This window comes from Coturnix japonica, chromosome 2 (genome assembly GCF_001577835.2).
Source record: "Coturnix japonica isolate 7356 chromosome 2, Coturnix japonica 2.1, whole genome shotgun sequence".
Lineage (NCBI taxonomy): Eukaryota > Metazoa > Chordata > Aves > Galliformes > Phasianidae > Coturnix > Coturnix japonica.
The window spans coordinates 125739439-125811527 of NC_029517.1; the positions used below are offsets into that span (position 1 = coordinate 125739439).

At 39.9% G+C, this 72089-nt stretch overlaps 1 long non-coding RNA gene across 1 annotated transcript; it reads right to left on the reverse strand.

Annotated features, from left to right (window-relative positions):
• Positions 1-32405: 32405 nt before the first annotated feature.
• Positions 32406-39869, reverse strand: LOC107310520. The gene is made up of 3 exons (XR_001553617.2): positions 39666-39869; positions 34111-34240; positions 32406-32815 (listed from the first exon to the last, which is right to left on the reverse strand). It is a non-coding gene; the product is annotated as an uncharacterized LOC107310520 (long non-coding RNA).
• Positions 39870-72089: the final 32220 nt, after the last annotated feature.

The window sequence follows — 72089 nt, forward strand, 5'->3', positions numbered from 1 at the left end:
AATGATGTATAGAATAGAAGAAGCCCAAGCAATAGATGTTCCTTCAGAGAGCATTAAATTGGAAACCTGGGTTGAAAGCCCAAATTTACATCTGCTTAAATAACAGCAGTAGAAATCTGTCCTCTCTCTTCATCTAACCCCTTCTTGAAACTTCATGTTGAACATCAAAACTCTTCTCGATGACATTTACGCCAAGTATTTTTTCCCTTGTAAATCATTACACCACTTACAAATCAATGATTTTCAATTTAAAATGTCTCTTTAGCAAAACAAATGGGGAGGTAAGGGCTATCTAGCATTCTTTGCCCAGGCCTTTGCAGGATTCCTCAAGATGAACTGGATGTCTCCTCTGATCTCATAAAATATGTGGTGAAAACAAAATGCTCCTCAAGTTACTCAACTGAATAGGGAATGCCTAGAGGCATGAACTGGGAGTTAGGCCCTACACTTCTGCCTCGGGAATAAATTGTGACTGGGAATTCCACAGCTGGAATCAACTTTCCAACTTTCCCACCTCATGCATGCTGTGAGACTCCATTCAATAGCATTTGCCATGTGGGCTCTTTTGCACTGCAGAGAATCAAAATGTTATGTATTGTGACTGTTTTTCAGTAGAAATAGTTTGGCAGACATCTCCTCAAGGACAGCAACGATGTCTGTGTTAAGTTATCATTCTTTATCTTTAACTTGTCCTGTCAGATTTTTGGCACAGCACTGTAAATCTAACACACTTGGAGTTACACAAAGTATTTTCCAGACTGTCCTGTCTCAGTTCAGGGCTGGAGCACAGTAAGTAAACAGATGTGATTTGGAACTGGAGTCGTACTGTCAGAACAGCAACCTGAGCTTTCACATTCAGAAATGTTATAAGCACTTGTTTTGTGATTTTGTCCTTAAGCTGTGTAAGAGCCAAAACGACAGCGTACAGGTCTGTGAAGATGCTGCTCAACTGAACTTCATTTGCATCATCTGACAAGTGTGCCTGAGAATTAGGTTATTAGGTAGTAGGAAATAATCCCTAGTGAATACAGAATGGCATGGTAGTGAAGGCTGGTAATCTTTTTATGGCCATTCTTGGGCACTCTTCTGGTATCATGGAGTCTATGTCCAAACTGTTTTATTATCTTCTTATAGTGTCTACATACAAGCAATCTGTTAGGACTGGTGCCCTTGGGGTCTGAATTTGAGGATAGGGTATAACACAGGCTTGTGTTAACATCCAAGTTTTAGGTAGGACTTATTTGGGAACTGGCAGGTTTGGGTCAAATCATGCCAGAAGCCATTCTAACAATTTAACAGTAACAACAATAAAGTTTCAATGGCCAGAAAACACCCTTGGGTTCTGATTTTAAAGGATGGGTTATGCACCATGAAAACCAAATTATTCTGTGCTTTTTCAAAGCCATAAATCTACACTGAAGTCCTCACCCTTCCAAACCCATGATTTCTGTGGGAGATTTTTCTGCACCCACTCACCTTTGAAATATGCTCTGAGAATGAACTGGTCAGTAGCTGCAAAAGATAAGAAGCAAAAACACTGGGAGGAAAATAGAACAGAGGGCACGATGCCAGTAAGTAAAGCACACAAAGAATTATGGTGTGGGTTTTTTTTCATTAAGGCTTCGGTGTTTGTTCCACAAGACAAAAGCAGAGGACAGCTAGTGACTTACCCTCATGAAGACTCTGGGGAATAGGATTCTCAAGCTTGTGCAGAATCAGCCTTGCTGTCTGACATAATTTTGTATGCTGCAAGTGGCTATGAGCCAGAATGCTGTACTTGGATTCAATCTAATGCTACCACTCCAGTCCACTTCCACTGCAATCTACAGTAAGAGCCCACATTATACACCAGACTTCATAGCAGAGGTATCTATCAAAATGACAAAGCACACTGAAGGCAACAAATACTTTTCGTGTCTTCCTACCATTATTCAAAATCAGTTGGAGCACTTCATGCATTTAAATAAAGCTATGAAAGTCTTGCTCAGTGTCCTTTATGTTTTAGTAACCTTATTTTTTTTTTCCTTAGCTAATGGAGTACGTTTATGTTTTTGCAAACTCAGTGCTGCCTTAGGAAAGAGGTTTCACATACTTTGTAACTTAGTAATGAGGTTTATGCAAAAGCCTGAAGCTTCCTGTGTACAAAGAAAAAAAATAATTGTAACTCGTGGAGACAGAAAATGGAATATAGAAATATACTCACTCTAGGAACAAGAATTTCTAGGATAAGTTCTTTTCCTACCATCTTGAAGAAAAGGTAGAAATACAGATACACTCCTAAAAGCCAAATATTTAGCTGAAACACACTGGCACAACTCCACCGATGTTGGCAGAGCTATGCCAGAGTTCACAGAATCACAGAATCGTAGGGGTTGGAAGGGACCTCTAGAGATCATCAAGTCCAAACCCCCTGCCAAAGCAGGCTCCCTACACCAGGTCACACAGTAGGTGTCCAAGCAGAACTTGAATATCTCCAGAGAAGGAGACTCCACACGTCCCCCCCGGGCGGCCTGAGCAGCCAGTTCCAGAGCTGTCAGAACAACCCAACCCAAACCATTCTATAATTCTATTACTTATGTTTATATACTGGAGTTTGCTTCTCTTGCTTTCTGAAGTCATGCAAGAACTGTGTCCTTCTTTGCATATTAACACTACTAATGTAGATGGAACAGAAATCTCTTCATGTGAATATGTATATTGTGTAAATAATATGAAAAACTGTGGCTAAAGGTCGGGATTTAACAATTTGATCCTTACCTGTAGGATGAAGAAAGGTCTAGACTAGACCCTGAGGGACAACTGTGTAAATTTTGTGTTATTTATAACATTAAAAGTGCATTCTCCTTCAGGCCGTTGCTATTTGGGAATTTTCCTTCTCTGCAAATCCCTAACAGCAAAGGAAGGCTGAAATATACCAGTTTCTTCACCTTCTCTGCTGATGCTCTATGGAGGCATTTCAGCAGAGGAAGCTTGTTTTCAGGTCTGTGTTGACCAGAGAGTTTACTGTGAGAGGGGGGCAGCCATTGCAGAAATGAGGATCAGTTATGTCACATTTTCAGCAGGTTGGGATACTCTCTGGTTACTTTTCCTGGAAAAAGTAGATCTCCTGGAGAAATTTCCCATGTATGTGAGCTACAAGGGCTGACTGAAACAATGCATTAGTGTGTTAGGCTAGGTTCCTGTGCGTCTTTCCATGTAAATGTATAAATATGCATATGTATATTTAAATATAAATAAATCTTTAATATACTGAATTGCTCTTCTGAATGATGTTATTTATACAGCAAATATTTACATTGAACTGCATACATATTTTAGTAGGAAGGGACCTAGGCAGATCACTTAGTCCCTCCCAAAGCTTTGAATTAGAATCAAGTGATGTTAAGGAAATGTTTTTCATATATGATCTTAAATACCTTAGAACTAAAAGATTCAGCATTCATTTTGACAATCATTTCCAGAGCCTAAGGTCATAAAAATCTGAACATGTAAGAACCTAAGAGAATACAGCTGAAAATATTCCTTCCACAGTATATTAACTTTGCATTTGCAAGAGCACAGAAACACTTCAGCCATCATGATGACCATTCACTTTGTTTTGTTACATCCCTACACAGAAGTTTGGTGTCAACAAATAGCAAAACTTATGTAAATACTTGCATAATCTTCTAGATTTGCTACTTCACTTACTGCTACCAAGTTCTTCCAAGTTTCCAATACACTTAAAAAATATTTTGAGTGTAGTGCAGAGCTTTAGGCTACCTTGTGCTTAACTTAATGCCATATTGGAAAAATAGTAGTCTTTATTCTGTTTCCCACTTCTTGACAGTTCCAAATTCATGAAAATTCCAAATCAATCTAGTGCAAGACTACTTTGATTCTTTGTAACATCTTCTGCAAAGATTCCTCTATGAGACCTTTATAAAGTTTAATGGATTGTAGCTACTACTGTTCTTTTATCCACCCTTTAGCTGATATGTTCAAAAGATGTATCTGTCATTTTTTCCTTTTGCAGAAACCAGTTGTACTAACCCAGATCATATGAAGTTCATGTAGTTGCTTGAAGTCCAGCATTTCATTTTTATTGCAGCCAGTTCTTTTTCACTCATTTTCCATCAACTTCTAAAAACAGTGACCTTTGAAGGTGCAAAAATATTTTCCACTTGTATTCTGCTTCCTTACAAAAATCTATATATGAAAATGCGTGAATATGTTCTTCTCTTAAAATGTATCTGCTTTGTTTTATTTTACATATCTTGTCTGGCTAACAAAGATTATGAACTTGTCTACATAGTGGTTCATAAAAGATTCAGGAACAAAAGAGCAATAATGAAGACCCATCCCAGGGTTTATTAATGCACATAAAGGGATATTTAATTCAGATACCTAAGGACTGGGAAAAGAGAATTCGTGAAATAGTCAACTAACAGCTCAGAACTAACCATCCATTGTAAAAATAAGGCCTCATACCGTAGATAAAGGAAAACAAATAAACACAACACAAAGCTTTTTACAATGGAATGAGGTGACTTTCATGTCTCCTTGTAATGAAGCGAAACAGAGCAAACCATCTAGATTTGCCTCTTTCCAGATTACTTCATAATTCTTCTTGTGTGGGCAGGGTACAGATGTTTCACCCAGAGTTTGGAGCAGCAGTTCAGCAGTAACAGATATGCAAAACATCACAGGAGCTGCAGGCCTTTGGGAGTTCACAGTGCTGCTCACGTGGGAGAGCACTGGCTTCTGCATGTCAGAGGAACTGCCTGACAGCCGGCGTTTCTCCCCTCCAGGCTGCTGCCGGAATTCTTCTGCTTGCTTACGAGAACATATGCTTGGAAAAGAAAAAAGTACCCTTCTCTGCTATTTGGCACCTACAACCTGATTTTAATTTCTGGGTGCAGCTTTTTCTCTGAACATATTGCTAAATACCAGCACACTGCCCATCTGTTCCAACTTGGTGTCTTCAGGGCTCAGTGCTGTAGAGGAAAGGTTATCATTAACTTGCCTTTAAAAACTTGATTCGTTTACATAAACAGTGACTGGGGAAACTTATTGTATTCTCCTCACACTCCAGGTTATTCCTCCTTGTTTTCACCAAATGGACTCAGGAACAAAATCCCGCAGCCTGGTATGTTTGAGCAATCTTTCCTTCCATTCTTTCCTTCCAAATCTTTCTTTCCATTTTGATTCTGGACTATCTTTAGGGCAGTCTCCAAGGAAATCCTATAAGCCACAGACAGGCGTGGGTTTTGTAGAGTGACTGGAAGGTCACAAGTTGACTAAGGAGTCTGACAGGTTTGTGGGCATCAGTGAGCCTGAATAACCAAGTGTGAAATTATAAAAGTGTTAACCTTTATGGAATCAGTACGATATAGTGCTCTCTGAATGATTCCTGATACAGTGTACAGAGAGAAAGGTCTTGTCACAGCAAATAGATCAACAGACTTCCAACTGTTTTATCTCATGCATCTCATGGAAAGCTCTCATGGAAATTAAGTTTCTGCTTTTTATATAGGCATGTCTTCCATATATGATTTGGGGTCTGCAAATCTTTACCTGTTAATTTTGCATCCCTGTATAAACTTGCACAGGCTAAATGAGGCACGTAACATCTCCAGGGCTCCTCCTGGCTGCTGGTGAGTCACTTGACAGGTAACTCAGATCCACTGGGGTCTGACATAGACGGTCAGTCCAGAAGGTCTCATGGCAATAGGCCCTCCAGCTCCAAGCTGGACAAGAATCCAGCATCCTACCAACAGTCAAGAGACCATGAGTTTCAGTGTGTATTCCAACAATGTCTAACATTATTTAAAATTTGTTAAATAGAAATGTCCAACCAATCGTAGGAAATAAACCTCATCTACTTTAAGAAATGGCCAGAACTTCCTGAAGTGCTATCAGTGTCATTATTATGATGAGAAATTCTTCTCAGACATATATCTCAAGGGAGCTGTGGCAAGATTTTGTACATTTTTACAAGACATTATACTAAAGAGATGACATTTACGTGCTCCAATTCTTTAGTTGCATATACGTATTTAAGTATGTGTATGTACACGTGTATGTGCATGGTCATGTTCAGTATGTGTGTATGGGTGTGTACATATGCTGGTAGGTAGATAGTTACGGATGTGGGTGTGCGTCATTCTGTCAGTCACAATCCAACATTTAAAAAAAAACAAAACAAAACAAAAAAAAAAAAACTAGGGTCATTTTAAAGACATTTTATTCCCACAACTGTTATGAAAATCAGAAACTGGGTGGAGCAAAAATAGGCTATGGCTACATCTATAGTAGCGAGCTAAACATGCCTAGTACTGTTCTGTGCTCCTGAAGCCAATTGGCACCAAACGAAGTTTCCATACTATTAAACTCTCTTACCCTTCCAAGAAGGGTGGCCATATCCAAGTGCCTATTTTGATGGGCCTTGGCCTTTTCTAACTTCTAAGTAAATCCTGGGAACTGTTTAAGAAAGTGCTAGTTTTCTCTGGTCAGAACCATGCCAGCTAGTATTCTCACAATTTAACAGAATACTTGATCAAGTTCCAGTGCTTGGAAATGTTCCCTAGTATTGTTTAATTTAGTAGAGTAGATGCAGCTTACGTGTGCACCCAACTGAGAAGCAAGCTGTTCTGTGAATTCTTTATTAGACACCATATTAAGCCCAGTGAAGCAACTCTGTTAGTATCCCAGCAGTGGCAAAAGATTTGGTCCCCCTCTCACACTGTTAGATGTTAAAGGAGACTACTAGATGGCACAAATCTGTTGGAAAAAGTTATTTCCACTGTCCATAGACATGCTTGCTCCTTCATGTCACCAGCACTTCATCTGCTGTGGGGAAGGCATGTATTCAAGGCTGAGAGAGATTGTAAGAAGGGTTCTGAGGGTCACTCACACTAAAATGGCTTGTGATTTCCTAGAGGTAACATAGTCACTCCCTTTGGACTGAGGCCTCCTGGAAGTCAGCAGTGCTGACCTCTGGCTTGCTTAGTTTCCATGCTTTTTTTTTCCCATTGATGTATAGACAGGGCTATAGTGCACCTGCAAGGACATATTCCTGGAGCACTATGCACAGAATGGAAGCAAGTGGTCAGATTTATAGCTACAGAAGAGGTTGGCAAACCGGCCTATGGAGGTTGGAAATAGATGGTCTTTAAAGTCACTTTCAAACTCAACCATTCTATGATCCTATGATTCTGTGATTCTATGGTTTGAGCTGAGAAAATTGAGATTTGGCAGCAACGTCACAGGACGGACAAAAACGTATGACTTCTTTGTGAACATCGATGTTCCCCTTGTCCTTCTGGTCTCTGGAGCACTCCCTCTTCTTACCTGTAGTTCTCTAGTGCTTGCTGCATGAGACAACTGTGGTGTAATGCAGCGGGAATACCTGAATCAGAAGATGGTACACCAAAAACACCAACACAAACTCTTCAACCTGATGTACTCACAGTCCAAAACTGGAAAGAAAAAAAAAAAAAAAAAGTTTAAATTGTCTTTTAAATAATACCATGTTCTCTTGAAATGGAAGAAGTCTAAAGTCGCCTTCAGGAGCAAAACAGTGTGAAGAACTTGGTCACAATGCACATAATCACGTGTAGAACAACAATAGTGAGACACCGAAACAAGATGGTGTTCCCAATCTATAGTCCAAGAACCTATCAGGCAGAAAAAGTAAGGTTTTGTGTCGAACAGCTTGAAGTCCAATTAAACAGCTCTTGCAGTGGTTTAAAGGAAAATGTGTAATCTAGACAAAATTATATGTCAAGTCAGTCACAAAAACAACTTTGTTTTCCTGACTGCTTGGCCTGTGACTTACCCAGTTGTTTCCTATCATATGGACAGAGGTAGATGTAGAGGCAGAAAGACAGGGTTACATATAAAGGAGGTACTGCTGTCTGTGAGCTGAACGCTGAGCTTACTACTATTGGGACTCATGAAAAGCTTTTCAAAAGAACAGATTTCCATGGGAAAAGTGATCTGCAAGATCAGAAGGTTTCTGGAAAATATCAACATACATCAAATTTGAGAGGAAATCGTAACAAATGGTTTCAAATTTTCAACATGTTTTTCTGTCACGGGTTTTTGCTTTTAAGGCATTAAAGATAAATCTAAGCAGTCAAAATATAGGACCAAAAAAGTTTCTGAACACTTCACTTCATGGGGAGTTCTTGAAACACTGCTTCTCCAGGATAATGGTGAACTCAGGCTGGAACATCAGGAGATGACTTGGGATTTTTTTCATCAGTCATCTCTAGTACAACAAGGGGAAATGTCCAGGGTGTGCCAATATACCAACTGATCAAACGGGCTGCATAGGGATATGTGGCCATGCCCTTTGCAAACAAGGCCATGCATGTACATGCCAACACAATTACTTTGCTTGGATGTGCCAGGAGAAAATGGAATGTAAAGTAGTCTGTAAATAGCTAATAAATCTTGCTCCCAGTGTTTTATGTGTTTCTACCTAAGTCAGGAAGGAACTTGATTTTTTTTTATTTTTTTTTTTTTTAAGTTAATGCAACTAGCTTAAATGTGGTGTTTAGTGGAAGAGAGAATGGAAAAGGTTTTGATTGTTCTGCTGTTCCCTAGAGGGGGGTATTATTTCCAAATAAATATTTTTAAGAGCTTTAACCTTATTTTTAAAGGAAAACAAATCATCCACAAACTTACGTAGACTCTTTCCTGTTTAGCACAGCAATGCTCCCAAAAAATAATATCAACAGAAAAAAAGTTTGTGGAAGATGATTGAAACAACCAGTCCTACAGATCCTTCATCCAACTCCATACACTGAGCAAGCTAGAGGTAAACAATCTGTGTACCTAAAATGAATCACTTTATGTAAAAAGTAATTCTTTTTATCAGAAATTAAAGGTTGAAAATAGACTTTTCATTATTCAAAGTTTGGCACAAATCTGGGGATAAAACTCCCTGATCCACCATCACCCTCGTCTGTTGCAGAGCAGCTCCTGAGTTTTCACTGAGACTTGTAGCACTGAGTCCCAATAAGTCATAAATAAAGCAAATATGATGTCTGCTCAGAACAGTTTGTTCTGAGGTCTAATTCTGTGTTGCAGTGAGCAGCACAGTCAAAAATTGTCACAGTGGTTTATTGGGAAGCTCTGCTGATACTGAAAGGCTGTTCTTTAACTTTTCCTGTGAGGAAAAAATATGACTCTGATAAAAGAATGATTCCACAATGTAGCCCTAAAGGCTGAATTGACTGTAATGTATAGTTGACTTCAGAAGCATAAACAGTTGGTGCTCTGTCTTTCTGCCAGGACATTCATCTTCTCCAAAAACATTATCAGTCTCTGCTTGAATGTGTGCACAGCTGTAGTGTTTGAAGACACTGAGTAAATTATCTTGTATTAAACGTTTGTAATTGTTTTTCACTGGACTGTGACCTGACTTTAGTAACATTTGAATGATGGCAACTACCAACAGGATATCCCAACAAGTGAGAAGATCCTGTGTCAGTGCATTTGCTGGAGTTAGTACAGCAGAGTTTCTTTTTTCTTTAATATGTCCGCAAGGAAATCATCTGCATCAGGGAGAATGCCAGAGCTTATCAGAGAGATAAAAAAACCTGCCTGTATTTCCTGGATCTTTCTAAGCTTGGGAATATTCATTGCATGATTATGGACTACACTGACAAGGTTGTGCCAGTGAAAGCAACTAAGACTTTGAAACCGTCTTGTTAGATTCTGTGCAGTCTACATGTTCTCTGTTTCTTTGGTACAGATGACCCTTCAGTCAGGCTCAAGGCAAAACGTGAAGTGAAATCCCTGGGTTATTTTTATCTCTTCTCCTTTTCTTCAAAGTGGTGTGTCTGTAGGGAATTCTGGTACAGTCACCCACCTCCAAGACTCATTATCATTATCTGACGAGAAGAACTAGAATGCAAGAGTCATTAATTAGACTTCTTAAATGTGATAATAATGATCTCTTATTAGTCATTTCTCCACCAAAACAAACTCAGAGAAACATTATATCACAGAGAGTACAAGGAACCTATGTTTGATCAAAGTCCTGTGGACTGTGGAGAAGACTTCAGGAGAGACGCAAGATGTGGCTCTTTACAAGAGCAAAGACTGGACTCACAAACCAAAGGGCACTTCCTTGTTTCATATTCCTAAAAAAGCAAGAGCAGATTTGCCCCAGTTGGAAACCTTCAGTAGCAACACTGACGTCTTCCTACAAGGCCTCCAGCCATGTGAGGGCAAAACAATTGCAAAAGGACTGTGTGAAAGTGAAGGACCTTTTACTGAACTCATTTTTGGACTGTGCACAGGGCTTGATACACATCCATGTATTTAAAAAGGTCACCACATTTGTTAGGAAAGAAATGAAATGTACATCTGTGCGATATTTAATTGCAAAGCCAAGAGCTGTTGAGAGGAACAAAGTTGCAGGAATTTACTGTTTTCTCAGACTGGTGAATTAGTGGTATAGACTAAAAAAGACTGTTAGAAAAATAAATGGATTATCCAAACTAGATATATTCTGTTGGCATGATTACTTCTTTAACAGGTTAAAGAAGCTCCCAAAATAAAAACGTGATCAGTCAGATGGCAGATCCAGAAATAAGAGTTAACCACAGCACAGGGTGATATGGTATTGGTAGCACAACACAGATTTTGTGCTTAGAGTACTCAGATTCTTAGGTAACAGCAGCAAAATGAACTTCCCAAATGTTTCCAGTTACTGAACTTTTATTTGTGTTGCAAAGTGTACTCAGAAAACAAGATCTGCATTTCTTTTGTACAAAACAAAGCCAGAAGTTTTACTCCATAATTGCGCCTCATGTTCCCCAATTGCAAATGGCCACTGAGTCATACCTGTGAAGTATACGTGAATGTGAGTGTTGGGAACTCAGAGCGCAGTGTTTCACACTACCCATATGAATCTTGCCTGACTAGGCAGTGGTTCAAATAAACTTTTAGTAGGCAAAAGAAAGAAGAAGGAGCTTCTCTGGCAGTGTTCAAGAGCCATCTGGATGAGAAGCTATGAGATAAGGTTTAATGGCTTGTGGTGGCAATGGTAATGGGAGGACAGTTGAACTAGATGACCTTGTAGGTCCTTTCTGATCTTATGATTTTATGATTGTATGATTCTGTGATATTAGGATATGAGTCATCTGACCCAATTTTGTTATCTCACTGATAAATATTGACTTCTGCTATAGGATCACTAATTATACCTGTTTAAGTTCATTTGACACATCCTGCATGTGGCCGATTTTATTTATGTATAGCATTTTCTGATCTTTTGGATGAGTTCTGAACTCCTATGACCCCCAGTTTGCTATTCAACCAACAGAAACATTTGCAGATCTAACTCATTTTTCCACTGTCTTTTTTTTTTTTTTTTGATGTTCACCTCTCCTAGAGGAACCTGTATTCCTTTTCACTGAAGTCTGTTCCATCTCACATTCTCAACATCCATTTATTCTATTACTAATGCCCTTCATCATTCAGATGGTGTCACTGTTGAGCAATGCAAAGCTTCTCTACTTTTCTGAGAGAAGAGCACACTGATAACCAAAGTGATTTTCTCCTAGCATGGGACATAAAAGACTGAAACCTGTACTATCACCCCACTGTTGGCAGCATACAAGCAGTTTACCCACTGATACACCGTGCTTCTTTTTCAGTTGTGAATGATACTAGGAAATTAGACATTCCTCAAATGAGAGCATCAGTACACCTGTAAATAACTCAGAAACTGAACGAACTGTGGGCCAAGGCTACAGGAGAGCACTTGTCTGGTTGAGGTTCAATGGGTTCTGTTGTGCACAGAGGTAAATGACACAACACTATAGCTACCACAAAGAAAGAAACAAATAAAAACATGTTGAAAAACATGCTTGGAAAATGCCATGAGATTAACTGATAAAGTTTGGAGTCAGGGGTACGGTTTTCTACACATCCATATGAACAGAAAGGACTGCAGGTTGACCACACCAAATCTGTAGCAGGGTTCCGCCTTCAACAGACATACCAGAGTGTTGGCTCTTAACCACAGGTAATAGTGACCAATAACAGGCTATTATGAGTAGATGCTCCCATCTACTCTTGCCACTGTTGAAAATCCTACTACCTAGCAACATAGACTTTCACCTTCCTGGCTATAGACAGATTTCATCTAAGCCACATCTTCCCACAGTCACTGTCTTGCTCCACAGCACTGAACATCAAATGCTGCAATGGACTCCATTCACCTCCTGCATGATGCTAACTTTCACCTCTCTCTGCTGGTTCTCTGGTTTCCCAATTACATTTCTTCCTCATTGATTTCTATCATGTGTCAACTAGTCTTGTTACAACTCTGTGCTCCTGCGCTTCTTTGATGTCTCTATCAGTGACCGAAACATACCTGTTTCTTTCTTTCCTTTTTCAGACTTTCTCTTTTGCTGACATTATTTATTTATTTATTTATTTATTTATTTATTTTGTCTCTCAAAACTATTTTTCCAATTATTTCCTTATCCTCATATTTCTGATTTGGATGGGTTTTTCTACATAAGGACCATTCAATTCATGTTTATACTCAAGAAAACATACATCTAGATTCAGAGAGATGAAGTGCAACAGATCTGATAAAAAGGTACATGAACTTTACCATGGTAGCTCCTAGTTAAAACTGAAATGTTTCATTTTTTTAATCAGCCTAAGAGTTTGTTGCATTCCAGTGCAGTCTATACTGGCCCTCTGCATTGACAGTGCAGTTACTGCAAGGGGAATTCACAGCTGTTACCATGTCACCATTTGACACAGCAGCTGGCTGGGATTCGAAGAAGAGTGATTCAAGGCATGGACATCCCAATGACAAGAACATAAAGCTTTTTTGCCTTGAACCAGGTATACTTGATTTCAACAGTTTCTGGGGTTAAATCTAATTTCTTCAACAGCCTAAGTTCCAGGGGAGGAGGAAAATGAAGAAAGAAAAATACTGCTGTTAAGTGACAGTCCAGTGTTCATCTCAGTTGGAGAAGCCTACATTCACATCCTTTCTCCAAATCAAGCTAAGGTGGCAGCTGTATCTATAACTGCTGTCAAAACTGAATGCCTTAATGTATGTTTATGCCTAATCTTGGTTCAAACCCTCATGTCCCTTTAGTATTTTTATTTATTTATTTATTTATTTATTTATTTTGTTTATTTGTTTTACCTTCAGTTCAAAATGAAAACTGCTGTGGAAGCCTTGTTCCTCTTTTCTTTTCCATTTCATTTTGTGAAAGAGAGTTTTTGTTTTCTGGCCAACATCACCTCCAGCTTCAGTTAGTACCATAGGCCATTTGACTTGCGATGGAGTGGAACTGATTACACTCCATAGAAAGCAGTACTAGACTGACACACTAGTTTGTTCCTTACAGGGTCCAAGGAGCTAATTGTCTGTGTGACAAAGGACATTTCTTTCTCAAACTTCTCTTTCCTCTCTGAGGAGTGAAATAGTGCTGTCCATTTAGGAAGTGAAGCCTCAGATTACAACTTATTAGCATCTGATCCCTGCCTAAAAAAGCACCATTATACATTTTATTCTGCCATTACTACTGCCTAGGCCTCTAATTAGCTGAACTCCTGGTCTGTTTTGTTAGTTATTCTGAGTTGAGGCCACAGGTCTACTGAAACAGGCACCATGCAAACCAATTGCAAATTATATGTTCTCTGTCCCACACAGTGATTTGCCAAAGGTCACAAAAGAAATTACAGGCAAAAGACAGAACCCAAATCTCCTGTATCCTCAGTCCAGTTAATTAACCAAAAGACTTCCTCCTTTTCACAGTAATTCCTATGACTCAACAATAGTTTTCTTTTTCCAAAATGCTAGATACAATAAATTACATCAGATGGAAAATGTGTGTTAGTGAGGAACAGAGCTGGGAGTGCAAGCATGTATGTTAGTAGGAGGGCTGCTTTTGTATTTTGCTGACATAGATGAAATGCAAAGTAGGTGAAATCTGGTTAGCCTAAGATGTCATCTGATACACTGAGAGAAGCAGATCAATAAGAAGCTTTATGTTAGACCTCACATGCCAAGACAGTAGCTATGAAAAGACAATGGGGTGTCACGAAAAAAATAAACACATGGTTACATGGTTGACTGCTAAAAAATAACTTCATGAAGGTTACTGGAAAACTGAAGGGGATTTTACTGAGGGATGGAAAAGAAATATCCACATTGCAAAGGGAAAAAAAAAAAAAAGACAATTTTTACAGACCAAAGAAGAAAGCCTTCAAATAAAAACATTCATTTATGCCCAGAAAAAGAATTGGCTTCGTGTTCTCAGGCACAAGCACACAAGTGTAAAGTATATTGATGAAATCTTCATCAGCCAAAAGATTAATAAAATGTTGCTTTAAATTCAGCTCTGAGCCTTGTGCAGGTGGAAGACAGTAAATACTAGAGCATCTCAATGGAGTTTGCATACACGCTTCTTCAGGCTCAGTGGGACTTCCCCCTCTTCCAGGAAAAGTAATTGTGACTTGCACACATGAGGTTCTGAAACATCAGCTTCATGAACAGGCAAGGGGGAGATTAACAGAGCAACCATAGATGGGGTACCTGTTGATACAGATGGCTTGAAAACCATCAAGGACATTAAAAAAGTGGCACCTTTCATGCAGCTGTCTCAATTAGAGGAGAGTACAAACCAACATTTTCTAAGATAAAATTACCCAGTGCAAGCTTCCTTTCAATGATAATTGCAGTGTTTCATTCTAGAATCCAGTAAAAATACGTCTCAGTGCTGCAGAGAGATGGAAAAGTGATAGTGTTCCTGTTAAGTAGATGAAGAAACAGAGACAGAGATTACATGAATTATACAAAGTCACACTGAAAGTTTAGTTCAGTGCCGGGAACAGAAGTCAGACCATGGGACTCCTGAGCCTCTGTCCAGACAATAAAATTATTTAACCAAAGACAACATTTGGTATCCCAGAGCAGATCACTCAATCAGCCTCAGAGTACAAGGCTTCTAGTACTGACTTGCATAGTGAGGCATGCACTGCAGGATGTGTGTACTCGTGGTACATGAGGTTATGTGCTGTGGAGAAGCAGCAGTGAAAAGCTGCTGTCCCAGAATCTGCTCTCCAATGTTACAGTGCTCAAGCTGGTGCAGAGAACGCCACTGCAAACTTTAAGATGGAGCTGAAGGGCTGTGTCTTCAGCCATGGATGTCAGATGGGTCTTGCACAGAAGTGCCCCTGTATCCTGCTGCTGACTGCATAACTACTGCAGCCATGGTGTTAGGGAGAACCTCTTAATATAATGTGCGAGACAGAACTGTAAGCCAAAAAATGCTTACAAATATGGCTCTAGCTAGAAAGAATAAAGGAACCTGTCACAATTTCCCATAATATCTTTATTTCTGAAAGCAACAAGCAAAGCATCCTTTGGATTCTTATACATAATTCCTCTAGAAATAAAGTGTCTTTTTGTTAAAGAAATAGCAAATTCCCAGATGAGATTTGCATCTTACGTGAGGCCTACTAGAAAGATGCACAAAATTTCTCTGGAAACCTTTATTATCCTCTGTTGATAACAGTAATAGAAAGGCAGAAACTCATCCAGAAACACAAGCTGAACAGCAGGGGAGTAGTGCACGCTACTGGAATACTGGCACTACAGAAGGTGCATTTACAGCTGTAGAAACAGGGCTGTTTCCACCCCAACTTGCCATGGTGTGTGACAACAAATACCATTCCTCCCTCATTGGGAGGAGCACACAGAACATTTGCACTGACATGGATACACTTACTTCTGGACTGGGGCTGAGTTGGTGACAGTAAGCTCCAAGTGCAGACCAGCCAGTCTCTTTTTATTCATTATCTGCCATTCCAAGGATATCAGGAAAAGGTTCTTTACTGTAAGGCTGGTCAGGCACTGGAGCAGAGTCCCCTAAAGTGGTCTTGGTATCAAGCCTGCTAGAGTTCCAGATGCCTTTGGGAAATGCTCTTAGACATGTGGTTTAACATTTAGGTAGTCCCATGCGGAGCTGGGAGTTGAACTCAATGATCCCTGTGGGTCCCTGGATATCTGCCAAATCTACCTTAATACTGATTCCTAACACCAAAGGCAGTAACTCAGTGGGTGCTTTACAGTCTTTTGCCATTTGTCTGGGCGCCAGAACAACAACAACAAAAACCAAAAAAACAGGAGGAGAGGAAGATGTGATAGTCAGACCCTTGGCCCCAGTGCCTTCCTGTGCCTTGTCAAGGTCAGAAGGGCAACAGTCCCTCCCCTGTGGAAGGGAAAAAATACAGAGCTTCACAGAGCTGCACGTGAAATGGCATTTCGTGCTCAAGGGCATGGATGAGCCAAGAGAACAACACCCTTTCCCTCTGCAGTGTGCCCACAGGCTTCTGTCAGTTCTCACCAGAAGTTCCTTTATCTTTCTTCCCTTTCCTTGTGCATAAGCAACAGAACACGGTGTTGTCTCCCCAACAACAAGGCTGTCACTGGTGATGCTCAGAGCTATTGATTTCAACAACTCTCCAGAGCTCTTCAAGCCAAGAGGGAATTGTAATCACTTCACAGGGTGGCAGGACCACAAAGAAACAGAGAGGAAAATAGGTTTCCATGTAATTGTGGAAGGAATGGGGAACGCAGAGTTTGAAAAGCAAAATTACAGCCCAAGGCTCTTGTAAGCATTGTTATGCAAATCGACACAAACGCAGCTAGGATTTGTCCTCCAAATTCCTAGTGATACCCACAGGCACCAATTTTTAATTAGAAATTATCTGAAATACTCAACATGCTCATACATGTGCTGAAAAACCTGTGAGAGTCCCCATACCTCTGTTGGGTGTGACAATACACAGACCAGTGGCCTGGTCCAATATGGAGCCATACTGTGCTGAGTAGGAGACGGGTTCTGGGGGAGTAAAAGTCACTTGTCAACAGGGTAATGGACTGCACATGAAGATCAGAACATACTCATTCACATGCTGAGCCTCAAAGTAATTTACTGCTCAAGAAAGCTACAATGGTGTCAATAGTTTTAAAAGCTTCCGAGAAGCTTGACTAGCAAAAAAGTTAAATTAAGCTGCTCTACAGTCATTCTATGGATGTATTGGCAAGGCTAAAGACAGGGTAGTTACCTGTGGTACTGCTCCTACAGCTTCTGCTCCACTGACATTCAGCTCTTGCAGTTTCTCTCACACAAAAATTAGTCTTCCAAGATCTTATATCTAATAGCATTTTCATCCCTACCACATGCTGCATTTAAGGCATGCTGAAACCAGATGGTGTAGACAAATGTATTAAAGCTATAAGCATCTAATGCTTTCAGTGTATCTTTCAGTAAAAGAAGAATATTGCATGTAAAAACTTCAACAAGGTGAACCTAGTTTCTATCTGACATTACATTTGCTGCTTCCAACATTGTTTGCTCCTGTTCATTCTCACAGGTGAAGAAATGATGCTCCATCTCTTCAAGATATTTCCATCTAGAGTATATTTTCTGGAAATGAGCATGTATTTCAGACCTCCAGTTCACTGTAATTCTAAGTGGATTTCCCCCTTGTGTGCTTTTGTGGCAGAGGAAAAAGATGGCTGCCATGCACAAGTCCATCAGACAGCTGTGTGTGAGTAGTGCATTCTTCACCCAAGTAGTACAAGACTCAAAGTCAGCCTGTGAGTAGAGAAACATAAATCGCACAAGGCTGAAGTCATGCTTTATTCACAGTGCACTGCATCTGACTTGCACTGGAAGGAATGTGTTGAATGTGTTGTACTTGGAGTAAAACTGGTTATTAGGGAAGGTAGAAAGAGAGGAAGCTGACTGAGAATCTGGATCAAGATACAAGTTTCAGTATGACATTCCTACTTCCAAAGGTGTTTTCTAGATACTTAAGCAATTACACAGTCCTCACTGTTCTGAATCTTATCTCCATTACATCCCTCTAGGGCAAGCAGTATTCAGCTTTCTCTCTCAGATGCCAAATAACCATACTGGGTACTTAATAAGTGACCTAAGTAAAGGAACATGAAATATCTATAGGCTTAGGCTTCCTGTGGGTCTCCTTGGGTGATTGTTGCTCTCTGCTCCTTGATTTTTCCTCTAGAAGTCAGGGCTGCAGCCTGAACTATCCTTACTGAAACATCATGGATGCTTTTGCAAACTCAGCTGTGTGGTGATGCTACTAAAGAGGCAAGGCAACTTTCAGTTCAACGTCACAGTGAGAAGCAACAGCTTCTAGCGTAGCACATCAGTGCTTTGCAGCATGGGTAGAAGTGTTAGCTGAATGCAGAGAGGCAGTGCTCTCCATCAGTCTCTTTTCTGACTGCTCTTATATCTCTCAGCCAATCACACCAATGGAAAACTGCACAGAAGTTCTTCCAGTGCTATTGCTTTGCTACTCTTTGCAACCCTTTATCTGAAAGATAAACATTTCATCATGGACATCATCCTTAATTACTTAATTACTTAATTACAAGAATATATTAGTGTCTGATTTCAAAGATCTATAACTAGTAATTAATTTATGTAATCAAACAATTATTTTCTACATTATTCATCTATGAAATGTGACAATTGTGTCAGTACTTTTGCTGGCAGTCTTGTGCTCACTTGTTTGTACCTTGGCCAAAACTAAAGAGAAAGAGGTAGAGAGGTATTTGACAAGTTGCAGTGTGTGTTTGAAAGTGATATTAACTGGATATATTTTCGCATTTCCCTTGGTACTAGATGTTTGAAATACCACTACATGGAAATTTTTCTCAGTCATGATTTGATGACTAATATGTCATGAAAGGGAAGACTGAGGAAGGGAAGCAAAGAATAGTGAGTATTGTTTTAGTGCTCACATACCACAACAGAATGTCATCATATGCTCCTCTTGCCCTTATTTCTCAACGTGAACAACAGATCTCACAAAAAGTATGTGGGTCAGGTGATGGGGGTTTCACTTCTCAGATTATAAGACAAGGATCTGAAACACTTCTCATGGGAAACTGTGGGACACCACAGTCAAGGCAGCAGGTATGTGTAGAAAGGAAGGTGAACTTGTGCTATTGGGCTCAACAAGATCCTGCTTGCTTCAGAAGAGCTTTCGTCTGAGGAAGTTTCCCATCTTAACTATCTATCAGAATAGCTAACAGTTTTGGCAGTCAGATAAAAGTAGATGGATAGGAATTAGAACTTCCTTCTCCTCAACTGTTTGCTGTCTTTCAATCTGTTACTTCAACTGATTTTCCTGCATTGCTCCCACTCCCATTTGTTGTCTGCAGAATCACAGAATCATGGAATTGTAGAGGTTGGAAGGGACCTCTAGAGAGTCCAGCTCCTTGCTAAAGCAGGTTCTCTACAGCCGCTCACACAGGTGGGCATCCAGATCTTCAATATCTCCAGAGAAAGAGACTCCACAACCTCTCTGGGCAGTCTGTGCTCTGTCATTTGCACTATAAAGAAGTTATTTCTTTCATTAGTCTGGAACTTCCTATGTTCCAGTTTCTGCCCATTGTCCTTTCTTCTATTGCTTCACACCACTGAAAAGAGTCCACCTCCGTTGATTTGAATTTCATACTTTATATACTTATCAACAGTTACGAGGTCCCCCTTCCAGGCTTCTCTTCTTCAGGCTGAACAGCCCCAGGTCTCTCAGCCTTTCCTTATTCAAGAGGTGCTCCAGGCCCCTCATCCTCTTTATAACCTTCTGCTGATCTATCTCTAGAAGTTCCCTGCCTTTGTTGAGCTCAGGAGCCCAGAATGGGACACGGTACTCCAGATGCGGCCTCACCAGGGCTAGAGGAGATGGGGAGGACCACCTCCCTCAAACTGCTGGCCATGCTCTTTTTAATGCACTCCTGGATACCACTTGCCTTCTCGGCTACAAGGGCACACTGCTGGTTCACAGCCAACCTGTTGTCTAATGGAACACCCAGATCCTTCTCTGCATAGCTCCTCTTCAACAGGACAGCTCCTAAATTGTACTGATGCATGTTGTTATTTCTCCCCAGATAGAGGAACCTACACTTGTTCTTGTCATCAGCTTCCTCTCTGCCCAACTCTCCAGGCTGTCCAAGACTCACTGAATTTCAGCACAGCCTTCTGATGTGTCAGCCACTCCTCCCAGCTTTGTATCATCAGCAGACTTGCTAAGGGTGAACTTTATCCCTTCATCCAGGTCATCGATGAAGATGTTGAACAAGACCAGACCCAGCACCAACCCCTGGGAACACCACTTGTTCCTTAGGTCTTGTTTTAGGACTGGTGTTTCTAAAGATTTTAATATTGAAGAGGCACTGTCATTTAGTATTGCTGTCCTTTAAGTCTAGTCAATGTTGTATAGAATTTTGCAGAAAAAGACTATTAGGAAACAAAATAGACTATGAAGAATAAAATCTATAAGGGACAGGTTTGTTCTGCTGCATGTGGAATCAACAGTTTAAAATTCCCCACTTATAATGCTCATTCTTGCTGGGCTGAATCTTTCCATTGTTGAGAAAGTTTCAGGTAAAGGTAAAGTCTACCCAGGAAAAGAAAACTGAAGTACAACAAACTCAAACTGTATTTCTTAATCATCCCTGACCAAATGGTTCTTCTATCTGCAAAGACTCACCTGACCTGCATTGGTGCTGGTGTCAGTTCTTCAAGCAGCAAGTTGGACAGATAGTGTTCAGGGTTCCCTCCAACAAAAGTTTTAAGGGTTTATAAATGTTTCAAGTGGTACTTAAGGGACAATTTTCCTACATCTGTTGTTCTGTTTTTACCCTTATTTAGAAGAAAAATAAATACTAACACACTAGAATTCCTAGACTGCACCAGAATTTCCAAGTTTCTATCAAAACTACTCAGATGGCAAACAGAAATTTGTCTTGCCCTTAGTGACATCTTAATGGTCATGCCCAGTGGCTAAGGATTCCAGTGAAAATAGCAATTTGATGGGAAATGGGCTTGTGAGTTGTGGACAGCAGATGAGGCCCCAGGAGCCTTGCCATAATCTGGGTAATTTAAAAAGGTATACTCAAACTGTATGCATACTCTGTGCTCCTCAAAAATAACAGAATTAATATATCAAATAACATAATTAAATGCCTAAAATGACTGATGCGAACACTCCTCGGTGTGACATTAAAAGATACAGACTACAGGAAAGCTGGGAAGGGACTTTTATAAAGGCACGTAGTGACAGGACAAGGGGCAATGGATTTAAATTGTAAGAGTGTATATTTAGCCTAGATATTGGGAAGAAATTCTTTGCTGTGAGGGTGGCGAGACACTGGAACATGTTGTGTTCACAGTGAGGCTGCAGATGCCCCCTCCCTGGAAGCATTCAAGGCCAGGCTGGATGGGGCTTTGAGCAACTTGGTCTAGAGGGAGGTGTCCCTGCCTATAGCAGGGGGGTAGAACTACGTGACCTTAAAGGTCCCTTCCAACCAAAACCATTCTATGATTCTACGAGTCTCAGTCAAATGAAATGCCCACTGAAGACAAGACACTACAGAAGGGTTTCTCAAAACATTGAGGTAATGCTACACAAGTGTTTTGGGACATTTCCATTCTAAGAACCACCCCTCCCCCACTCACTTATTCTTTTTCTAAAATCAGTGTCAAATTAATCCAAGTTTGAGGGTTTGAAAACTGGTTCAGAATAGAACACATAGCAATAAAAAAATCAATTCTAAAGTTTAAAATATTGAGTTTTCTTAATTACCTGAACATGAAAATTCCCCTGGCTTAGTAGCTGAAAATCTAGAGAGATGTGAAACTCAGCAGTTTCAGTTCACAGAATGTAATGAAAACATTCTTAGATTTTGATTTGCATGGGGTCACATTTACAAAGCTTCTCTAGGGTTTCATATTCAAAGAAATTAAGCACTCAGATATCAAAACAGGGTAAACTATTGGCTGCACTTAACTCAGTGGTAGTTTTGAAACTCATAGTTTTGTTGGCTGAACTGCACTGAAACTGATCCTGTACTTCAGTGAATTTCCCTGCAAATCTTTTTATGTTAGTGCTGAAATGTCAAATAATCTGCCATATAGGGAATTTCACTAGAATTTAGCTACAGTTAAATTAATAGTTAAAACAAGAAATAAAAAAGTTGACAGTTAAAAATGACATAAATTCTAAGGGACTGTATTAGAGAACTGCAACGTCACCGCATTTTACAAGTTTGCTCATTAAGCTCCACAGCAGAGATAAACTTATCTACTAAATTCTATTGTAGGACTTTAAAGAAAATCTATATTATTTTATCACACCGATGGTTAAGTGTTCATAGCAAGATCAGAACACATTGCTGTAGGTACTGCATAAGCATTTATTATGCAGTACAATGTCTGAAAGTCAGACTTAACAGAGGAAAATCCCACCCAATTTAATCTGCTCAGACTAGAGAAGTTTTTACCCAGATATACAATGCTCATGTTTTTTTAAGCTGTTCTTTTTAAGCCTTCTTGCTGTTTCTAGACCTCTCAAGTATCTGTAAATATCCAGCAGCATGTCATGAAAATTTTTTTTGGAGTTTATAGTATTCCTAAACAACAACACTCTAAAGAACAGTTTTTAGAGTAGCATGAAGGAAACGTCTGAAAATACCGACTTAATGAATTAGTATCTATTCAACCACAGTACATTGTTTCTTCTTTTCTGTAGTGTTTTCTTCTCATGGAAAAATAGGCCATTTTCTTAATCAGTGACTAATGATTTTAAGAATCTGTAAATGCTACATAAAAAGTCCGCAGGTTGGCTTTTCTGTTTCTTGCATTAATACTTTTTTCCAGTAACGATTTTCTCCGAATCCCCAGATAGCAGGGACAAAATGATGAGTCTTGACAGAGATTGACGTCTACGGCACTGGAAAATCAGTCAGCATGACAATGAGATCCCCTTGTTTTAAATTATGAAAAACAAGAGACTTAAGGAGGATGGTGTCCCTTCCCCCACTGTGTCCCATGCTCCTCCCCCAACAACTCATTTAGTAAAAACAGTGGTAAAAAAATAAAAGAAGTTCTGTTTTCTACCAACAGACTTTGAACCCACTGCAGTCCTCCTTCCTGTGTATATTTTCTGATGCTACTTCTGAGCTTTCTACTTCCTGAACCTCAGAAGTATCTACACATTCAGTTTCCTGTCACTAAGAAGCAAATATAAACTTTTACATAATGTGAGTGATCAAGATCTAATGGCCTAATTCTCCTCCCTTTAGCACCACACCAATCCCATCGTTGTTGTTCAGATACTGTTGTGTTTTACCAATACAACTATCATGAGAATCATGTCTAAAGACCTTAGATGTACCAACCTATGTAAATGTTGCCGTTTAAAACTATTCTTACTTCCGACACACATCGAAATGCATGTGATGTGGTTTGGGGTGAGGAGATAAGTACACAGCACGACATCTCTGTTGGAGCGGTATTATTTTAAGTTGATTGCTATAATCAATTTCTCCCTATTCGCTATAAATTAACCCAGGGGTGCTCCAGCCCATGAGGATTTTATTTAAAGGCTGCTTATACGCATGCAGAAAGCTAAATTGCACAGTGTCCCAAAGGAACCAGGGTTCAAGGAGGCAAATATTCTCTCTATGCCTTCCCAGTTCACATGAAATAGGATTTATTTTCTCAGATTTGTCTGTGGGAAGCTACATGACAACAGCAGCAATCGGTGTTTGCTCCGATGCTGAGGCCACCACTCACCTGATGCATAAGATAAATAAGAGATAAACAGCCTCTCATGCTTCAGAGATTTATTCTGGAGATGTGACCTTGAGTGTAAACCAGCATAGCTCATCTGCTTCGATGATGCTAAGAACTGTGTCACTGGTAGAACTGGTATGCAGAACCAGTTTGCAACTCTGGGTGTATAGTTCAAGGCTGGGTTGCCCCAGGAAGAGCAGTAGGGCAGACTTCATCCTCTTCTTCCTACTTTCCTCTCTCCATCAATTGCTGGTGGGACAGGTTTGTTCAGGTCCTCCTTGGACAGTGCTGCTATGGATCATGACCCACAAGTCTCCCTCCCCCCTGTGACCCAGTTACACCCTGGGCTGTGCACACTGCTGAGAAATAATATTTTCACCCAAATTTCAGCAAATCTGCAGGTGTACAGTAGGTGTCATCACTGAGACATATCCCTTTTGGAGGGAGAAACAACTCTTGTCCTAAGCCTTAATTCTTACAAGACTTAGTTGGAAGACATGGGAATTGTGGTGGACTTCTCCCCACCTTTAATTCTGGCTTTGATGAGTATGAATAGATACCTATCCCCTCCCCCCTCCTTGGTAACCCTTGTCTACCTGCAGAAAGCAATTTGTATTGAACATAGCATGTGCCTGGGGGGGGGGGGGGGGGGGGGGGGAGGTGGGGTGGTTCTTAGTAAGGTAAAATGCCAATGCCCCTCCTTTGTAGTACTCTACAATATCCAAAGAACAAGAACGAAAGAAGCCAAAAGTTCAGTAAGGCTGAAACTAAACCAATATCAAGTATCAACTGAGACAGAGAAGGCAACATCCAATTCATGTATGTTACTGTGGAAAAAGAAGGTATATACTGGAGAATCAGATGGAAATTCCTAGCTAATATTCTAGCATATGTGTATCTATCACAGTTCTTTCAAATGAATTATAAGCTCAAGAAAGTATGAAATGCTAAAATTAAATCTCCTGGCACGGTTTCCTCAGCAAAAGGAAAAATCAAACATGATTACCACCTACAATACATTTTATCTGCCCACTCACCTGCAGTAAGTGATCTTTGTAAAAGAGCAGATGGAATATCATTTGGGATTTAAAACTTACTTCTTAATGTCAGATTCATTGTGTTGAAGAACGATGAGTCTGACATTGCTCAAGAAAAAAAATGTTAATGTTTGTTGTTTGTGACATTTGGAGAGGTTACATATATTTGTTCTATCATGACAGAAATTTTCCCTACTGTAATGGCAAAGAGCAGTGATGTGGTGCCAGATATGAACCATAGGAATCACGGAATCACAGAATTGAAGGGGTAGGAAGGGACTTCCAGAGATCATCAAGTACCTACTGCATAGGTAGGTGTCCAGGTGGGTCTTGAATATCTCCAGACAAGGAGAATCCACAACCTCCCTGGGCAGCCTGTTTTAGTGCTCCATCACCCTCACTGTGAAGTAGTTCTTTCACATATTGGTGCAGAACTTTCTATGCTCCAGTTTATGGCCATTTCCCCTTGTCCAGTCCCCACAGACTGCTGGGAAGAGGTTGGCCATGTCCCTTTGACTCTCACACTTAAGATATTTGTAAACATTAAAAAGATCACCTCTAAGTCATCTTTTCTCAATTTTGAACAGACCCAGGTCACCCAGCCATTCCTCACAGGGGAGATGCTCCAGGCCCTTTATCATCTTTGTAGCCCTCCACTGGGGAGTCCAGAACTGAGTACAGTATTCTCAGGAAGGCTGAGAAGGGTTGTCACTGCCTGGCATCTGCATTTCAGTGCTTGTTTGAATGCTTGGATACAGGGTGTTATTGAAACTGCTAAGTTGATTATATTGCAGAGATGCACCTGCACATGTAGTTAAAACTGGTGGAGGGCAAATGCAAATTTTCTCTTGACTCTGAAAAATCATGTCATAATTGGAAATAATTACAATTGGACTTGCAGAAGAATCTTTTGGTGTCTTTGCTCTCTGACAATGAAGAAGAAATTCATTCTTAAATAGTATCTACTGGTTTGTCACCAGTGCTGTCACTTGTGCCTTATACTACGAAACTTTGGCACCAAAGAAAGATCACAGCTATGGGCAAAAGATTTTGCTTAGGCCATGCAAATATGTATGCTTTTGTAAGTTTTTCTGCTATGTCCTGAAATGGAGGAGAAATAATTTATTTATTTATTTATTTATTTTTACACATAGGAAAACAGTAGATCACCCACAGCATTTCAGAAGTGTAAGCTACCCATTATGTGAAAAATACAGGCTCAAGGCCTTACTGACTATAGGTCAGAATAGAAATTTAAAGTTTATTCTCATCTATTACAGATGAGCATTCAAAACATCAAATGTTTATTTAAATAAAATAGGCCATTAAAGAGATGGATTGATGGATGGATGGATGGATGGATGGATGGATGGATGGATGGATGGATGGATGGATGGAAGGGAAGGGAGGGAGGGAGGGAGGGAGGGAGGAGGAAGGAAGGAATAGAGGAAAGGAAGAATGGAAAAGAAACTCCCCTTCCTTGAAAGTTTCAGTCAGTTCCAATGTGTCTGATCCACACGGTCTGCTAAATACTATAGACATATTTCCATTATCTCCAAAAGGATTTTAGTCAGGCTCAAATTCATCAAAAATGAGTTCAATTGAGGCTATTGATACCTATTAGAATTGTGGTAGGTGGGAATGTGGGAATTTAGGTGTATGTTTGGTGGCCCTGCTAGGCAGGGGGGTTGGAATTACATGATCCTTGAGGTCCCTTCCAACCTGGGTCATTCTGTGTGATTCTGTGATCCTGTGAGGGGAAAAAAAAAAAAAAAAAAAAAAAGAAAAAAAAAAGAAAAGAAAGAAAGAGGTGATCTTTAAAATTAGGAGGAGCAAGAAACGTGGACCAGATTTGAGTCAAGATGTATGTAGCCAGTGTGGAGAAATAGAGAAAACACTGGACTCTGGAGTGAAGTACTCTAAAAGTTCCATAGATATGGGAGGCAACATTCTGAAAATGGTTTAACTTTGAGTCATCATGTTCCAAATCTTGGAGAGGGATGACGAGTAGATGATGAGGAATAAAAGGAATGGTATCTTTGTATCTGGACTATCCCATCTTTCTCTCACAGTAAAGGCATGCATGAATAACAACATAAAAGAGAGGAAAGTTTAATATATAACAAAAAAGAGAGCAGGAAACTTGAAAAAGGTAACCTTTCACATCCATTGGAAACAATACTGTGTAGAAAGCTCAATGTACTTCATTCATCAAAGCTGATAGCAAGATAAATACTTGGATCTGATTCTTCTAACAAAAGTATTTCCCTTATAGTATTACACCTACTGGCTGGAATCTCTCCATCCTTAACCTTTATGTGGTCAGAACAGCTTTTGCTCTCTCTCTCAGTGGATGAAGGATGAGTCCTCAAGTTGTCTTTATAGATATCAAGTCCATGGGAGTACAGAGATCCTAGTTATTGGGGTCTCCAAATCACATGGTAAAAACTGGTTTGTTTACAGAGAAAAAACAGATAAACAACAAACAGATCAACAAGGGAAGGTCTGAGATCTTGGTCTTAAATTATGTCTGGGAATAGAGATACACAAAAGGCTTGGAAACACTTCAAATTTAGGTTGCTAGTTTCATACGTACTATTACCAATTTACAATAATTTACATTGTTTTTGTATCAGTTCATACCATTTTCATGCCATTTCTCAGGCTTGAAGTTTTCTGGCTTTGCTAAGTGTGAGATCTCTAAGATCTGCTCATTAGAAAGTATTTCTGTCTCCCAAAGAAAGTGGAAAGCGCAAAGAGTATCCAGACTTTCACAGATAACAAATGAGAGTGACATTTTCTGAAGTACTCACAAGTCAGGTTCTTCCAAGAGTTTCACAAAGACAGAAATTGAATTATTAAAAAGTGAACTGAGTGCAGCAACTGAAGAGCTGTAGTAGTGACTTTTATTTAAACCAGTACATCATAAAACAAAGTCCTATTGCTATCAGCTCTGTTTATAAACATTGATCATAAAAAGTTAAAATTATATATATTTTATTTATCATTGAGCAATATTTACAAAAAAGTCCATCAAGGATTCTAATTTCTACATGAGCCGGCTACTGCTGGCCCAGGAATGTAAAGAATTTGAAAAGCAAAGCATCAGAGAGTTTCAAGACAGCTCTATTTGGGAAACAATACTAAGAGTGCAACAATTCTGTTACCTATATAGAGAAGCAAAAATAACAGAATGTAAGACAACAGCACGTGTTCATATCAGAAGCTTATGTAAGAACAGAAAATTCAGTCTATTTCCTGAGTCAGAGACTCCTGTCTTGCTCACAAGACCAGGACTCTTCCCTATGTATACTCTTATCTCCTGAGGTTTGGATATGTCCATTGGGTAAAAATATATTTTTGCTGTTCTGCTTTTTTGGATGCTCTCTATGAAGCAAGATAACCACATGTTAGAAGAAGGACAGTACTGCTTGCTGGAGTCAGTAGCAGAGCTTCCGGTGATTTTGGTGATGCCCTGTCACATAATTGCCAGGCAAATACTTTTGTTGCACAATGTTTGGAGAAATCATTTCTCCCCTTCACCTCAATTTCCCACTCTCCACCCTGAGAGTGTTACCTTATAGACTACATGCAGATTCCAGGAGAAAAATATTAGAAATAGATCCTACATTTAAATTTGAGATTACTATTCCCATGGATTTGTTATTACTAGACCTGGGCATGGAAAGGCTTGTATGGGCTGGTTGGTATTATGTTGAAGTAGGGGAGGCAGTTCTGCCAAAAAATGGCTGAAATTGACTGCAACTTCATAAGATAACCATTTTCTGCTATGAAAGAGGCATGTCTTGGCTCCTGGTCTCTCCCAAGAAGAACAGAGGAGGTTGGAAAGGACATAGATCTCATCAAAATAAGAATGCTAAATTCATAACATCCCTGTATTCTTCTTCCCTCTTCTGCCTTTGCAGTATATATAATGAGACCATAAAAGCAATCCCAATGTAACTAAAAACAAGAACCATCTCATCACAGTGTAAGACTTTGCAAAAGAGAGAGGTAGTTCAGAAGAAAACAAGAATTTGTAGTGAAATAACAGCTACAACATTATGGCCTGTGTAAAAAATCATAATGGCTTCCATCTTAAGGGAGGTGGAAGGAGATTTTCAAGACTGAAAAATACCTGAATATAAAACTCATCATAGAGAGTTACATTTAGGCAGCCTACATGTAACAGAACTGGTTTTCTTCATATGAATTCTAGAAGGCCAGGCTAGTTTTGACTGAATTTTCTACTTCCCTGGCTGCTATCCTAAAGAATAGAAAGCCAACCAAAAACAACAATGCCTGCTTAAAAGCAAGTTGTTCAGTGGAGCTAAACATTGGATCAACAAAAGGCAGTAACTTGATGTGTGCATAACGAAATCATGCACCAGAAGTGTTGGATGTGTTCTATTAAACAAGAGTCATGTTCTTTAGTCACCCCTGCTGAGAGAGTCATTTCCCTCTGTTCCACTTGCTCACGCAAATGCACACACCTGTAAGCTGTACACTGAATGCCACAAACTTCTTTACTGGCTGTGTTCCAGCAAAAGAATTAAAACCTTGAAAAGGAAGAAGAATGGTTTTGCTCTTTCCCACACTCCACTCCTCCTTTCTGGAGAAGGTGGGAGATAGGTGACTTTGACCTACACTTGTACTTCTGCCAGTTTCTTCAACACGTTAGTCAGTTTGCTCTGTCTTTGTTTCAGTGATGTGTTGTGTAACGTGAGCAAGCAGAAAGCCAAGTATGCATCAGCAGGAAGGCTTGGAGTACTCTGATTTTTTGGCACAGTGTGATGTATTGTGAGCTGGGTATGAATTATCTGACAGTGAGCCCTTGGAACTGGCAGCTGTACACTAGAGACTGGTATTCTGAATAACTTCATACACAGAGTATAGCTGTCGATTTCATTCATGCCCTGTGCACACATGAGTAGAACAGTGAGTGTTCAGGACTCACTGGAGTGTGAGTGCAGCATCACACTTAGCTCTGCAGCATTTACTAAGAGCTCTTAGTATATGCTGCAGAGCTAAGTGTCAGACAACTCTTCACCAAGATATTGAATAGCATAGATATCAGAAATGACTGATGACAGGGATGCTAAGCACTCCAATGATGGCATTTCTCCAGGTAAAAGCTCAATAGATTAAAAATAAATATAAATAAATAAATAAATAAATAAATAAAATAAGGCTTTAGAGGTTTGGAATCTATTGATCAATTACACATAACAGTGACAGTAGTTCCAAAGTTGTAAATTTGCTCTTTTCCAACCAAACATCTGCCACTTTGCTCCTGTTCACTTCACCTCCACTGTGACCCCACTGCCTTGAGCTCAGCCCTATCATTGGTTACAGACTTGAAGGCTGTGAGGAAGGAAGAGCTTATGATACAATATCCTGGATGTGGGAAGAATATATTTCAGGGTATTTACCAGCATAAATAAACTAGCAGATAGCTGTTAAAATGTGTGTGTTTTGCTTCATTGGAAGCTGAGATGTCGGTTCCTCGTTGATAACAGGGACTGGTAGGATTTCCTTACTTCCCAGTGACCTTGTGGGAAGCTCAGAGGTTTGTGGTAACAGGGTATCTTAGATGACACATTGACCTATTGTCTGTAGCGGGAAGAACATAGGCCAACTTTCAACCATAGGGTTTCTTTCACAGCTGATTTACTGCTTTCATAGTAATGCAGTTCCTCTTAGGCCCGTGCCATGACTCAGCCAACCAGCCATGAAACAGAGCTCAGTTCTGCAGGATTTCACCAGCTACTTTTCCAGAGAGTGAGGTATAACAGGTGCTGCGCTGTAGGAGACAATTCAAGACATGCCTTCCCCTGTTCTTGTCACAGAAACAGTCCTTCACAGAAACTTTCAATATGCCTAAATACTCAGGCATGTTATTTTACATGGTATGCAAAGAGAAGAGCTCCCAAAATCAAGAGCTGGCAATGCTTCTTAAAGGAGGGTTCAAGTATCTGCTGCAAGATCCTCAAAGAGAGTGCACCCAGCCCTGCTCTATGGCATTCTCTGTGCAACTCAAAGGCCTTGTGAAGCGGTACCCATCATCCAAATGAGTGTCCAAAAGCAGACATGCTCTCCAGAACATGCACGTCATGGTGTGATCAGGCACAGCAGCTCACCCAGCTCTAGATAAGTTCATAAAACATCCCTTTGCAAAAAAAAAGAGCTGGAATCTGTTCATACAGCTGCAGTCACCCTGCAGAAGAGATAGCTTGGTGTATCAACCACAAAATTTGGTGATTTAAACTCATTTCATCCTTCCAAATGCTTATTGCATCATAATCAGTAGGGCCCATGTTTTAGCCATCAGATCAGAGTTGATAATGGAGCTGAACTATTGTCACAGGTTCACTAATTAGCATTTCAGATGCATCTCAGACTGCATCTTGCCTGATTTTTGGAGAAGTTTTCCAACCTTACTTAGAATAAAGAAGCTCCACCATTTCCTGCAGGGCGTCCTGCTGATCTCGTCACTGGCAGAACCATGTGCAAATGCTTTAGTCTAGCTTGCTTTTCAATAAGCCATCAGTCTACAACCAGCAGAAGCAAAAAGACTCACAACCAAATGGTTTCAACTTGGACTCACAGAGGAGAAATTCTGAATCAAAATGCACAGAAACAGAGATCAGATTGGAAAGAAAAAATAATTCAACACCACAAGTTATAGGTAATTATGGGTGTTAAACCTTAATAGATGGATTCAGACAACAGGATTTGCAGTCACACTTTTCCACTTATCATAAGTGAGTAATAAACTTTCCAGGATGAGCATTTAAAGGAAACTACTGAAAAATGCTGAAGGTTATAATGAAGTCTTCATTAATGATTAATGAGGGACACTCAAGGCAAAAACCTGCATCCACTTCCCCCTCACCACTGTAGTCTGGTGGTCTTTAATGTTGTCACACAACAACTTTATGAGGAAGAAAACACCATTCCCCATTTTATTCATGCACAGAAGGAGAAGTACTCCCTTTCAAGCATAGAGTGGAGCTGTATGCTGCAGATTTTGCTCTTCCCTCACACAAATCCCTCTCCCTTTCAGAGGGAGCCAGACCTAATGATCACCAGACACTTTCCTTAAGCAATTCAACTCACGAAGCTGCAAAGTACTACAAAAATAATACTTTTCTGAATGTTTCACGGGTTGAGCTGGCTTAGCCAAATATCAGCTGAGCACCAAAACATACAGAGAAAGTATAATAGCTCCACATGCTGGAAGTGGAGTTGTAGAAAGAGGCGACAGGGTCTTTCATTTGCTGGCAGCTGGTATTAAGTGCTCCTGAGAAAAAGGAAAATTTAATCAACCACTAAATGTTATTCAGCAGGTTTTTACTTTCAGTGGCTATTTACATGCTATTGTGTCACCTCCAAAGCAACTTTGTTGGCACAGGTGAAGTGGTGGCAAGAAAATAGTCAGAAGTCATCCTCATCACTTGACTTTTCCAAAGTAGCCAACAAATCCTGACACACTAAGAAAATCACCTGGGAAACCAAACACAGCCCAAGCAAAGACAAGAAAAACTAAAATAAAAAATGGAATCTTGAAATCTCACTGTTTAACATGACAAAATTTTGGTAACACTTGTCAGATCATGCAAGAACTCTTGCAGGATTACAAAACAAAGGGAAAAAAAGACCCAATCAAATGTTATCTATCCAAATAGCAATAATTATTATTATTATGGTGGTATACAATTTTCCTGTCCTAAAATGCATAGTGGAGGAGTTTCATTTTCCCTTGCTTTGCCAGGCATGTGTCTCAAAGCCTTATCTTCTCACTTTTTGCATTGTGCCTGTAGCAAAAAGACACTTGATGACAGCAGCACAGGTTCCAAGTTTTTACAATTATTAATGCTTTCAATTAAGCCACAGTGGCTTTAGAAGAGAAACTTCTAGCTTTCCTCACTCCTTTCTCTACTGTTTCCTCCTAACTTCTGCATTGTAATAGCTGGATTTTGCAGCTTCAGAATTGCCTTTCTTCTGCCCTTTTGGACTTCTGTTTCCCGTTCTGCAATACTGTGCAGTTCCTCTAAAGTTCTTGTCTTGCAGTGGTGTTTGAACGCACATCCCTTGGTTGTGCTGTAGCAGCATTCAGAGAAACTGAGAAGGAAAAAGGAGCAGCAAGAGAACACAAGGTTCAGAACCCTTCTTCTGTGTTACGAAAGTCCTCTAGTCACTGCAAAGTGCTTCCCAAGTTGTGTTTGCACTAAAAAAAGGCTGGGTAAAGCAGCCAGAAATCTTTGTTAAACCAGGCATTGCTAGAATGCACACCATGATGCTACAGATGAGTATTTGCCAGCTGTATGCAAATTAAGTTAGCTCACACTCTTTCAGGGCCTCATCTGATTTACAGAAACAAAACTTTAACTTCTTGACTGCAAGAGTCCTCAAAGGGTTTGTAGCCAATGGCAGCCTTTGAATCTTTTGGGATCCAGTCCGACATCTTGAATCTAAGTAGAATCTGCTTGATTACTGTGCTGCAACTTGAATGAAAAGCAGAATCTGCATTTTCTGTCTTATCCACTGGTAGTATCCAGGCAATACATTCCATTTAGATCCCTTCGTTTTCACTTTCATTCAAATCACAGGGACCGAGTCTTGTCTCATATTGAATCCTACAAGGCAGGAGTAACCATATTAAGGCCAGTGGGGAAACATTACAGGGTAAAATGTTTTTCCTTCTAGCCCAGCCGGATGACTATAGAATCACAAAATCTTTTGAATTGTAAGGGCCTTTAAGGGACATCTGATCCAACTCCTCTGCAATAAGCAGGGACACCTATAGCTCGATCAGACTGCTCAGAATCCTGTCCATGCTGACCTTGAATGTCTTCAAGGACAAGGCATCCCCATCTCTCCAGGCAACCTGTTCCAGTGCTCCACTATTACAGTCTTCTTGCCCTGCATTTCCCTGGCTAATTATTTGTTTAATTGTGTGTTTTTTTAATTGAAGAAAAAAAAAATAAGGAAGAAAAAAAATTGTGGAACAGTCTACCACTATGGAGCCAAGTAACAAAGAGTGACCAAGCTGTATTATGCACTACTTTCCCCCGTATGGCCTTACAGTGTAAATGTTATTTACAAGGGGCTTTTCAGCTCACACATAAACTAATGTCAGATTTTCATGCAATGAAATTAATACCATGGAAGTTTTTTTGCCTTTGGTGCAACATGAGGATTTACAGGTACAAAGTCTACTGTTAATTCCTCTGGGACACAGAGGGCCAAGCATATCTGTAACACTTGTTGGAAAATTTGGAGCAGAGATTATCTTTCCAGCACTGCCTAAGATAGTGCTGTTTGACACATCTCCAGACCATATTACAGATGATAATGGCAATTAAATAATATTGCTTTCTTGTCTTGTGCCCTCCCTTCCCTTCTCTTCTACTCACCAGCAACTTACTTCCAATGGATTTTACAGAAGCATTAAAGTAGTGGCAGAGCACAACGTGACCATCTAGACTTTCTTTGCTGGCTGAAGGCTGATAGGTGAAGAGCTTTGAGGGTCCTAGATGAAAAACACTGTGCAGACAATACAAAAGTAGCCTTTTTTGTTAGTTTCTGACAAGCTATGATTCAGAAATCAAATGGTAAACTGGGTGAAAAGACACCTTCTTTTTCAGGATTTCTCTTTCCTTTTTTTTTTTTTTTTTTTTTTTTTTTTTTTTTTTTTTTTTTTAAGATATTTCTCTTTCAGCATCTAAAGTGCACACAGAACTGTTCAAAGTTAAAACTGCAATAATAGGTGAAGGATTTCATGTGCTAATATGTGTCTCCACTTTATAGACCATGTTCTCCAGTGCAGAATACAACCCAGAAGAGGATAAACATTCTTTTTTTATTTTGACAGTAGAAAGGTGCAGCATCACTGTGCTTTGTTCACAAATGACAGTGCTCAGATAGGGAAGAGAAACAGAACAAAAGCCAAAAATTGTAACATAAATGGAGCCTGAAAAAATTCTAAGACAGGAAATCAAAATGTGTTGAGATATTTGATTTTTTTGACAGATGTTGGTATATTCTAACCATTTATTAAAATATGCCTCTTTCCTCACCTTCCTTCCCATGACAGTGAAGTTACTGCAGACATCCAGTCCTATAACTATGAAATTTAGACAGCAGTAATTTTTATGAGCCTCACAACTTCAACATCCCGAAGTGTGTACTTTGCAAGCACTGAATGAATCATCACACACAGATGACAGGCAAGTCAGTTCAGATGAAAGTTTTGTAGGTGAGATTTTATGCTATCTTTCCATTCTGCGTGACATTTTAAATACAGAGACTCAAAGCTGTAATCCTGTTCTCAGAGCAGGACATGTTTCAGCAGAAAGAACAGCCTGCTACTGGCCAGCTCCATCCACCAGGCTCCTGGGCTAGACTTCACTTAAAAGTCTTGATTTTCCCACCATACTTTATATAAATGCGTCTCTATTTCTACCAAACACTTATTTGTCCGAGGAGCCTAGGTCATCACAGAGCTGTATCAGTCTTTCAGGACAGAAGTTAGAGAAGTCACAGACTTTTTCGCTTTTGGAGAAACAGCTCTGACTTCATCCCCTAATTTAGGTAAGCACACATCCCCTTAGCTTTTCTGCCACATATTGATTTTAGCAGTAAGCCACTTGGAACATTATTGTCTTCAGTGTACTCTCCAGGGGAGCTTGCTGGGTTGTAACACTTCCTTTGAGAGCCTTGGGAACGTGCCATCCCTTCAGACATTGCTCAGGACTCTTAGCACTGTCCAAAATCATGGTTACATAAGAAGAAATACTATCTCCATTTAGTACCCTTTTGGACATAGGTTTGAAGGAAGGGAAAAGCCAGCATTCACAAACTGTGACTTTTATGATGATTGCACAAGTAAAGACTCAAAGGCCTTTCACAATCCTATCCTTTCACAACTCTCGCCAAGACACCGTGGCCTTAATTCTTTACTTTCCAGTCTAATATCAGATTTCTCTACAGTGACCCTGAAATGGACTACACTTTAAATACTCCCTTTCTATCCTTACTTAGGTCATTTTATCTAATGCAATACATTTATTTTTATGTCACCTATGTATGTAGCTTTGTCCATCTGACTTTTGTATTAACTACTTGATCCTCTTTCCACTGCCAAACAAATCATTGCACTATTTGTGAAAGAGTCATTTCCCTAATTTTATCATTTTGTGCCTGTTGCCCACACTACACATCTACATTTTAGCAATCAGTACAAACTGGAGAATACAGATGAATCACCAACAGGTTCAGTAGTTGCCTGACTTTCTTCATTTGACTTGCAAGTGAGTCTGGAGGCTTTTTTTTTGCTCATACCACACTACCAGACCTGCAAACTGCTTTTCAGCAAAAACACTGTTCCACACAATGTGTAGCCTTGTGTAGGCTGTCCCTGTTTTCACCTTGGGTTACATGCTGCACTAGAATAGAAAACATGAGTCAGAAAGGTTAAGGGTTAAACTGTTAAAAACAGAAGAGGAGAAAATTCATTCAGAAAACTGTGGTTTGTAATGGGTGAGAGGAAGTACTGTAAAATTTCTTGTAAAGCCACAATGGCCAGCTCATCAAAGGAAACCCCTCCTATCAGAAGCTTGCACAATGCCTCCTGAAGTCTGAATGGTTGCCAAGCTATGACCATGCAGTTAAGGCAGTGCAACAAAGAACCTCTAATTAGGAGAATATTTCCATCTTCCTGTCCAACTTACTCCCCATCTTCTTTTTTCTTCCTTCCCCTTACATTATTTTATAACAGCATTAACTTTCTTAGCAGTTTCCCTCTATTTTTGCATTTTTCCTCTGGTTATCTTGCAAGCTGGAATGAGATATTCTCTATATGGAAGCAAAGACTCTCCAGAATTCTACTCATTGATTTGGCACTCACCAAACCAACATCATCAGCCTGTAACTAACTATTTAGCTTCAAAATATCCCAGCAGCTTTCTGCTGGTTCAGTCCACTATGATGTCATTGAACATCATAGACAGTACAGGGGTAAGACCAGAAATGGAAGGCCACCACATTATTTCTTCCTTTCTGTTGTGAGAAACCAATAACTCAGCTCAGCTCTTTAGGAAACCACTGCTTCAGCCTGATGGAGGCTTGTCCTAGATTACAGTGTGCTATGGTCAGCATACTGTTTACATATATTTAGTGAAAAGTTGATTTTGGAGGCTCTGAGATGGGGCTTTCCTGGTTTTTCTATTTTGGTAGAATCTGTGAAATAATGGTTTAGTTTTGTTCTTCAGGCCTTTCATTTCTTCTTACCCTTATGTTTCCTGCCACAGAGATCCCCCTCAAAAGTGTTTGTCTCTCTAGATTGCAATTTGCCCTAAACAAACCAATGAGTTGCACAGCCTTTCTTGATAAAACCAGTTTTTGTTCATAGATCTATATGTTTGGCATAGACTGTTTCTGAGGTACGGCTCCAAAATGTAAACTCAGCACTACTTCCTTGAAATAGCACCTTACATACTTCAACAAGATCCTTTTGAATTTTATTCATATTCTCCAACATATCTGTGCCCTCATCAAGCTACTGTGATTGGAGACACTTATAAGACTGCAGAATGTACACATTGTACACATCAAAAGTACAAGGCTGAGAGCAACTGCTTGTAGAATCACACTTAACACAGATTTCAATTTGGAAATGAACCATAAATAATTGTTTTCTGAAAACAGTTTTCTGAACAGATTTCTTTCTGTACTGCTGTACTGACTTCCTGGCCTTATTCATTTACAAAAAAAAACCCCAAACAAACAAACAAACAAACAAAAACTTTAAAAAAAAAAATAAAAAAATTTACAAGTAAGAACAAAATTCCATCCTAAAAACTTAGTATATTTAAAGTTTCACCCTCAAAGTGCCTCACTATGGGATGTGGTGAATTCAAGAGTTTGATTTTTATTTTCTTTATTTCCTTTTCTGTTCCTGCAGGTTACAGAACAACTAATTCCTAAAAGGAAGCCTGTGACCCCAAACAGTTTGAAAGATTCACAGCAATATCAATACATTCAATGAATGCTTTCCTGAGATGATTTCACACATTTCAAGGCATATCCAAATGAAGTAGAAAGCCATATAACTTGTATGCTGACAATACTCCTTGGTTTTTCCATGACTCATCTTAAAGCCAACGCAATGGACAGCTGTCTGCTGAGTTATTTTTAGCTTTTATCAACTTATGCAATTCTTTACCGCAAGCTGAGCAAATTTCCACAAAGCATCCTTAGAGCAGAGGCTGCAGATAGTAAAGAAAACAAAGTGTTGAAGATTGCATATTAGATAGTCTTTAGAAAGAGAGAGTGATGTGTGGGATGTCAAGAGATGTTGTGTATTATACTTTACACCTAAAAGTTTCAAGAGCTTAGAGAATCCGATTCCCATGCTGTCAGGGCTTTGGTTGGTTGGTTGGTTGGTTGGTTGGTGGAGGGTTTTTTTTAATGGAAATTGCTGGTGATTTGGGATTTTTAATAATAGGCAACAGTCTGATTGAATGCATTTGTCTAAAGACACACAAGTCACATTTTTGCACTTCCTTTTTTATTTGTGAATATACATGAATAAGATTTGCAGACACTAAAATGGCTAAGGCTGAGTTCACAGTTCAAAATGTGGACCTTAAGCATACACTGCTGGATAATTACACAGCAACAGCATCAGCATGCAAAGCATGGCACATCCATACTACAGGACCTATAGGCCTTTGGCTTCATCAAATATTTACTTTTTCTATTCATTCTTGCTATTTATTACTGGTTAAGTGGAAAGATGGCTATTAATAGAATCCTGGCTACAGTCTGAGCATTTTATTGCAAGAAAATCTTCATTGTTTTTACTGACTTGAACTTCACTTGGCGTGAAGGTATGTACATATCAGATGTGGGAGGGCCAAGGACTGAATGTAGGTGAGCTCTGTAGCCACAGACTGCTGCTGGGGAGCATGATGCACACACAGGATGTCAAAAGAGGAACAGTATCTGCCTCCTTTATTAAACTCACAGTGGTTTCAGGTGATACTACAAGGTCAGTTCTAACTCTCTCGTGTGAAACAAACCCCTTCTGCCTCATCTGTGCACAAATGAAGGTGTGTGCTGTGGTGGGGTCTTTGCACTGTACCTTTGTGTGGTATGGATAGGAAATATGAGCCAGAAAGAAAAGCACACTTCTATGAAAAGCAGATCCCACGCTCATTTTGGTTTAGTTGTGGCAGGCAAGGAGGAAGTGGTGCTGGGGTTATTGATGTGAGACAACACGTGCTTACTTGCCAGAGCTCTTCACTGCAAATTTTCTCAGCAGTCTCACAGTTTCATTCAGCCTGTTAGCTTTGGGTCTCTTCTATGTTATCTCCAAGCCCAAACTGCTTTAAGTATAACCAATAAACTTAATCACCCAACATTTCTCCATGCATCTACACTGTCAAGATGGATCATTCCTGGATTCACACCTGGACTCCTTTATCCCCTTGCCCACAGTTCTTATGTCAGGTTGCTCCCTGACGAGACAGCCACTGAGTTGATGAACCATTTCCCCATGTAAAAAAACCCTGGGATCAAAGGGGGTTGATATCTATCTGTTGATACTAGTGTGAATTTCAGATGTAGTGTTGAGAACTGGTATACATTACATGCTTTCATTAACAGAATTTAACAGTGCTTCTCTTGTGTGATGTAACTTTTACTATTCAACACACTTCTCATATATATATTTTTTCCCACTTGTTTTGTTGTTACTTTGCTTGTGTGTTTAAGTACTAACACCAGCACTGACGACTTTAACAACTGACCCACAAGCCTGAGCTCCATATTTAGGTGGCTACCGAACAGATGAAGGAGACTGTATCTCAGGTATGCAGTTATATGTAAATTCAGTTATCTCTTAATTTATAAAAATAGTTAATGCTAAACTGAGATGAAGGTAGTTTTGAGGTAAAGAGACACTTACCACTGCAGGAGTCCATATTTTCCCCAGTCCAGTCAGGGTGTGATCTAGGAGGGGCTATTAAATGTGGGCTAAGTCCAAGTCTAACTCCCAAGTGGCAGGATGCCCAACAGGAACGGAGGTCGTTATGACCTGTGAAGCCTGCTCTTGATGTCATTATGAAGTCACTGTTAGATTGAAGTACTGGGATATGGCACAGCCTGGAGAAGAAACTAAAAGAAACCCAAGGACATGTGGAGGTCAAGGGAACATTTCTCTGAGAAATAAAGAATCAACTTCTCTTTAAATATCTTACTTTCATGACTATATGACTATAACACCTCAGTAATATTAAAAAATGGTGTTCAGTGTGATATATAGCCAAACAGTATCTTCAATCAGTAGAAACTAGCCTTAAAATAAATTTTAGTTCATGGATTATTGCTGGACCATGTAAGTTGAAAAGATAGGTTTTCTGCTGCAAAAATTAATGACTCATTCAAAGCCACCAGAACAGATAAGTTGATATACACCTTATCTACAATAAAGAAAGTGATTGGGATGAATTCCCAAACAGGTGGTTATGTGAACGATGCAAAAGCTGAGATGTATGTACATGCTGAAAGAAGAGACTGGTTTTGGAATAGATTCAGAGAAGCTCCTCCCACAGCTAAAGTGTAGATACCACGAAACAGATGTAGTGATGAGAAAATAGAGTGATTACCTGGAATTCAGACCAATACGTTTCTGTACATTCTGATATTATACATGTACCAGAAACGTAATGGAAGTGGCACACGTAATAAGAGCTTATCTCACCTTCAGTCAGCTGGGGCCCATGCACACAAGAAAGGAGATGAAAAGGGTGAAGTGCCAGCATTTTTATTTTTTATAGAACAACCACAGAAATCTGTAGGTGTGAAAACTTGTGGTTTTTTTTTCAAACACCTTCATATTCTTAATAATTCTTTTTTTTTTTTCTTTTTTCCATTTAAGAATAGAAACACTCTCTTATTTTCAAAAATGTGCTTGCTTGCCTTACAAAAGCAGCAAGTATTCCTAAGTACGTAGGACACTTCAAAAGTAATGCCTCCTATTTATTTCCACAGAAACTTACACAGATATAAAGAGCACAAGAACACTAGTTGATAGAGAAATTCTCAGCTACAAAATACCATTTTTCCAGCATAGTTACCACCATTAGCTGTGACTTTTCACCAGCAATGAAGAAGAGTCTGCATGCTGCGCTGGTAAAAATCTGCATGGCTGTCCAGAGTGTGGCTTTGCTTACACATTGCTGGCGCTGCTGGTGAAATGCACCACCCGCTGCCTCACAGTGCTCACATCCACTGTTTGGTTTCCACAAACATTCAACACTCATCAGTGAACATCAGGGGGAGCCATTTTTTCCACATGGAGGAATTCGATTCCCCACCTTTGCTTCATCTGTTCTTCCATGTCAGACACCATTCTGTCAGGCTGCCCCTTTGCTACTATCTCACACAGAAACAACATGTAACAGAATATTGGTGGGAAGGTTTCACCTGTACTGCTGTACCACCAACATCCACCCCTCCTATCATGGGCCAATCTGATAAATTGGGGCACATTACTTGCAAAGGAGCCCTCTATTTTCAGAACATTTTCATATCAAATAGAAATTTACAACAAAGAGACAGAGAGTTCTTTCCTGCCATGGGCTAATTTATTAATATTTGCTTAAACAATGTCAAAATAAGAGAATTGGTTATGTTCAGATTTTGATACAGCATGAACTACCTTCAGTTTAAGCTAGTGTTGTTCTGGGTTTTTTTTATGTTAAACTGTTTGTTTGTTTGCATATGCTTATATGCAGATCTTATGTAACTGCAGATCTGATACATGCTAGGGTGAATCTGTAAATCCTAACAGTCAGGCAGAAATCATGAACTTGAATTCATAAAAATAAATGAACAAAGTCCTAGAAGATGTTGAGTATCATTGGCCAGTGGGAAGTCACGGAGAATGCATTGGATGAGAGGGCCCTGATCAGTGCCATTTCAGCGCAATTCAGCTGATAAGCAGCATGGAGCATGTTGAAAGCCACATATTCCTTCTATGTCTGCATAAGCTGCATGTCATGAGTCTGCCACCCTGCCATGCTCCTAAGGGGAAGGTTTGCATAGCTCATATGACAGCTCATCTTTCTTCAGCCCCTTCATCTTCCACTGCAGCTGCACCACTGAGGCCAATTTAAGGAAGTGAATGCACTCCACAGGACTTTATGCTGAAGGAGGTGCAATTTAAGGCCTCTTGCTGGTACTTGCATGCAATATCTTCTTTGTAATTCACCTTGATGGAGGATCCCAGCTATTAAATTAACAAGTGCGAATGGCACAGCATGACCAGCACAAGGAAAGGCCGAGCTGTCACTGTTTTTAAATGCAAATTATTATACTTTAAATGCATTTTCTTTGCAGGACGCTGCACTGTTTCTTACCGTGTTTCATAGGAAATGAAGTAAAACTAAAAGCCAAGATTACAACAATTGCAGAAAGAATGAGTTCAGATAAGTAGGTTATATATGAATATTATAAATGTAACTGATATTCAATTGCTCATTAACAACAGGGTTGTGCTGTTTATTTTTATTGCAGTTGTGATTTTTAGGATTAGGTCTATCAATATTTATCCATGTGTAACAGAATGCAAACATCCGGTCAGCTCCATCGAGCTGCAGTTTCACTACTCTGTAGTCACAGAACAAACAGATGTTCTGTTTATACAAGGAAGGTGGAAGGGTACAGAGGGACAAGTGTGGTTATTGCCGTAATTAACCTGTTGTGCAAGACATATGAAGGTGAACTTCCTCCTTCAGATAACACTTCTTGGTATTGCTGAATGGGGTTGAATTTTGGTCTTTTCAGTGTTTGTTTGTTTTGTTGTTGTTTGTTTTTTTTTTTCCCTAGTCTGTGCAGGAGATGCCAGAAAGCTCCCTCCCAGGACACCCAAGCATTTCCCTCTGCTGTGGCTCAGGGCGGCTCATATCTCCCCAGGGGAGAATATCCAGGGCTGAGGGATGCTGACCCAGCCACAAGCTCTAAGTATGATGACATTTTTAAAAATAGCAAAACCAAACCACAAGCATTCTGGACAAAGCCTGCTGAATGACAAGGATTTGCCAGAGTAATCAAACTCAAAGAAGATTTGAGGGGAACTCTACAGACTTAGATGTTTCTTGTAACAAAAAGAATGTGAATGATGTAAATTCATGTAATGGCAATGATAATAAGTATATTTCTAGGAAAATGCTTCTTGCCAGGAGATATAAGCATTACTCAAGGTAAGGCTACTCTCAATTTGGGTATTTAAAGGCTTAATAGGCTCAACAATTCTGTAAATAAGAACATACAAACTGTTAATATAAACATAATTAATGCATCTTTTGTGATTTCCCGATGCTGCTTCTCTGTTCTACATAAACTGCACACTCCTCAGAGCACAGATCACTTGGAGTCTGTGGTGTGAGTAGACAAGCTAATGAAAAAGAAAATTAATTTCTTCACTTAGCACTCCGACAATCAAAAATACTCAATGGGAACATAATAATGTGAGACCTGACATTAGAGTGAGGAAAAAATACAGCATATTTTATACTTTTTTTCATCTCCAGATGATTTTGACCACAGAAAAGTATCTGCCCATGACAGATGAACTGCATTGCCACTCGTGTTAATATACTGCTGTTTAAAGATTTTTTCTTGGCATTCATTTTAATACAGTTGATGTTTACTTAGAACGGCATTAATAACACCAGGATATCTATCCTATAGGAAATGGCTAATGAAATCTGCTTCTTTTGTCAATGGATATTTATGTTTCAAAGCCACACTGGATTGTTTATGCAAGATTTAGGGGAGAATGTTAGTGTTTTGTTAGTGACTAATAACAAGAGTGAAGTTAAATGGCAATTAGTATGGATTGTTATTATTATTACTATTGCTGTTATTTACATTACATCAGGACTCCCTGGGGCTTCAGATCAATGCTTGAAGCATCTCAGCTGTTTCTACAAAGACTTACAAATGAAGCAGGGTTTGATAATGGTAGAGAGTGGTAAGCTTGGAGCCAATCAAATTAACTGACTCTGCCAATTCTCACATGGTGAGTTGTCCTGCAAGTAGCTGTGTTGGCTCCAGCAGATTTATGAATGAATGAAGTTTATCAGGTTTCTGAACATGGCACACTTATTCTCAACAGTGCATTCAGGGTGAAACTGCATCTCTTAGTCCGTTGTTTTGGGGACTGATTCTCATTCATTTCTTCTCCTAGGAATTTCATCAGATCATATGCAAAGGTCAGAATCTTTACACACAGCACAGATAGGTTCTGAGAAGTTTTGCAGATCTCTGCCATCTCAGAAACAGACGCCTTTCTTTGAATGTGGATTTCAGGAATTTACTTTTGAAAAATACAAATGCCCTTGCAATTTATAAAATGAGTCAGGCATTGAAAATGGCATTTTCCTTCTTCCTTTGCAAGTCAAGGCCTGAGTTCATTATTTAGTTTTCCTTCCTTTCTCACAAAAAGATAAAAAAAGAAAAAAATTGAAATGATGCATCCTTGTTGCAAGGACATGTGAGAGCTGCCAGATTGCATCACAACAGGGACAGTTCTGAGCATGGAAGCAAGATCCCAGAAAAGCTGAGGATCTGCACTGGTCTTTGGCTGTCCTTTGCCTACCCTAGGCGGCTTCTTAACAAGCAAGGACAAATACTGATGCCTTCCATAAAAATAAAAAAAAAAAAGCATAGTTTTTATCAGTGGAATTTGGCCCAATGCATTACTGGCCTACATATAGAGCTCTAACCGTTTCTTTTTATATGTCAGAAAAAATGTTCACATTGAAATCACAGGAAAATTGAGTCATGTTAAGTTCATGGGAAAGAAAGTATATGGCCACAGGAAAACATTTCCCTTTGTTAGTTGCTGCTAAAGAATGAAATGCAAATTCTGAAAGCAGTTCCCTTTCTCCTTTCCCCCTTCCTTAACAGTCCCTGTGAATACAGAATATCATGAAAACCACCACCGTTCGCTGCATCCCTTCAATTGCTTTAAAGCCAACAGGAGTCATAGGTGCACAAGGAACTGAACACTTCATCAACATACTGAAGTTTTTAGCCATTATTAAATGTAAATCTCTCTAATATCAATATTTATTCCTGCTAAATATTAAAAATATTTAGGCTTATGAGTCACCAGCTCTATTCCAGTTTGTGCTTGCTCTACTACTTCCACCCCTGAATGGAACTAGAGATTGGAATGGTTACTTATTACTAGTTACTATTACTTATTACTAATTACTAGTTCCTGAATGGAACTAGTAGGTGAAGTGACCAGCAAAAATACTGGGGGAGGATGGAAAGATGTCTTCCCACCGCAGCTCTAATGGATACAACTCACATCCTGCTGAAGAGGGCAACCTGCTATTTGCTGCAAGGTAGTAGGTTTAGTCTAACTTCCAGTGGACCATGGGTCTGTGTAATAAAAACCCATGCTGCAGTGTGTCACAGTCATTCTAAAGCTGTGATGATATCCTGGAGACAGCAGAGAAGAAGCAGAAATCCAAATGCCAGTTCCCATATTTGACATAGAGTATTTAGTGGACTGTAGCACACAGAAATAAGAATGTTTTGGATCTCATAGTAGCACAGATCAGTGGCTGTCTGCCCAGAGAGAAGGTCTGCTGTGCTAAAAATTCTTCTTCAGTCTGGGAAGTCAGAATGGGAGGCACCTGGAGAAGATCTGGTAGTTTTCCTGTTTCCTGGGTTGAATAGTCGGTCCACCAGGGTTCCTGTAACTCTGGGTGGTGACAACTCTGGCAGACACAAAGGTGCTGAGAACCACTTCTGGACCAGTAGAGATGCCTCTTTTCAGAAGACACCACTTTGATTCTATTCTATTCTATACTGGAGTAACCAAGCGAGACATGACTAATCACTGGCTTCAGACGTAGCAGACAAATGGGGAGGAGGTAGCAGGAGTCTGTGGCTGTCTGAACTGTAAGATTGAGAAGCTGAGCTGAAGAAGTGAACAGAGGATCCACGCCTTTAGATAGCTTAAGAAACCTAGCATCTTAGTGATTAGGCTGTTCAAGGGCACTGTGAATTCCAAGAACAAAAGATACAATTCCCCAAGCCAAAGGGACTGAAATAGAAGTGAGCTATGAATCTCTTACTTCCTAAAGTGGTCCCCAAAGGTAGGGATAAATGCTCACAAGCAGGAAGTCTCACACTGTGTTTGTCTTTACCCAGACAAAGGCATCACTTTCGCAGGTCATGATAATATCCCTTGAACATTTAAAGAATCTTCACTTATGTTTTCTTTTTATAGATCTGTTCCTTTTCTGTACTCCTCCTTGACTTTCCATTTTTCTTGCCTGCTCACTTGGCTTCAGGAGCCATGTAATCTCACATGTTCTCTACTGATAAAATAGGTCATACCTGCCCCAAAGGAATGATCTTACCTGAATACAACAATATGTGGAAAATGCTGCAGACAACAGATTCATTTCATTTATTACTTAACCTAAGCTATGTTGTTTGATGGTAAGAAATACAGAACCCTGCTGTAAAAAATATGACTTGAGAGATCTTTCCAGAAAGCTACAAGGTGATCATATGCTGCATCCTTCAAATGCAGAAGAGGATCAAAGAGCAGTGTATGAAAGGTGAGAAATGCCTGGTGTTTGTTTTTAGGCTCTACCAATCCAAAACAATTAACAGAACAGACTATGATTTTCATCCATATATTTAAAAACAATTAAGGTTCTCTCTGTGAAAAGTATAAATGAATAAAAAGATATTTTAAATTAAATAACATACAAAAAGCACTACCACAAAAACAGTGCCCCTGAGGTAGCACATCTACTTAGAGTATACAAATACAAAATAAAATAAAAACACACGTCTTTCCCATCCTGTTCCTTGTTTGCACCTACATCCCAACAAGCACTGAATTACTTTCTCTGAGCCAGTGTATTGGAACCATAGAATCCTAAAATCATTTGAGTTGGAAGGGACCCTTAATGATCACTTAGTCCAACTCCCCATGCTATGAACAGGGACACCTACAGCTACAGTAGGTGCTCAGAGCCCCATCCAGCCTGACCTTGAACATCTCCAGGGATGGGGCATCCACCACCTCTATGGTCAACCTGTTCCAGTGCCTCACCATCATTATCACAAAAAACATTTACCTTCTATCCAATCTAAATTTCTCCTGCTTTTAGTGTGAAACTATTTTCCAGAAGATAACAGCACCAAGCTCTCAAGTTGTGCTTCTGCTTCTATTATAGTCACAGAAGCTCTGGGTTTTGGGGAGATCCTTGCTGGTTGGCCACTATGGAGAATAGCACTTTGTAGCAAACCCTTCATCACACGACAACCCAAGATTCTAACCTATTCTGAATCCATTAGACATCTCATACAAATGTGATCACAAAAAATTAAGTCTTCATAAAATGGTAATCTGCAAAATCATTGTGGTACAACTGAATTGAATGGAAGGACACAGTGAAGCCAGCTGAGTTCAGGTGAATGAGTTCAGTCAGTGAGGCTGTAGGATTGGATTTTAGGGTTCTAGGTTCCAATACATAGGCTCAGAGAAGGTAATGCAGTGTCTGTAGGCATGTAGGTGTGAATAAGGAACAGGATGGGAAGGACGTATTTTTATTTTGTTTTGTATTTGTATGATCAGTGGAGAAACCCTTCCTATATTCCAACAAGCAATGAAGAGGGCAAGCTGTGATACAAATGGGCATCTCCCTCTGTCACCCAACGCAGGAGTCTACTGTACCAGGTGAGATTCTTTGTTTTCATTCTAGCCTTAGTTTATAATTTATAGTTTATTAGGCATGATTTTTTTTTTGTTTTGTTTTAGAACATAATTATGGTCCATCTGATATTTTCTTTTTTTTCTTTCCTCCTCTTCTTTATCAATAAAAAAAAAAAAATCTGTTTTGCACTGTCAACATGACATGCAGGAGTTTCAATGAATCCATTGCAGAATTTTTTTTTTCTTCTTTCAGGAAATCCATTGCCCTGTGGTGACTCGTTCCACTTCAACTTTCCTCCAATTCCACAAATTGCATCAAAGTTTCATCATTCCCTCATTCAGGTTTTCTCAGAAACATTACTCAATAGAGAAGAGTGTTCTTGTTGTTGAAATTGTTAAGGGGAAATATTTTCTTACATTTTTGTGGTTGTTTTCTCTTTTGGAGAGAAAATATTGTCAGAGGATGTTTCCCTGCTGATTGCAGTTGCTTGTTTTTCTTCTCTTTCCCTACATTTTGCTTATAGGATTTTTCCAATTCAAAATTTAAAGCAAGTTGCTTTACAAAGATGCTTGAAACTGCAAAAAATATTTCACTAAGTGATAGCACTGGAAAACCTAAAGGGAAAACCTTTCCTTTCTCCTTCCTATAGTCAAAGTCAAGCAAAGAGACAGCAGCGTGATGGAGGAATGTCAATAACACTGATGTCCTTCTGCTGATTATGCAAGAACATACTATCATCTGAGCCACTGCTGACCCCGGTAAGGAGAAGCTACAGGAGGAAATGATCCACTCCTGCCTGCAGCAGCTGGACAGCAGGGAGGAGGGCTGCTACGTGGCATATTTATCTGAGCAAGCTGTGGAGATCACCCGCTGCTTGAGTTTTCTTTCTTCTCCGACTTACACTACAATTCTTTTCCTCAATAACATTTTTTTTAAAAGGAATCTGATTTATTATCAGAGGATTCATAACAGGAGAAAAATCTCCCCTCAAGCTTTCCTTCCCTTCCCTCATTCCAAGTCCTTAGCCTCACTCCTTTTCCTCCCACTTTCTTCTCTGGCTTTTATCCCATGCCTTGGAGCAGACACCTTTGAAGAGATATTCCTCCACCCCACTAGTTTCCCTGGCTGTTCCTCCAGCATAATGGTGCCCTTGCTTCGAGACCTGTTCTCCTTTAGTGAACTCTGTCCTCATGTACCCTCATTACCTTGGGCCTCCATTCAGCCATCTCACAGAATCACAGAATCACAGAATAGCTTATGTTGGAAAGGACCTTAAAGATCACTGAACTCCAGACCCCTGCAATGGGCTGTTTGCCACTCACCAGATCAGGACCCCATCCAACCTAGTGTTGAATGCCTCCAGGGATGGGGCATCCACAGCTACTCTGGGCAGCCTGTGCCAAGGCCTCACTCACTGCCTTCTGAGTAAAGAATTTCTTCCTAACATCTAACCTAAATTTCTTCTCTCTTATCTTAAAGCCATTCCCCCTTCTCCTTTCACTATTAGACCATGTAAAAAGTTGTCCCACTTCCTGCTTATAAGCTCCCTTCAAGTACTAGAAGGTCATAATGAAGTCTCCTTGAAGCCTTCTCTGGATTGAACAAGCCCAACTTCGCAAACCTTTCTTCACGTGAGAGGTGCTCCAGCCCTCTGATCATCTTTGTGGCCCTCCTCTGACCTCCTCCAACAGTTCACATCTTTCTTGTGTTGGAGACCCCAGGCCTGGATGCCACACTCCAGATCTCCTTCCAGTGGCCATGCATTCTCTACATGGAAATAAGTGCTCATTTGGTGTGAGCAGCTGCCACCAGGCCTGGAGCTGGACAGGTGACATAGTAGAGACAGTGGTGGTGCAATGTTCTCCTTATGAGCTCAAAAGCCTTATTCATCTCTAGGCCTGATGATACTTCTCTAGTGTAATCGCCCACTTGGTGTATGACAACAGGGCTCAAAAGTGGTGCTAACTGGGTCTTGCTTCCCACAGCTCCCTCTCTCACTCTAGCAGAAAAGCTTGTTGTGGTCTCCCACTCCATCCCTCCATTCCATGTTGGCCTTGCATCTGGTTTTCCCACATGTACATTGAACCTCTGCCACTGTCTCCTGCCTTCCCTGATATCCTCTCACCATTACTGGCTGGTGTTGTGTGTCCCCTGTGCTACACCCACCCCACACAGGCATGGTTGGGCTCCTATCTCCTCTCCTTCTTGTCTTTTACTCCCACCTCCATACCTATCCTACATTTCTGTGCCATAGTTCCCTTATTGCCCCTGGGTCTCATTTTCCCAGGCAAAGCTCCTGCAGCCAGACTTTGCCTCATTTACCACAGCTTTATCAAACCACTGCTTCTTGTTGCTTCTCTGTCATTCCCTATGTGACCCTCCGAATCCCACCCCTTTCTCTCTAGGTCTCTGTCTCTCTAACCTCACCCTCCCTTCTTAATCCCTCCAACCTATTCACATATACTGCAACAGCTTCCTCATCACCTCCTTGTAAAGCTTTTTCTTAGAAGTGAGGTACCAGAGCTGCTCCTGGGCAACTTGTAGCAGACAATACTGGTGAGCATTTTAAGAAAAGAGAAGAAGAAAATTTATTCAGCTTAGAGCATCAAGCAATCTGGGACCTTGATTTTTCTCTGAATCATTCTTTTCCAGTGTTCTGATTTGTACCCATTTTGACAAGGTTGTTCCTAGCGATGCTAAAGAATCTCTTGACATTTTGGGAGGGAAAATTACTGCACTAAAGTCAGACAAACCTCTGTGAATTATCTGTTTTTTATACCATGTGCCAGGTATCTGAGCAGAAAATAAAAGAGCAGTTGGCACCTCTGTGGCTATTTAGGTAGAAAATATATGACTCCCCTCTTCAAGCCCAAAAGAGCAAAGCCATAAAAAGAAATCCCCTATGTAGTCTTCAAGTGCCTTTGACAACACAAGCACCAGCTTTGTGACTGTGCATGTTTAGAAGACACCCTCTCCCCTTAGTCTCTGTGGGTACCACCTGTTCTAACACATAACGGCACTGAACATTTCAGCAACAGATCTCAGCAACTGCCTTATCCTTCCTTCTGAAGCAAAAAGAAGGGCACGCATTGCTTCCCTGTTGCATGAAGTCTTCTTTGCTTTTTAAAGAGAAGATCACTTACATGCAGCCCATAACTCTTCTTCATGGGCCTCCATGTAGCTTCATATCCATTTCTTGCTGCTTTCTCAGGTGCCACAGCTGTATGCCAAGTTTTAAATCCTTGAGACTAGGAATGTCAGTGTTTCTAGTGCCAAATGGTAAAAAGCTAAAATTGAGGACTCATTCAGCAGTACAACTGTCTGAAAAAATAAAGTACTTTGGAGGTTTCCAGGTGTGTTGGCTTCATACTACCAACTGTACTCTATTTAACCAAATGAAAATGAGATTATTTCAAAAACATTTTGTTCCTGGAGCTGTGACTCTTCAATATGCTTCAAAAATTATTTATGGGAGGAGTTATTTATCTGGATGCTTTGCTTGGGAAGGGGAAAAGTAATTTGGAAAGAATCAGAATACTTCTTCTGTCCTCCTATCTTTGAGCATTACCACCTCTGCCCAGGTCACAAGGATGAAGTTTTTCAGCCAAGCTTCTGTATCTGCAACAAAGTCGTCTACATCTCAGCTGCCTTCCCCATTAGGTTTATGAACTGTAGTCATTGTGGCAAATGAAGTTTAGTGAGCAACAGATTCAGCCAAACCCATCTAGTTTACAGTACAGTTGGTCACTGTCAGAACCCACTGACCGTAGCTACTAAATTTTCACAGAGCACACTGAGAAATGAAGAAAAAGATCAAGCACAGATACCTGTGCTGTAGTGAGGAGGAGGTGAGCCCCACCTCAGCTTTCTGGGTGTATGTAAAATACTTATCTGATTCCAGCACTGCTGATGAGTCTTGGACAACAGATTTTAGGATGTAATTTGTTCAGTCAGATGTAGACATCTCCACAGGCCAATCAGAGGAAGGACCTCTCTGATGTCAAAGCCACCAGTTTCCAGATTCATTAGCTGCTTCTGAGAATCCTCACATTCAATTTATGCAATTCATGCCACTGTTTTATTGCTTTTATCTTAAAGATTTTGTGGGGTTTTTTCCTCCCCAACAGCTTGTATTCTCACCTTCCAGTGAAAGCCCATCTGCCCATTCTGATTCTATCCTGGATATGTGAAACAGAATAAATCCTCCCTCCTTGAATCACCATTTCCCATATTTGAAAACTGTATAATCAAAATTATAAATTGTCGCAAAGTGTTATACTTTTTAAAAAAAAGTCATTTAAATTCGTCTGTTTTCATATAACGTAAAATTGCTAAGTGAAGACTGAAATACCTATTTTCTTCTCCTGTGGATATTTCATTTCTAATACTGAAAATAAATAAATAAATAAAAGTAAGGTAGAAGCAAGAGAAAAAAACATTTTTCAGTTAGAAACTATGGAAAGGTATTTCTAGATTAAAAACACTATATAGTGTTTACAGAATCATGTGATACTATGTTTCAAACCAACCCTCTATATCTGTACTAACAACATTTTATAAGAATACAAACACTCTAACAGTCTGTCCAATGACCTTTCTAGGAAAAGGAGTTGACACAATAAAGTTTTTTGGCAGCAGCAGCTTCTGTTCTTTCTAAATTCTCCTGGCTGAGCTGTTCTGGAGGCCTGTGCACAAAACTAGGCTACAACTCCTTCCTTAACTTCTGTGACTTTTTGTCCCTCACAGCATTTACAAAGTAAGGTAAAAATGACTCTCTATGTGGAATTTGGCCAACTTATTCAAGCAAACATTGCTTAGCCCAGGAAAAAATCAACAGGTGAAAGTAATGTTGTTTTTACACCCATGCATACATTACTTTTTAAAACTTATATATTTATTTCTTTAGGTGTGTATATAGACACATGGAGAGAGCTTTCTGTGCACACATAAATAATATATTGTCTTCTAGAGTAAAGTACACTATGAATATAAGTCATGCATTTAAAATCCATAGCATTCTTTCTTCGGTTACTGGCTAAAATTTTCTTCTATCAATCTCAAAGTTTCGTATGAAATTTATTCCTAATCAGTTGATTTCTTCTTGTCTTCTTTTTTTGCTCTTCTCAGCATTTAGCTATGACTTGAATCATATGTCAATTTCATCACAAGCCTTTTTAATTTTCAATCATTTTCCCTTTAAACTTGCTATTTATCAGGTAAGCACTGCACTGTTTGGATTGATAGTCTCTCAGGAGCTACTTACCTGCATCGAAACAACCCTTGGAAATGCTAGAATTGGGAATATGCTGTATTCACGTATGTTCCTACCATCTCTGTCTGAGGACATATTTACTTTGAGATGATGTTGTCACTTGAAATTCAGCCCAGCCCATTTCAAGCTTCTCTTTTATTTTTTTCTAGCAATCTGTATCAAAATAGGGCTTTCAAGAAGCGCTAGCCATGTGTGCCTTCTCCACAAGCTCTGCCAATGGAAAGTTGCATGTAAAAATAAATTATCTATTTCCTACTGCTAATAAATATCTTGTTCCATTTTGTAAGGAGACAGCATATATTGCCTGTAAAAAAAGAATTAAAATGCTGTGAATAGAAGGTTTCTAGAATTAGGCACATCTGCTCTAGTCTCATACTTCAAATGCTACATAGAAACACTCAATAAATATGTCTGCATCTCTTTTATCTGATCTACGCAGTTGGATGATGCAGTAAAATTGCAACAAGATCTCTTGTAAAAGCAAATTGAACAGGGTGCTGCTTTATTTTTTATTTATTTTATTTTTTAGTTCTATAGCCTTTCTGCTTTCAATTTTTTAAACCTTTTATTTCGATGTATGTTGGGCAACATATGTTATCGAAACTTATGAGTTAGGCCTACATTTTAAAAAGCATTTAAATGCGTGCCTAATTTTAGAAGTGCAGGTATTCTCCTTGAGATCAATAGGCTTGCTTCTATAATTAACATTAAACATCTGCTTAAATATTTCTTGGCCTCAGTCTGCAATCTGTAACACAGATGGACAAACAGTAGTAGGTTGTTTGAAGATGTCGTAATGACAAAAAAGCCTCCATTATATCATTAATCTATGTGGATATTTATATGGCATCTATCTCTATAAAAAATACAGTGCCTCTCTTCAAGTACCCAAGAATGATGTCATATTATTCCCCTGGGTCTGTCCTAATTACTAGTTCTTTATTACTGGCCTTCCCAGGAGAGTTAGCTGAGCCACCCCAAATAATTGCAAGAGCACACTGCATCCACTACAGAAACACAGCTGAGCCCACCCATGATGGCTTCTTAAACCAAGATCATTAGCTTTGTTTTGATGGGAGAGGACAGTCTCAAAATCTCAACTGCTGCATAGCAAAGAGCAGTTTCCAGCTGAGGAACAATGACAAGGATCTGGGGACAAGAACTCCTTAACTGCTCCAGCCAAAGAGGCTGTCACTTGGTGCTGCACACCACATCCCTCCAAAGCAATGAACTCTTTTTCTGAAAATTCCCCCTGCTTCCAAAGTCTCTTGACTACAAACCATCCCATAGGTAGGTAGTTAGATGACTTCATATTCATTGCAAAAAATATTTCTTCTCCAGTGCCAAGCCGTTCAGGCTCCATGGAGGATAATTCCTGAAGTAAAGCAGTGATCAAGACAGAAGCTTCTTTCCATTCCACAAAGAAGGGTTTGTTAATCATACAGCTATTTAAAAAGTCACTCCCAAAATGTGCACCTGAGCTCAGAGCCCGTAATTTATAATCTACCCACCCACACATGTACACTGCAATCAGATCAGTGTTCCCACCAAAAATTAACGTGCTGAAACAGAAGATCCAGGACCGTTCCAAGCAGTGATAAAACATTTGAAGGAAAGGTACTGGATGGCTCCATAAATCTTTGGGCTTTCATAGGACAGAGGTAAATGTACCCTTCTCAAGGTGGGGTGTAAAAGTAGGAAGGTGTTTTCTTTGATCTCATCTCAACTACTTTACAAGTGAGGCCTTGATATAATGGAAGTATGATTCCCAATTCCAAAAGCAAATCAGTGGTTTAAAAAAGCTCTTAATGAAAGGGGTGCTACTCAGATAACCCTGAAATACAAAATTCTCAATACAACATTTTCCATCAAATAGTACACTGAAAATCAAACACATCTACATGTGGAAAAAAAAGAAAACAATAGGCAAACTGATAAACACATTTTCTTTTGTTAGGTCTTTCTAACAAGAAACTCAAAATATAATATTGCCTTTGGAAATAATCTTTTGCCCTCATCTGGCTGAATGACTGAGGAGCTCTGTGGCAGCAAAGCATCTTGGTCATGTATGTGTGATTTTGAACTATATCTCCCAGCAGATGCTAGTTACTTAACTTGGAAGAGCATAGTACAGATTTATGTAGTTTCGTAAGGTGAACTTAGTCAGCTCCCTACCCCCGTTTAGGATAAAGACAAATACTTGTATACCAGCATTTTTCAAAAGGCAGTTATTCCGTTTTCTCAAACTCATTTCAAACAAGACGCTGCCAACTTCCTGCTGACATTCTGGTGTGTGTCCTCACCAAAATAACCATGAACTTGAGTGTCCTCTAGAAGTATAGATAGCTATAAAAGTTCCTGGCACTGGGGTACCCAAGCACAGTATAAATATTAATGGAATTATCCTTCCAACATTGCTGTCAGGCTCTATTGCCCCCATTTTGCAAACAGAGAATTGAATTTCAAAGTTACTTGCCCAAGGCAAAACAGGAATTCTGAACTAGTGCCAAAATGGAGCCCACATTTCTTGAGCCTTCCTCCAAAGTTTATTTTCTCCTTTACCCTCTTGCATGAGACACAAAAGCAGTTTCTGCTCCTCAGTATTTTTGATTGGCCTTGTTCTAAGTTATTTTCTCACACAAGTGACCATGAAAGATGCCTAAGTGAGGACTTATTTTGGGATAAGATGTAGTTCTTTCAGATAAAGTTGCTGGGATTTAATTTGTAGTCTTGCTCTCTCTTTGGCTGTCAGTAAGCACAACCCCTGAAGAAAAAAGGAGTGCTCCACATTGCACAACCTACAGCGATTGCTCTGGATGATTAAGAAGTGGTATTAGTACATTCCATGGATGAACTATCCAATCTTCCTTACCCTGAGGGATAGAAACTAAAATCCTTGGCCTAGCTGAAGAAATCAAGGGATCTGAAGAGCATCCTGGAGAAGTAAAAGCACTGGATTGAGTTTATTAGACTTTTCTTTAGTGCACTGTCTAAATATGCAATAATACATCAAATGCCATGTAAACAAGAAGAAAAAACAAATCTGACTCAAAGAGAATTGAATAAATGATGTTTTCCATTCACATAGGTTCCCATCTCCCAAGTTTAGCTCTGAATTCTTTATGTGTCAAAACTTGCCCAGAACTGTTATATCTTAGTAAATTAAAGACCCAAACTTCTGACTGTCTTATTGTACCACAATTTCAGGTAGATTTGCTCAAAATTTTCTCCTGAATTCTGGAAGACCTCTACATGATCTAGAATAAGACTAAGATTTGATATTCTAGCTACAATTAGAAATAGGAGACATTTGGGAAATCTAGAAATAGGAGAAATTTGGGAATCTTCAGATTCCCAAAGGTAGCATTGCAACCCACACACTACTGAGAGGTAAAGAATCTAATATGCAAACTAGTACAATAAGCATTTCAACACTTTAAAACAAAATTCTGAATCATGCATTTAGGACCCCTTAAGCTGAACACACACATCTTAATCACATGGTGGTATTTAAGCACGTATGACAGTAACTTAAGACTAAGTTTAAAAAGAAAGATTCCATTGTTCTCATTTTCAGTCAGCTTCCAGCCTAGTAAAATGAATCTGTTGTGAAATGGTAACAAATTATTTAGAGTTTCCCATTTGTTTCTTTGTTTTCTCAGCCAGAACATGCTGATATCATGATAGAAGTATCTTAATTCCTCTTAGCTAATGTGCACATCTGAGCTTTCTGTTCTAGATTTATTTGTCCCATTATAGTACTGGAAACTACTTGCTAATTTGAGAGGTGAAATAAGTGGTCTTCATGATTACTTTGTGTTTGTGTTCTTGAGCTCTATTTGATTTCATATCATAGAACCATAGAATCACCGAGGCCAGAAAAGATCTCTGAGATCATCTAGTCCAACTGTTCACCTACCACCAACATTTCCTCACTAAACCATGCTTCTTAGTACGACTTCTAAATGCTTCTTGAATATCGCTAGGCATGGTAACCCAGTCATCTCCCTGAGCAGCCACTTCCAGCACCTAATCACTATTTCAGAGAAGAAAGTTTCTGTAATATCCAAATTAAGTCTCCTCCCCCCCCCCCCCCCCCCCCCCCCCCCCCCCCCCCCCCCCCCCCCCCCCCCCCCCCCCCATCTGACACAACTGAAAGCCATTACTTCTAGTCCTACCACCAGTCATGCAGGAGAAGAAGGCTAACACCCACCTCTCCAGAACCTCCCTTTAGGTAGCTGTAGAGAGCAATAAGGTCTCCCCTGAGCCTTCTCTTCTCTATACTGAACAATCCCAGTTCCCTCAGCCACTCCTCATTGGACTTGTGCTCCAGAACCCTCACCAGCTTTGCTGACCTTCTCTGGACATGCTCCATGTGCTATCTCTTGTAGCTTCAGATCACCCTTAGAGGAAAATAACCATATTTAGAATTAAATTTGATACATCCTTTGAACTCCTATAGAAACTGGAAGTGTTATTGTACACCAACATTATGCAGAGTCTGTAGTGCACCATCTACTCCATAATACTTAGTTCATGTGGGGATATTTCTTTGTATACCTATTAATTAAGGTGTCATGATTTAATTAGGCATAATGCCACTAAAAAGCTATGATAAGCAGTGCATCTTACATGCTAATAGTATGGGCGTCACTTACATGAGTGAATCATCCCTATTTCCCAAATCGGCAATTATGCCATGCCCTGTGGGTAAATGCCTTTCATAGAAATTATTCCCAGAACCTACCCAGAGAACATCTGAGACAGCACTGGAACATCACTAATTTATCTTTCCGCACCTATGTTGGAACCCTTTTGACCACTAAATCTCACACTCAGGTCTCCACTCCAGGTGTGAAGCCCTTTTCCTACCTTTGAATTGTCTCTGGGATCATGGCATTGCCACAGCTCCTGCTCCCCAACACTGAAGGCACTGTTTTTGGTGGTGGCTTTACACCTACACCCAAAGTGCAGTGCCCTGCTCTGAGTGACCACCTTTTTGTCAAAGGCTACCAAGGAAGGGGCATGACAGACTCAGAGAGGTTTAAGTGCTAAGGTCTGCTTCTGATAGATACTCTGAGAATAAAAATGGTTCCTGTAATCCTATCTGCCAGGCAAGAGAACACATTAAGTTTCACCAGAGGAGGTTATTAGGAAAAAATTATTCTCAGAAAGAGTGATAATGCATTGGCACAGGCTGCCCAGGGAAATGGTGAAATCAATATCCCTGGAGGTATTCAAGAAATGTGGAGATGTGGCACAGAGGGACATGGTTATTGGGCATGGTGGTGATGAGCTGATGTCTGGACTAGATGATCTTAATGATCTTTTCTAACCGTAATGATTCTATGATTTTGTGATCCTCCTGCTCGAAGCTGTGGGTAACAAATGGGTCTCAATAACTCAACAATTTTGAAACTGAAGCCAGCTGCTGAGTTATATGGATGATGCTGCCTCAGACCTGGAAGTTTTTTTTCACCAAGAGATTAGTGAAATGATGGTAAGATATAAGACTGCCCTTGCTTCAGTTGCTGGGCTGCTCTTTTAAATTGTCCCCATGTCCAGGTGAGATGACTTTCTTTCCTCAAGGGAGAGACCAGTTCCTCTGTGTTACCTGATTCTATGTATCATCAGCATCTCCAGAGGTTTGGAACAAACTCAGCTCTTCTCTCAGTCCAAGGCATCTTTGGGTATCTGGAGCACAAGCACATACCTTAGGCACTCTAGCAAGTCCATACAGAAAAAAATAAACAAAAAACCAAAAAAAACAGGCATCTCTATACTACAAGGTACCACAGCAGTTAAGGATTTTGGTGCATCACTTTAGGACACCTGGGCACAAAAATCTGTCTCAGCAAGAACCTGAGCAAGTAACTTTTCAGCTTCCATACAAAGCGATTTTCCTGAAGTTGCACAGGACAAACTACAAAAGAAGTGAACTCAAAGCATCTCAAATTGCAGCCAATGCCCCTGTTATTAGCCTCCCCTTCCTCATTTATAGGTAACTTAATCTTAGTGATGGGCTCTGCTCATCTGGGATCTGCAGTGGTGTAAATTACTACGAGAGGGCCACTCGAGAAGCTGCACTCACTCTGCTCACTAAATATCAAAGCAAAGCTACGGAAGATACAAAGAGCATTATTAGCATTGACCTAACTGCTTTGACTAACAGCTGTCTACAACAAAGCAATGTGGGCTAAGACGTTAAAAGATATGCATACGTTACATTCCTCTAAAACCAAACTCAGTGTGGTCTACAGGAATCTCTATTGCTTTCAGTGAAATTTGTATTAGACCTCAACATGGAACGGTTAAGGGCAGAATGAGCTGCCAAGGAAAGGATGTACTTATGATAGCATTTTGATGAAAAAGGGAGAACAGGCTTTTCAAGGTACAGAGTGTTATTTTTACCGGGATGCTTTCTAAGCCCTTCTGTTCCCTGAGTCTCTTAATTCCTTTGTTACAAAAACCACAAACACCTTCCGGGCCAAGATATCCAATACCTCTGCAAATAATTAGCTTTGCAAACAATAGACACAGAAAGCATTGTCACCACTCAGGAAATGCATGTGGCTAATAGGTTTCATGTACATTCCTGGCTCAGAAGTGCAGTGGTGAAAGTGGCTAACAAAACAGTTAAATGGGAGAATGCAGTAGATGATTTTATAAACAACAAATTTTTCAGTCGAATTTCTAGATTTGTCATTAAATTAGACGTTGGCAAGATCAGCTGGATCCAGCCAAGTCCACACACAGCAGCAGGTCAGAGCTAGAAGAGAAACCAGTCATCCTGCCTGCTCCATCCATGAGTAACCACTCCGACTCTCAGCTCTTCTGTAACTCTTTTCCATGCCTCACTCAAAACAGAGTTCAAAGAAAAGCTAGGGATCATTTCTACAGAAGAAGAAAGAAGCAGTAATGCCAAAGATCAATGCTGGAGTAGAATATAACCTCATATCACCATTTAGTGGCCTCAGCTGTCTGTGCCTGACCTCATAATAATTAGAAGATATATAAAAACTACATAAATTGTCTATAAAAACATTACATAAAAATTGTTTTAAAAATCTAAGATCATAAGATGGAGGAAAAGAAAAATGCATGCTAAATAACCAAAATCCAGATATTACATCTATGATTGCTATTGGAAGTTATCTTTGTGCCTGAAATAGGTGTCCATAGATTAATCACAACTGAATGGTGTTCCAGTCCTCTGGTCTGGTCTTTAGAAGTTCAAATTCATAGAATCATACAATTATTAAGGCAAGAAAACAAAACAAAACAGTAAAATCATCTAGTCCAACCATCAACCCATCCCCACCTTACCTACTAACCATGTCCTTCAGCCACATCTATGCTGCTGCTGAAGACCTCCAGAGATGGTGACACCACAGCCTCCATGGGCAGCCTGTTCCAATGCATTACCAATTCTTCTGAGAAGAAATTTTCCATAATATCAAAGCTGATATAAACTGAGTATTCCATATATGACTGTAAAGATAAAAAACCTGACTTCACATACCCTTTCGTTATGACTGTGTAGGAAACACACCTACAAGTAGACATCCACATGTGTAAGGGTCTTCAAATACATCACAGAACAAGATGCTTAAATTTATAGGGTTTTTTTTTGTTGTTGTTGTTTGTTTGTTTGTTTGTTTGTTTAATAAAATAAAGCCCTCAGAAGGTGATGGGGAGAGTTTTCTGAAGATAAGTGTTTTTTATTGAAAGATGTCAGAATTCGAGTGTTTGTGGAAACTTACAAATTGAAACACAGATCTGAATGTGAAGGTTCTGTTCCTTGGCAGCAGGATGCAGAGCTAGATTCTTTATGGTGAGAGGACACATTTGGTTGTTGCACAACCTGGATTTGAGACCTTTTCAGACTACCGTCAACCTGGCAGCCTTGGGAGACCGCACTCTTTTGAGGATGCAAAGAAAAGCAGAGGTCTTGACAAGCTGAAATTTCGTCAGACATACTGAGTGCATCCTGAGAGAAGAGGCCACTCTCCAAGACCAACGGGAAGCTAAGAACATAGAAGTCCTGAAATGTATAATTTAATCAGGAAGTTCAGGACATGTATGCTTTTTGTTTTTGGGTGTTTTGGTTTTTTTTAAAGCATTTCAGTTCTTCAGAACAGAGCTCAAAATGTGCTGCTTATTTTTTCAGCCTTCTAACTCATAAGGAATACGGAACTTGTACTTCTGTCTTGAAATAGGAATGATTTTTCCTGGTCCTCAACTCTAATTCACATCCAAGGCTATGTTATAGCATAAGTTATTCCTCTAGCGGATAAACTCTGCTACATTTTTCTTCCCCCCTGGTAGACAAAGTAAATATGAGGTCACTACAAGGGTGCAAAAACTGTAATGTAACAATGAAGTGGTGAATGGTTGGACAGCAAATTTCAGAAAATAAAGCCAAGCAAGACAGCATTGGCGCTAGTGTGAACTTTCATGTTCAAACAGTACTTCTTACCAAACACTGAAACTATTTCTAATTCAGGGATACTTAGTCCACAAAACCCTAAAAGCTAAAAAGGAATTTTGCATGCTTTCATCTTCTTCTCTTATGCTGCCTGCACTCTTCCTTTTTACTTCTATCTTGTCTCAGAGTCGGGATGCTGGGCTGGAGAGCCTTTTTGGCTGACTTCGTACAGCTGCTTTGGTGCTCTTTTATTTATGCTGTGTTTTGGAGGAAGTGATTTTCTCTCATTCTTGATCATTGTCAACAAACAGCAAAGCTGTCCAATGCCATTTTTGACAGAGTCAACCTAAATGCGTGCATTCAAAGATTAGTCACACACTGCTGAAGTGAAACAAGGAAAATGTAAACAGCCAGTGCTTTTGCCAGAAGTATGCAAGTGTCTGTGTGGGAAAGGATATGATATAAGAGCCTGTGTAATCATACATTCTTTTATTAAATTAAAACCTTTCACAACAATTCCTAACTTGATTTTTTTTTTTTTTTCCTTCAGGTGTTACTATTCACTAAACAAAGCTTGCCTGCGCAATTATCAAATATGTAAGACTTGTGATATCAGGTAGATCCCTCTATGGGTGTATTTCACATTGTCATTGTTTAATTATTAACCGACTCCATCGTGTTTTCTTTCAGTATGTGTTCTTTATTTCAGGAATACATCCTGCAATATTAAACGAAAAGATTAGCTCAGCCAAGAATCTAAGGAATCAGATGAAAAGCAGGTTGTGCATGGTTCCTCATCTGTCTCTTCTCAGCTATCCTAAATTCTTAATGCAGCCAAGACTGAGAAAGAAAAGAAAATCCTCTGTGGAGAGTCAAGTTGGGCTTTAAGGCTGAAGATACTCCTTCATCCACCTCCTTCTCACCTCAGCCTCAGTGATTTCACCAGAATGGAACAAAAAATGTTGTACCATGAAACTTAAAAGAAAAAACACCTTGGAAATGTCAGTTAGGAGAAAGTTTTCTAACTCACAGAGTTGGATACAGGTGTTTATTATTACCCAACACATAGTTCAGGTGACTCCAACATGAAAAACAGAAGATGTGACAAGGTATCTTGGCATGGAGAGAGTTCATTTTGACATTGTCACTGTGATGCAGAAGATTCACATTCAGATCCCCCCTCTGCTCTGCTTAGTGTTTATCTGAATCAAAGACTTTTTATTTCTCAGAAAAGGAGCTGAGAAGTTTACCACTCCATCTGAAGTGGTACTTTTTTATGTCTGAAGCACTTGAAGAGTTGCTGGAACCCACAGGTGCCACTCACTTCCAGGTGAGTACTCTTAAGGCAGGCTGTGCTGCTGTCTTGAACAGAAAAGTAAATGCGCATTACTGTAAATGAATGCTTGCAGGTTGATATAAAACAAAGATCTTTAAATAGGAGCGGGTAAGGAAGCATCAGACTTCCTGAATACCTACAGAAGACCATCAGTGTTCACTCACAAAAGGAGAAAGCAGATTTCCAGACTGCTTTCCTTGAGGTGAAAGGAAATTGTTAAGTGGTATTAAACGCCCAAATACCCTAAGTGAGGACTTTAAAGGAATATATATATATATATATATATATTCTGTCAAACTAGACTTTTGTGGGAATCTTGGTGTGAAGTTTCCTGGGAGAAAACTAAGCCAAGAAAGCCCCGGTGGCACAGTGGTTAAAGACGCCGCCTTGCAACACTGGGGCCCAGAGTTCGAATCCCCCCTGTGGCGCAAGTGGTAGAAGTGCCGCTCTGCTACACAGAGGCTCGAATCCCGGGGGCTGGACTCGATGATCTCTAAGGTCCCTTCCAACCCGCATGAAACTATGAAACTATGAAAGTCCATGAGGAGAATAGTTTCCTATACGACTCATGTTCCAGCAGTCCAATGTGCAGAAAGAGTCCATGCTGTCCAGATAGCCTCTGAAGGACATATCTGGCAGAACATCTGCCGCTCTGGAGCTGTAAAGGCCTCAAGACGAATGGGGAATGGCTCCATCCCATTGTATGGAAACCTTCTTGATGAGGAAGTTGTGCTGCCCAAAGGAAAAAACTCATGCTTAATAGTAGATACAGTCTGCACTTACCTAGCTAACTTAATGTGTTTTCTAGATAGGAAAGAAATGCATCTAAGCAGTTTCAAGTCCACAGACCAATATCCTCTCATCAGTGGGTTAAAATTATTTTTCTCAGTAATATTTTCTGTAGACTATCTTCCTCCTTGATAAATTCACATCATTCCTCACATACTCAAAGGAGAAGTGCACTGAACATTCCCCTCTGTTCATTCTGCCTTATCGAGGTTCAGATTCCTAATTAAATATATACATTTGAAAAGTACAACTTAACCACTGGCAATCGATTCCCTTCAGAACAAAAAAGCCTCCCTCTAGAGCAAGTTACATGAAATCACTTGACTCAACAAGCTAAACTAACTTCCTTTTGCCTAGCCCAACCTTTTAGCAGCTGGCAATGTTCCAGTGCCTCTGATTAAGGGAAAAGACGCTGAAGGGCCAGATTTCTGAAGGTGCTGAACACCCACAGTACATGCTGATTTAAGCTGAGCCTGCAGATGTGGGGCCCCCTTGCCAACCTGCACTGTGGCATCTTCAAATCACTTTCTCTTGGTGTCATGGGTTATCAATTTCAATTCTATTTTTTTATTTTGTTTTGTTGTTTCTTTTCTTGACCTATCAAAGTTAAATTCCACAGAACAGCGATGTTTATCTCTTTCTGAGCTGAGCTGCACGGCAGTATTTGCATTTGAAACATCAAGTACTTCTACACACATTTCTATAAACTGAACCACTAAAGGGTTTTTAAGTTTGCACCTGTACTTTCCATAGCTGCTTTGATTCATTCCAGCTAAAAGGAAAAATGCAAATGAGAGATTTTTATTTAAAGTGCTGGACTGGGCCTCAGAGTGCGTGGGTTCAGAGCTTGGCTCTGCCATTCATTCATCTTGCAGCTCACATATATGAGCATTGCTTCTGTGAAATGGAGATAGTGTGGTTTCCTTCCAGCCAAACTTCTGCCCTTTCTATTGAAGGGCTAAAAGGCCTGCAGGATTACTTTGTATAGCATAAGAGGTTCTTAGATGAAGTATCCAGGATTTATAACACTATTAGCAACTGCTTTGTTCAAAATAATATTTGAAGAAGTTTATTGCTCAAAATAGCGTCTGTAACCTCTGTGGGGATTTGCTACAGAAACACCATCTCAAAAGCTCTGACAGTGCAGGGCTGTCACTTGACACTCAGTCAGGGTGCTGTAATACATCTCAGGCAGACCACATCTGTAAGGAGAACAAATAACAAACACAGAAGTATTAAAAAAGAAGGAATCTGGCTATGGAGGGTCTGAGAAAAGAAGTGTCCCTGAATCATTGCTGCTTTCTGCTGCCTGAATTGCCCTTCCCTGATCTGGAGACACAGAAATTCTCAGGACTAGGAGAGGAAAACCCTTTGCTGTAAAACACAGTTCCTCCATATGCTTTATAGAAAGTCCAAAGAAGGATTTAGCTATCACATCAAAAGAGGAAAAGAAAAAAGAATCTGAAAAAAACAAATGATGATTCCTTAGAAATCACTGGGAGTGTCTCACTGAAAACCACGCGGTCAGAAGGAAACACTGCATGTTTGTGTCTTCCTGTGCTTCAAAGTCATTTTCTTTCCATTTGACTTCAGAGAACATCATTTTGGCTGGCCCCGTGGCTCCGCATCAAGACTAGTGATGTGCCTTTCTTAGCGACTCTGTGCTCGTGTATACCTGAAATTTATGTGGGAGCGGAATGGGAGTGGAAATAAAGCTTTAATTCAGAACAAAATTGATATAGATGTTGTTTGTTTCACATGTATTTAGATATGTATGTTCCTTTTCTTATTGACAGCATTAATTAGAGGGGGGGGGGGGGGGGGGGGGAAGAGTGGGGGAGGACTGAATAATTGATTTTCAGAGAAGACGAAAACTTAGCGAACAAGCTTAGCAATGTGTGTTGTAGGATCATGCATATCTAGGAGAAAAAAATAACTTAAATTTTGCACACTTCTCCTAAGACATCATCTCTTTCCACAGCAAAATAACAAGTCACAGATATTAGTTTACAAATAAATTCAACAAATAGAAACAATTGCAATATTGTTCAAACATTTAACAACACTCTCAGTATGATAAAATGTGAGGCACAGGAGAATTCACCTAGAAGTGATAGCTTTTAAATGGTAGCCATTTCATAGTTCAAATGAGCATCATAAGTGCAGGACTATAAATGACTGCTCTGTTTCTACATGCAAGAGCCCAGCGAAGTCGTCAGGGAAATTTCCATGGCTTGATCAGGCTTTGCTCTTCTCTTGTGCTGGATAAATATTCATTTTTCAGAAGAGAGGAACTCTGCAGAGGTTGCTAAAGAGTTACTTGGAACACTCTCTACTTATAGTGCTCAAAGTACTTGAACTTCTTCTCTATACACTGACATTTTCAGTTGCCCCACCTACCCTGTAAGAGCTAATGGGGTCTTCCACAAAAAATAACTACAAAACCAAAAAGAAATTATTTGATAATCAGCTACAAAACATTTCAGAGTACAAAGAAGAAAAATTCTGTGCAAAACTGTTATTTTGTTTTGTTTTGTTTTGTTTTTTGTTGTTTTTTTTTTAATTTAATTCAGAAGAAGAGAAATCTTGAGTGCCATTTTTTCATTTCTTGAATGCCAAGAGTCACAGAAGCAACATGCACTATCATTCAAAGTCAGGAGATGGCGATGTTGGAGATGATCTTAGTACATCTCACTTGGTTACATAACAGGTAATTTTGGGTGAGGCTGGTTGTGCTGGAAATGCATCCCCATGTACTATGCTGTACGTATGCCAGATACTAACACATTGCTGTTGTCCCTCCTGGCCCAGGAACATTTGTCTCCAAAGTTGCTGTATTCAGTTTGCATTGCTGCAACCAAACAAACAAAACTTCTGTTAGAACTAGCAAGTATGGAAAGATGGATGAAATTCCTCATGCACTGGGTCTTAGCTACAACAGTGACTTTTTGGAGATAAGAATAAAAGAATATAATCTCAGAATCATAAAATCATAGAAAAGATTGGGTTGGAAGAGACCTTAAAGCCCACCCTGTTCCAACCCCTGCCATGGACTAGCTGTCCCCTTCCAGGTCAAGCTGCTCATGGCTCCATTCAACCTCATCCTGAAGAAGGGATTGGGCACCCACAGCAGCTCTGGTCAACCTGTGCCAGTGCCTCACCACTGTCTGAGTAAAGAATTTCTTCCTAAAATCTAAAACAAATCTTCCTTCTTTTAGTTTAAAGCCACTCCTTGTTCTACCACTATCAGATCATGTAAAAAGTCTCTCCTTCTCATTTTTAGAAGCTCCCTTCAAGTGCTGTAAGGCCACAGTGAGGTCTGCAGCTCCTCTCTCCCCAGAACCTTCTCTTCTTCAGACTGAACATGACCAACTCCCTCAACCTGTCTCTGTAAGAGAGGTGCTCCAGCCCCCTTATCATCCTCATGGCCTCCTCTGGACCTGCTTCAACAGCTCTTCAACTCTCATGTGCTGCAGGCCCCAGACTTGGACACATTCCTCTAGATGGAGCCACATGAGGGCAAGTTGCTTCTTGGTGCAGCTTCTGAGATGCTCAGATTGGCAGAGGAAAAGATTAAAAATGGACATTAAAACTTCATAACAATATTTGTGAGCATTTCACTGAGGTTGGGCTGCTTCAAATCCAATCATGCAAAAAAGATGGTGCAAAAGGGTATGGAACACATGTGGTCTCTTTCTACCTGGTTATAGGTTTACAGAGTTGGTTCTAGGTCTGAAACTAACATCCCACCTCCATTGCCAGCCTTTGCCATGGCTATGGGGAGAATTTACACGACCAAAAATACTGCATCACCACAGCGATCTGGATAGTAACTTGGTGTTCATCTCCGATGGAAAATGACATGCAGGGTATATGCAGGGGATTCTGCCAGGAGCGTGAGAACTGTCAGGCTAACCTGGCAGGCCCCTGCATGGTCAGACAAACACTTCACTGTTTGCAGGTGGGCATGTTTCATTTAGCCAGTTTAGGCTGGATTTTAACTGACTCATCCATAGCTGTTATAGATTTCAGGGAGAATGAGGAAGAAACCGTACTCTCCACTGCTCCACTGCATACAACATATGAACAGGTCCAGTTAATGCTCCTGAATGTCACTGCAGTAAAAAACAAACAAACAAAAACAAACAAACAAAAAAACCCACTACATAATTCCCACCCAATTATACAAAATGTATGTTTTCATTTTCATGTGACTAAGATTTGTGCTGAGAGTTTGGGATTCTTTGAACTTCTGACTCAAGGCGAAACCCATGGGTGAACAAGTATAGTTCATGACTAACTGAAGAGAAAGTTCATGCAGCATCCTGGGAAGGAGAACAGCCAGGCTTCACACCTCCTCATCTTGAGCAAAAAAAAACGTAGTGAAAAAACTTATAGTACTAGAATGATCAGATTAAAGGACAGAAATAGTGTTCTTCAAGCCCTAGTTCATGAACCTTTTGACAAACATGCTCAGAGATGTATGTCTGAAGTGCAATTGCAAATCGGTGCATTTTTTTTCATTATTCCTGTCATCATCTTGCCAAATTTCCTGACAGGTTGGAAGAGCCCTCTGCTTTTGTCTGGCCCAAGCATTCTCACCCTCGGGATTACAAGCAGCTGGCAGATGACTCTCATCACCTTGCCTCCTCTTAAGATAAACCTCCACAGGATAAATTCTGCAGTAGCAGGTGGGAAACTATGCGATTAGCTCATCCACCAGAGAAATCACACACTCAGACCCTGAAGGTCTGTTTCCTAAATGGAGGGGAAAATGCAGCCATAAACATGATATAAAGCAGAAGGGAATACAAAGCTCATTGAGGCCACTAGTATTCTGAAGACTCCTTTATTCATCCCTCTCCTTTTCAGCCAAGAGCCGCTAAGAATCTTCCCCTCCTCAGGTTCTTTATCATTGATCATTCACACTGATGTGTCTTCTATGCCCAGATACTTCTCTCCATAGATTTCTATCTCTAAATCTTAATATGTTCACATCAGCTGACATGAGTGTCCCACAGATGTCCATCCAGTGTTGCTGACTCAGTATGGGAAATGCACATACTGAGACAAAGAGCAAGGACAGTGTCTGGGTACTGTAACCCTCTGCTTGTCCATGTGTGAATATGATGCACTTAGGAATCAAATACTTCAGTTGGTGAAATCTCGTTTTCAAGAGCATAAGGGTTCCTTTAAGGATGTCTCTATCTTGTAAGTATTTTAACATTTTTCTGAGTCCCTGTTACTCACCTCTAACATCAATATTAACCTTCATCATTAACTGGGAAGCTGAAGAAATACATGGTTAGAAAAACATTGTAATACTGAGGTTCTACAAGATGCAAGGTCCATGTAAGTACCATAAATTTCAGATCAGTTGTTCAAGACTGTGGAGGCTTTAGCTTCTACTTCCTCTGGTCTAACATGGAAAGTAGAAGCCAGTTTAGTCCTCAGTGGCATTTTGTGAGATCAGGACATTTTAGTTTGGTTTTTTTTTTGTTGTTTCTGGAAATGCCACAAAAGCAAAACTCGTCACGATCCTTCATTCACTCCTACTTCCAGTTTCAGACAAAAGTAGGAAGTTTAGTGGAGCAGAAAAGCAAACAAACCAAATGTAACTGAGCATTTGTGTGCCTATTAAAAGAACTTCTGGGGCAGAGGCATGGACGGAGTGGTTAGGGCAAGGTTTTGATTTCGTCCTTGCTGGCTCCCACGCCCCTAATTAGGACTGAGCTCTTTGTAGGTAAATAACATTTAAGTGGAACTATTTCTGACCACTGGGGTCCTGCACTCTGCTATGCAGTGCCCTTTCATTAGGAATTAGCTGGTCTGATGCTGAATAAACACATTGTGTGTGGTGCAAGAGCTCTGATGTGGTCTCTGTTAATTACTCTGTCTAACCTATTGTAATCATGTGCCGCTTAGCCACACACACCACAGGACTGCTTGGGAAGGGGAAGATTATGGTGGATGCACAGAGAAAGGCATAAAGACATGCTACAAAGTCTGTTTAAACTGGTGTCAGATATAATAATGAATGGATAGTAATAGTAATAAATGTGTAGCACTTTAGGAGCACTTTGCATTCACTAAGTGCTGTGCCAACATCAAGCAATTAATTATACAACCAGGACCTTTTCTCTCAGCAACACCCTCTTGACACCATTGAAGAGACCATCCTGGCTTGCTTATTTGCAGGTTTTTTGGCACTGCCTTTGGCAGTGGTATGTACTTGAAATTCTCCCTCTCCCTTTCACCCTCAAATTACACTCCCATTCATGAGAACCTATTCAAAGGGTGCCTAAGTGCATGTATAATGCTTTATTGCTGAGTTTTCCTCAAAAATTCCTAAGGGTTTACATCACTGGAACAATAATCTTCAAGTCCACCATCTTCTGCTTCATCACATCTCTTTTCTGAACCTCTGTCTTCTGGAATGTTTGCATGGAGGTCACCAACAACTATCAGTTTAGCGGATCTTCATTGATCTGGAGATAGTTAAGCACTAGCAATCATTATTTCACATCATCCGTGTTAATACAGTTTTCACTTAGCTCTGAATAGGCTTGGGTAATAATTATGATTATTTTTGTTGTTTGAAATAGACTGCCCAGCAAAGCTGTGGATACTCCATTCCTGGAGGTATTCAGGGTCAGGATGGATGGGACCCTGTGCAACTGGATCTAGTGGGAGGCAACCAGTTCACAGCAGGGTGCTGGAGCTTAATGGTCATTAAGGTCCATTTCAACCTATGCCATCCCATGATTCTGCAATTCTATATCACCTTCTCTTTAGTGTGTGAATGATCTGAACCTCTGAAAACTGGGTCACTTTGGCCTGTACTGAAATGAGAAAAAGTAGGCAGAAGCCTGTGTATTTTCGATATTATTAGTCCACTGGAATAACTCCCTTGTTTAGTAATTAACAGCCAGGTTTTATTCAGTAATTATAGCAACACCAACTTCTCTCATCTGAACAGGCCCCAACTTCAGATATCCTTGTTAAATCACTCAGCAATCTTGCTATATCTCATTTCCCACATTGATAAAATGGAGGCATTACTATTAACACTATTAATTATTAATACAACTATTAATATGTGTAAAGTCCCAAGGCTTCCAGATGAAAGGTGTTGGATAATAGTAAGGTGTTTTTCACACAGCCATGAGCTGTTAGCAACCAATTGAAATGAAAAGAGGTTATCAGATACACAGACGTAAGGAGATTGAGTTGATCAACTAAAGCACTGCCATGGGATAATAGTCTCCTGCTGCTACAGAAATTCTGAAACATTAATCTCCCAAGAAATATCACAAGGGATCTGAGACTTTTCTCTTCAAAGTAGGCATTCACCTTGTCACAAACAGCATCTGACAGATGTGATGCTCTGTTATGCTAAATCACTCAGTGAAATTGTATAATTTCATGCAATGGATATCTGAAAGTAGAATAATGGTTACTAGCTGGCTATCAAAGGATTCCATCCCATCAGCCAATCTTGTGGAAATGCTGACAGTCCCAAAATCTCCTTTTTTTTATTTTTTTTTTTAATATATATTTATTTAATAATATGTACTGTGAGACTGTGGCAAAGAAAATTCATAGAAGAAATCACTGGAGTTTACTTGCTAGTGAGAGCAGCATCGAGTTCTGTTATTACACTGCTTTGTAGCTGACACCATCTGGACGCAACAGGATAACTACCATGAGTAGTATAGGGAATAAACCTGCTCTCTAGACTTCCCACCATTTTCCTGCAGTGAAATGCTCTATCATTCTTTTCCTCACTTGGCCAGGGTGGAAAATAAGACTGAAAACGGATGGATCAAGGAAAGACAAGAAAAGACCAACTACTGCCATGGGCAAAGTGGATTAATTTATAGGCTGTTAAATTAGATCAGTGTAGGGGGAAAAAATTCCGAAAAGTTAAATTAAGCTTTCATCACAATCCTTCTCTGGAGCTAGCTTGGAAATGAAAATTCTGTGAGTAGTGGTCTTTCAGAATAGGAACAACTATTCCTTAATATCTCCAGAAAGCTTTGTTGAACCACTTGGAAGTACCAAATTTCCCCTCTACCTGATTCAAGGTCCCCCTGATCACAGCACTGTCCTTGTGCATGGAGAGTTGGCCAGCTAGTGTGACACAGACAGTGGAAAGACCACCAGAACAAAATGTGTGTGCACTTGTTCTTGGGTCTGTTCTCCATCCCATAATTTAACTACATTCTAAAAGTCAAATAGAGCCCTGCCATAAATGGGCCCCTCATCCAAAATGCTTTACAAATAACTGCATATTTTCTATGGCACATTTAAGCCATTTCACCTTGGCACCTGTACACACTTCACTCTTACTATGGGGTACTGTAAAATACTTCTCAGACCCCTTGTAGGAAGTGATGGCTTTGCAAAGAGGTTGGAACACACTGGTTGGACTTAACATTCTGTAGCAAATGGCTTGCACTAACCTTGTAAGCAGGATTTGATGTCTGCTTGCATGCATTTCTGCTTTTCGGACTGGTGGAGTTAATTGATTGCGCACAGCTCTACCCTAGAAAGCCAGACAGCCGGAACCATCAAGGACTCTTCTGCCTAAATGAATTAAGTAAATGAATTAAGCAATCAGACACAAAGGAGTGGGTGTGCAGCAATTGCCTATCATTTGAAATGCAAGGCACAAGTAATTGATTGTGCAGTTATCGTACCACACGACATACATACACATCCCTTGCTCTTGTTTATATCTTTTCAATGTGGGAAAAAATAATTGCAAGACACAGATGATAATTTGTCTTACCCTGTGTGGTAGC